This window comes from Brassica napus, chromosome A9 (assembly GCF_020379485.1).
Source record: "Brassica napus cultivar Da-Ae chromosome A9, Da-Ae, whole genome shotgun sequence".
Taxonomy (NCBI): Eukaryota; Viridiplantae; Streptophyta; class Magnoliopsida; order Brassicales; family Brassicaceae; genus Brassica; species Brassica napus.
In genome coordinates, this window is record NC_063442.1 from 7,640,071 (window position 1) to 7,712,159 (window position 72,089).

General features: G+C 32.8%; 6 protein-coding genes across 7 annotated transcripts; 3 read left to right on the top strand and 3 right to left on the bottom strand.

Moving 5' to 3' along the window:
• Positions 1-2,172: 2,172 nt before the first annotated feature.
• On the top strand, positions 2,173-8,998 carry LOC106394496 (homeobox protein HD1). Of its 2 annotated transcripts, XM_048738976.1 has the most exons (6): positions 2,173-2,395; positions 2,464-2,791; positions 6,811-6,931; positions 7,796-7,995; positions 8,137-8,268; positions 8,643-8,998. In XM_048738976.1, exons 2-6 carry the CDS (start codon positions 2,501-2,503, stop codon positions 8,781-8,783), a joined length of 885 nt encoding a protein of 294 aa, XP_048594933.1. In that variant the 5' UTR covers positions 2,173-2,395; positions 2,464-2,500; the 3' UTR covers positions 8,784-8,998.
• A 1,673-nt stretch (positions 8,999-10,671) lies between these two features.
• On the bottom strand, positions 10,672-15,320 carry LOC106396361 (SPX domain-containing membrane protein At1g63010). Its single transcript, XM_013836730.3, has 13 exons — positions 15,089-15,320; positions 14,978-15,016; positions 14,555-14,640; positions 13,710-13,804; positions 13,485-13,605; positions 12,960-13,271; positions 12,777-12,881; positions 12,246-12,700; positions 11,866-12,173; positions 11,588-11,778; positions 11,293-11,483; positions 11,041-11,174; positions 10,672-10,974 (listed from the first exon to the last, which is right to left on the bottom strand). Exons 4-13 carry the CDS (start codon positions 13,760-13,762, stop codon positions 10,736-10,738), a joined length of 2,109 nt encoding a protein of 702 aa, XP_013692184.1. The 5' UTR covers positions 13,763-13,804; positions 14,555-14,640; positions 14,978-15,016; positions 15,089-15,320; the 3' UTR covers positions 10,672-10,735.
• A 4,874-nt stretch (positions 15,321-20,194) lies between these two features.
• Positions 20,195-22,184, top strand: LOC125577807. Its single transcript, XM_048739696.1, has 4 exons — positions 20,195-20,680; positions 21,274-21,452; positions 21,514-21,634; positions 21,737-22,184. The coding sequence occupies exons 1-4, from the start codon at positions 20,660-20,662 to the stop codon at positions 21,941-21,943; spliced, it is 528 nt and encodes a 175-aa protein (XP_048595653.1). The 5' UTR covers positions 20,195-20,659; the 3' UTR covers positions 21,944-22,184.
• A 17,039-nt stretch (positions 22,185-39,223) lies between these two features.
• Positions 39,224-46,867, bottom strand: LOC106411678 (DNA-directed RNA polymerase IV subunit 1-like). The gene is made up of 19 exons (XM_048739697.1): positions 46,523-46,867; positions 45,380-45,476; positions 45,155-45,275; positions 44,947-45,074; positions 44,830-44,868; positions 44,515-44,733; positions 44,266-44,418; positions 44,092-44,187; positions 42,129-44,024; positions 41,893-42,062; positions 41,755-41,821; positions 41,551-41,669; positions 41,312-41,460; positions 40,962-41,224; positions 40,719-40,892; positions 40,501-40,638; positions 40,001-40,272; positions 39,810-39,921; positions 39,224-39,724 (listed from the first exon to the last, which is right to left on the bottom strand). The coding sequence occupies exons 2-19, from the start codon at positions 45,461-45,463 to the stop codon at positions 39,542-39,544; spliced, it is 4,383 nt and encodes a 1,460-aa protein (XP_048595654.1). The 5' UTR covers positions 45,464-45,476; positions 46,523-46,867; the 3' UTR covers positions 39,224-39,541.
• A 9,604-nt stretch (positions 46,868-56,471) lies between these two features.
• On the bottom strand, positions 56,472-58,535 carry LOC106451022 (dehydration-responsive element-binding protein 1E). Its single transcript, XM_048739698.1, has 3 exons — positions 58,446-58,535; positions 58,067-58,103; positions 56,472-57,361 (listed from the first exon to the last, which is right to left on the bottom strand). The coding sequence occupies exons 2-3, from the start codon at positions 58,094-58,096 to the stop codon at positions 56,834-56,836; spliced, it is 558 nt and encodes a 185-aa protein (XP_048595655.1). The 5' UTR covers positions 58,097-58,103; positions 58,446-58,535; the 3' UTR covers positions 56,472-56,833.
• Positions 58,536-69,618: 11,083 nt separating this feature from the next.
• On the top strand, positions 69,619-70,782 carry LOC106377761 (ethylene-responsive transcription factor ERF026-like). The gene has a single exon (XM_013818009.3). The coding sequence runs from the start codon at positions 69,937-69,939 to the stop codon at positions 70,687-70,689; it is 753 nt and encodes a 250-aa protein (XP_013673463.1). The 5' UTR covers positions 69,619-69,936; the 3' UTR covers positions 70,690-70,782.
• Positions 70,783-72,089: the final 1,307 nt, after the last annotated feature.

Below are 72,089 nucleotides of genomic sequence, written 5' to 3' on the forward strand. Positions count from 1 at the left end.
CTTTTAATAGTTGGTCTTTATCTTTATGTAATTTACTCACAAATCTTATGCTAGTGCTTTAGTTCAACTCTGTTGTTTTCTTCTGCCAAATTCTCCCAGACATTTTTTGGCTAAAACAATTCTCCCAGACATCCATATTAGAAACTATATGATATTTGTAATAATCATATACAAATATTGTAAGGACATTCATTTATAGCTAACTGTTTTTAAATGAAAATTTATGAAACTCAACATTAATTTTAGAATTATATAAACATATCTACACCACTAAACCAGATATTGATGAAACGTTTGACAATTTTTGAGAACAACAAACCGGTTAATAAAAATATTTCTCTAAAGTTACTTTAGATTAAATGATCTACGTCCACAATTTTTTGATTATGCATAGTTCAATTAGGTTCTGTTCTTATATTTTATTGTTGCCTTATCCAAATATATAACCAAATCAACATTTCAATGTATCACCATTTCAAATTTTCAACATTTCAATAGTATAGTTCAATTCGGTTCTGTTTTTATATTTTATTTTTACAGAATTTTATAAGTAAATTTTATACATGGTTTACAAATTTTAACCCGTTTTAGTGGTGAATGATATTTTAAATGATTTTTTAAAATAAAATAAGTTTTTTGTCAGAAAAATTAACCATAAAATAAGTTAATTTATTAATTTAATATAATTATTTATATTTAATTCATATAGTACTTCTATGTTAATTATAATATAGACTATAATTAGAAAGATTTTGAAAATAATACAAATTTTATTTTATAATAAAATTTTAGTTAACATTGATTTGTATATTATTATACTACTAATTTTGAAATTAATTAATGTATTACTATATGAAAATCTTTAATTTTTTATTTAGATTTTGTTAGAAGTTTTGTCAACAGATTTCTTATAATTAAAAATAAAATTAAAACAGTTGAATAGTTGAAGTTGTTATACGTGTTGATTATATAAAATGTGATATCTTAATGATGTCATAATGTTAGTTAAAAATAGAATAGAAGTCACAACTTCTATTTTAACATAATAGATAATTAACAATATTATGGACATAAGTTTCTGAAATTTCATTATGAAAAGAGGATATAATACTCATTTTAATAGGCCAATGTTTCACCGTTTAAGCAAACTAAAATAAAGCTCTTATGTAATTAAGCAATTTCTCATTTTTGGAGAATAACATATTGACTTTTCGTTTGCCGTCCAGAAAAAACAGAGTTTTCATTTGATCATTCTATAATTTCCATTAGTTTCTTTTTTTTTGGGTCAAAATTTCCATTAGTTTCTTAATTTCAAACTAGACTCGGTAAAAAGAAATTTAAAAACTGCTATTACGCTTGGTTCCACGATATTCTCCTTGGCGTAAAGTTATGAAAAAGTACACGTTGGTAACGTGCTTTATACAACTAGACATACCGATGAACCTAAATTTGTATGTATAAAATGAAAGTACATCTCTTCTCTAACCAGAAAAAAACACCATTTTTTCTTCTCTTGACTATAATATGAGAACTAACAGTGATTTGACAACTTGAACATAAAATTATTTAAAAATTATGAGAATGATGAGATAAAGAAAATATCTTCCGACCTTTAACGACGGGACCGGTAGACACACCTAATCTTCTTACACCCACTGAACTAACAACACCAAATTAATAGTACTATTCAATGGAACAAATACAATTATTTACTCATCCAAAACTTATACGGTCACTTATAACTTATGTGATACAGCTTTATTGCACCATTTGTTAGTCATGTAACCTCTAAAGCAATAAAGCTCAGATAGTCTAATTTTCTTTTACAACAAATGAACTGAATAACTCAGATATTAGTACAAAATGCTCAACTACATTTATATGATATCATCTATGTAAACTTTATATTTGTATTTCTAAACCGGTTAAAGTAATGTAAAGCTGTTGATGAAAAAATAAGATAAAACCTGATGTAGACTTATCAGAATTAAGATCATTAATATGGGGGGTGGTCGGACCAGTCCTTCAATTGGATCAAAACTAAAAACATTGTTTTTTTCGCTACCAGAAACATAGTTTTAAGGAAAATTTGAACCAGTAGCCAAAAAAATAATATATATATATATATATACATATTTCACTAATTAACCATTTTCCTTCATATCTCCTCCTTTTTTTTCTCTCTCTCTCTCTACCCTTTTACACTTTAACTACAAAACTAATAATTCCTCCAATATAGTCATTCAACAAAATAACCCTAGGTTTAATTTCTTTGTCAAAAAAAGTTTTAATCTATAAAATAAAAATAATTATAAATAAATAAATAATACATATTTATAACAAAGGTGAAAAGGAAACAAATAAAGGGGAAAGAAACCAGGACAGCTTTATATACGTACGTTGATTTCTTCCGTTCTCTCTCTCTTTCTCTATTTCATGAGCTAATCGTACAAACAAAATCAGGTCCAAGAATTAGGGCTTTCAGGACAAACCCGAGAATATGCAAGAAGCAGCGTTAGGTATGATCGGAGCCACAGTAGGCGGAGGAGGAGACGGAGACGCAGCCGTGGTGGCGGAGCAGAATAGACAGATGAAAGGTGAGATAGCGACACATCCCATGTACGAGCAGCTATTGGCCGCACACGTGGCATGTCTGAGAGTGGCGACTCCCATCGATCAGCTTCCGATCATTGAAGCTCAGCTTTCTCAATCTCATCATCTTCTCCGATCTTATGCTTCGACAGCCGTTGGATTCTCGCATCATGATCGTCAAGAGCTCGACAATTTCTTGGTACGTTAATTAGACTAATTGTTGTACAAATTAGTCCTTAGTTTGATTACTTGTTTTGTTCTTTGTTTTTGTTTATAAGATTGATTAATAATGGAGCAAGAATGAAAAGTTAAATTGTTTATCCTTGTTTGGAAAATATGTTTAATAAATTGCTTTTTTTCAATGATTTAGTGGTTACTTTTATAGATTTTTTGTGAAATTCCAAGATATAATTGTTAATGATTGCTAGTGGACTAACTATGAGTGAGATTATAAACCTATATCAATCTTGTGTGCATTATGTTTTTAAGGAATTCATGTTTATAAGATCCTTGTGAATTTAAGGTGAATTGTGTGAATGATGTTATGAAAGATGTAATTAAACTTTGTCATTTCCATGCAATTTTGTGTATCTTCACAAAACCTTAACATAGACTCCGTATTTTTTTTTTTTTTTGACAGCAAGAAAATTTACAGACTCATATAGACTCTGTAAACCAATGTGGTAACTCCGCATCCATGTGTACGACGAAAGACGGTTGTGTCCGAGCACTACGTGCCAAGCGATCCGCCTTTATGTTTTCCGTCCTTGGAACATGAACAATCTCTGAGTTGGTAAAGCTTCTTCTCAAAAACTTAATGTCATCCAGGTAGCTTTCAAATGCCGGCCATTCTTCTGGTTCAGAAACCATCTTCACCAATTGAGAACAATCCGTTGCAAACGTGACCCGGTACTGTCGTAAGTTCTTCATACACTCCATTGCCCAAATTAGAGCCTCCAACTCCGCATGAAGAGGTGAAAGACTTGCCCTTACATTTCTTGCCCCTAACAAACCCTCAAACTCCGGAAGCGTGCTGAACCAGCCTTGTCCTGAGAAATAATCCTTGTCTTTCCAAGAACCGTCAATGAAACACCATCTTCCTGTAGTCTGTGAGTTAACTCTGAACTGCGCTTCAGGGGCCATCCTGGAATCATTAACAATTTGTGCCTCCGCCCAAAGTGTTGATTCCAATTCAGCTAAGTTTAGCGTTTCTCTCGGGTCAACATCAATATTACTAAAAACTTTATTATTCCGACCCTTCCAAATGTACCATAGAATCCATGCAAACTGATGATCCTCCATTTTTGGATTAACTCTCCAAAACAGATGATCCATATTAGCAAATATCGAGCTCAAAGGGAAAATATTTGGGTTCGATGGAATCTTAGATAGTGCCCACACTTGTCGTGCCGGAGGACATTCAAAAAACACATGATTTATTGATTCTTCCGGATCACCACACCTTGCACATCTTGTATCTCCTTGTATTCCACGTGATTTTAAATTTTTGGTCACTGCTATACAACCTGTCAACAACTGCCATAGAAAATGCCTTAACTTTGGAGGACACTTCACTTTCCAGCAGAATGCCTTAAGAATATCCACGTTGGGTCCATAAAATTCTGGTTGTTTCTCCTTATCAGGATATATCCTTTCAATTTGATACCCTGATTGTACCGTGTATCTTCCATTTTCAGTGAAATGCCATCCATTTCTATCATCCAACAGATTTCTACTCAGAGGAAGACTTTCAATCATTTTTGCATCATTGGGTTCCACCAAAGTCCTAATTGCCTGTAAATTCCATGTTCGGGATTCCTGATGAATGAGGGAATCCACTGTGAGGTCCGGGTAGCTATCGTGAAAATTTTTGTTTGCTGGTCTCGGGCGAGTGGATGGGAGCCAGGGATCATTCCATACTGAGATAGATGACCCTGTTCCAACCCTTTTAATTAGTCCTTTACAAACCAGAGATCTAGCAGAGATAATACTCCTCCAGCCATACGACGGGGAATATGAGCGAATCGGTTCCAGGGGTGAAGCATTCCTGTAGTACCGTCCTTTGAAGATTCGCGAGAAAAGAGAATTTGGCTTCTCAATCAGCCTCCACAGCTGCTTTCCCAACATTGCTGTATTAAAATCCGTCAAATCCTTGAAACCTAGCCCACCATGATCCTTATGGGCACATAATTTATCCCATGATTTCCAATGCATACCCCTTGTACTTCCTCCTGGGCTCCACCAAAACTGAGCTACTGCACTCGTTAACTTCTTCACTATAGCTTTCGGTAGTCGATACACCGACATCACATGATTTGGCAGAGCCGTGATAACCGACTTAATAATCACCTCTTTTCCCCCTTTTGTAAAAAATCGAAGAGTCCAGCCATTCACCCTATTATTCAGACGATCTTGTACAAAACCAAACACTTGAACCTTAGATCCCCCTAAACTTTCTGGCAAACCTAAATAAGAACCCATACCTCCTAGGTTCTGAATCCCCAAAATATCTCTCAACTCTTGCCTATTGGATTCCTCAATTTTATGTCCAAATTGAATTGAGGATTTCTGAAAGTTGATTTGTTGTCCTGATACAGTCTCATACTCCTTTAGTATCCTAAGAATAGTCTGACACTCTTCTTTGTTTGCCTTACAGAAGAACAAACTATCATCTGCAAATAGCAAATGAGAAACTGGTGGACACGCTCTTGCTACCTTCATACCAGTTAAATGTTTCTCCCGCTCCGCTTTTTTTATATTCGTGATTAAAGCCTCAGTACACATAATAAATAAATAAGGAGATAATGGATCTCCTTGACGTAATCCCCGCTGAGGTATTATAAGGCCTCTCGGTTGCCCATTAAGAAGAACTCTATATTGAACTGAAGATATACACCCTCGCATTAATTTAACCCAATGAGAATCAAATCCCATTTTTTGAAGAAGAGCCTCGATAAAATCCCACTCTACCCGATCATATGCCTTACTCATATCCGTTTTAATTGCCATAAACTTATTTTGACAGGATTTGTTGGTTCGTAAACCATGGAACATTTCCTGTGCAATAAGAATATTATCCGATATTAACCTTCCTGCCACAAAAGCCGATTGTGTTTCTGAAATTAGATGGGGAAGACAATTCTTCAACCTTTGGCACAACACTTTCGAGATAATCTTATAACCAACGTTACATAGACTTATCGGTCTCAATTCCGTCATCCTTGTAGGTCTTTCTATTTTTGGTATCATGCAGATATTAGTTATGTTCAACCGTGAATCCATATTTCCTGTAACCAAGAAATTATTTACCAACTCAACCACATCCTTTTTAATGACATTCCAGGAGTGCTGAAAGAAGAGAGCCGTCATTCCATCTGGGCCTGGCGCCTTCTCTGGATGCATCATGAATAAAGCTTGACGGACTTCTTCCTCCGTTGCTACTCGCAGTAGCATAAGATTCATCTGTGGGGAAATTGATGGTCCTATCTCCTCCAAAAAACTATCAAACTCCCCCGGGTTAGTTGAACTAAACAAACCATCAAAATAATCTACCACCACCTTTTCCACACCATTTTCTTCTGTAACCCAATTACCCGCCTCATCATAGAGACCCACTATTTTATTTCGGATCCGACGTTGCTTTGTCAAAGCATGATAAAACTTAGTATTAAGATCCCCAGATGAATGCCACATATTCCTACTCTTCTGATGCCAGTATTCCTCCTCATCCTTATAGGCCTCTTGTAATTTCTTGGAAATTAACATAGACTCCGTATTATATACACATACATAGGCATAACGTGTAAATATACTGATTTATCTTTAGGTGGTCTCATGATTATGTGCTAAATTAATCAGAGTTGGTCAATGTAAAATGTCATCTTTGTAATTACATTTAAATCATCTATTTAAATTTGATTATTCATGTTGGTTGAAGCCGGTTATTCGACTCCATACTAAAATTTGCAACTGCATTAAAGTTGAATTGATATCTCAACTACAGCTTTGGAAGTAATTTGCGATATTAAAAATCTGAATTTATATTTATTGAAATTGGGTAGAAATAGGCTGTATAATGATTTAAGCGCTCAAAACACATCACACCAGATGAACGTACTTATATGCATGTATGCGTATATATGGAAATGTTTGTTGAACGTAAATGAATTGAATGTTCATATTAATTAATGTATATATAATAACAAAAATTGGATACAGGCACAATATGTAATGGTGTTGTGTAGCTTCAAAGAACAGCTTCAACAACACGTGAGGGTTCATGCCGTCGAAGCAGTGATGGCTTGCCGTGAAATTGAGAACAACCTCCACTCTCTCACAGGTTTTTTTCTCCTACATTTGCTATTTCGTTATGTAAAATATCAAGATAAATAAATTTAATCTTTTTGGAATTTATTTATAATGGTATCTGAATATAAAGAATAATAGTTTTAAATAATATATGTATATTTTAAATCTCTTAGATATATGACTTTATAAAAACCATATATATCCATATAAAATAATTAATACTATATTATATAAAGTTATATAAACCACGCAGAGTGTTCCAAATACAATATAATAACTAAAATTAATTTTCTGTTGGACACTAGGTTATTCAGTTTAGTACAAACCATTGAGTTAGGTAGTATCTAAAAGGTTCTTGCTGATTATACCAGATATGAACAGTCGGTAAACATAAACCTTATATATAATTTTTTTTTTTGGAGAAAATATATATAATTAAATGTATGTAGTGGGAGATGATCATGAAGAATATATATAGCTTTCACAACTAAATATAAGATACGGTTATAAGTAATTTGTTCAAGAGACAATGCCTCCAAAGCCTTGGAGATAATATCAAAGGCGTTAGAATCATTCAACCTTTTCTTTAGAGGATAAAAATAAAGAGTACTTGTCTTGAAACGCAGTTTTTGGAACAGTACTTTGTCACATTTCCACATCGTAAATAGTGTGTGTTTTATAAAAACTTTTTATCATGACAATTAAATATTTCAACAATTGCAACGATGAAAATAATAAAAATTTAAATGTAACACACATTGATGATTTGATGTGGCATGTTTTAAGCAAAAGGGCTTTTGGGCGTAATCCCTCTAGTAGTTGCACTGTTGGGTAAACATTTTTTTTTAATTCTGTTGGAGTAAACATATCGTGTAAACTTTTTCTATTCCCGTAGGAGCGACATTAGGAGAAGGGTCCGGTGCGACGATGTCCGAGGATGAGGACGATCTTCATATGGATTTCTCATCTGATAATTCCGGCGTTGATTTTAGCGGCGGACACGATATGACGGGATTTGGTCCATTGCTTCCGACTGAATCTGAAAGATCTCTTATGGAAAGAGTCAGACAAGAACTGAAACTCGAACTCAAACAGGTAAAATATTGATATGTTAATGAGTCACCACAATAGTATGTTTAAATATCTACTTTATTGGATTTTTTGGAGTAAAATGTTATGTTTTATTGATTTTATTTACTATTTTCTTTTAATTAAATTTGTCTTTTCTTCAATAAGGGTTTTAAATCGAGAATTGAAGATGTAAGAGAAGAGATAATGAGGAAAAGAAGGGCTGGGAAATTGCCTGGAGACACAACAACTGTCTTGAAAAATTGGTGGCAACAACATTGCAAGTGGCCTTACCCTACTGTGAGTACTATACATCTTTTTATATTTGTACGAACCAACACCCATATTTCGGTACAATTATTCGTTTGCGTTTGAATTTACGTTAATAATATTCTAATTATTATAACATGACACAACAAATGCAAATGTAAACGCAACGAAGCAATCTGGCTCAGTTTGGACACTCAATAGTCAATGCATGCTTTTTATAGCCAACACACAATACGTACTCTTTTACATATACGAATTGAAATTTACTAATAGTATATAATTGGATCAACCATAGTGACCGTTAGGGTCGGTCATAACATTTTGGGAACTATTCAGATTGAGAACTATAATGTAATTGACAACAACACATTATATAATGTAAAAGATCGATGTGATTTGAACAGGAAGACGACAAGGCAAAATTGGTGGAGGAGACAGGATTACAGTTGAAGCAAATCAACAATTGGTTCATTAATCAACGCAAGAGGAACTGGCACAATAACTCTCATTCCCTCACTTCCTTGAAGTCCAAGCGCAAACACTAATCTCTTCTTACTAATTACTAGTATACAATTGCCACTACATTTACATATGCTACTTACATTGCGCGATATATGAATTTCTTGTATTTAGTAATAACGAGGTGTGATTATGAATATCATGTACTTAGCTTATTTTACATCCCAACCACTAAATGGTTTGTGCTTTGAGTGACTTACTTGTTGTTATTGGATTGTGATTCAATATGTTTTACTTTTTACTGCGATTCACCACAACAACTTTCACTTTCTGTCGCTTAATCAAAGCGCAAACTCAATCCTCTCTTTAGTCCTCACTAATTAGTACACATCTTCAAACTAATTACATTGCTTTATCATATATGATATATGCAGTTTATGTTATTTGGTAATAACGGGATCTGATCATTAATATCTTGTTCTCTCTTTCTTTGTTATAACAAAAAAAAAAATATTGTATCATGTTCTTGCTTAGCTTATTTTACATTTGAACCACTAAATCGTTTGTTTTTTTACTTTTTAGTAATGTACTTCAGGTTGTTACTAAATTAAAAACACGATAAATTAATAATGTTAAAACATTAAGAATTTATTAATTCATAAAATGATATATTTATGAGAATTATTTTAAATTAGGATCATTACCAAATGTTAGTTAATCAATTCTTAATTATTGCTTTAAAATGTTTATATTTTAAAGTAATCAAATAGCATATCAAGTCAATTAAATAAAAACCAGAAACCTAGATAATTTGTTTGCAATTTTCATTTTTATATTTATACTAACCATTATATAACACAATTCAGTAATTGAAAATATTTTATAAAATATACACTGTTATAAATAATATAAGAACACTTTTTTGAAAATTAAAAACAGAATACGATTTGACATAATTGTTTCCTAAAAATTTCAATGCAAAATTTATTACCTTTATTTTTAGTTTATTTTTATATCGGTTGAAATATGATTAAATGTATAGATAATGATATTTTTATTTAGAAAAAAAATAAAAAATAAATCATTTCTTAATATGTGTGCAAAATTTAAAACAACATTTCAAATGAAACAGAGAGAATGTAATGTTTGAAATTCTTACAAGTAGGCACGGCTCTACCAGAGATTGTCATAGGATTCTTGAAATTATGAATAAAGAAATATTAAGAGACTGGATGGACGAATAGAGTGATCTTTACTAGTTCCAGATGTTTATTGTGGTTCAGAGGCGCTAAAGCAGCATAGAGAAGTTGTTGCCTCATCTATGAAACTGAGAAGTTGTAACATAACTATTGAGTCAAATAAGAAATGCAAACCCTAATTATTGAATTGATTTTGAAATATCTTGAAATGATCAAGACTTCCTTATTTATACATAAACACACAACTTATAAACCACACAAACATAATTAAAAGTCACCACCACAAGGGTCCACCACAACATTAGCTCCATATGTTGTCTTATATTTTTTTCTTCATTGCCTCTTTTTTCAAGTGGATTCAATGATTCTTCGTTTCACTTTGTCAATGGATCATATCATGTCTCACCACTCCTCCTTGCTTGGTTTCAAAGTCAGTACAAGTTTATCTTCTAGTTCCTCACACTGCATGGTTCTTAATGGGTTAATGAACAAATTTGCAACTAAGCCATTGTAGACAGTACAGTTCGAAGAACTGAAATACAAACTTCGAATGACTTTGGAATGGATCAAGGAGTGATGAGATATTATAAAAGTATGAAGCAAAGGTTATGTCTTTAGGACACAATTTGAGAGTCTTGATCATTGATCATTGCTCAATTATTTAGTCACAAACATAAACACTACAAAAATATCAACTCTGTTTAGTCTCTAGTAGAGACTCTCAACCATCACATGGTAAGATGATCACAAATAAAATCAAACAAAGAGAGGATCATACACACACTGTTCCTTTTTATTCTATTTTGTAAAATTTGGTAGCAAAATCTCTTAAAAACATATCAATAGAGAGAGTTATAAGTACAACAAGTAGCAACAATGGAGCCAATGCAGATGACAAGTGATGGTAGAAGAGTTGCATTCAAGAGATGGTTTCTTCCCAAGAATCCTCCCAAGGTTATGGTTGCATCCGCCACAACCCTAGCCAAGGTTCCAGCTTCCGTCGACAGCAACCCTCCGTTGTATGTTCCTTTTGATAGCCTCGAAGACATTACCCGCGATAACAACGACAGATTCACACCTATTGAGAAAACAAAAGCAGTTGAAAACAGTTGCTTCTTAAAAAGACAGTTTTGCTTATACATACCTTCGAGTACTTCAGCAGCAACGAACATTACTAGACCAGAGATTACGTATTGCGGTACGGTGTAAGGAACAAACAAGTTAAAACTGAAGAGAATCCCGATAAAGACAATGATCTCAGATGTCAAAAGGATTTGCCTGCAAATAGAGACAGAGATCGCACAAAAACACCATCAAGCTCCATATGGATTCAGTGACCAAGAAGCATGAAAAAGCATCTATAGTTTCAGTTTGAGCTAAGGGTTCGAAGAAGTACCTGTCTTCAAACATGTTACTGATGTAACTTCCGACAAGAATGTTGATTGGTAGCACCGTGAGGCCAAGGCACGCCAGAAAGATGGCAACGGAGCTTGTTGTCCAACCAAAATAGTATGAAGTAACCACACTAGACTCGGACAGTAATATCTCCATGGCGTATTTGAGCATGAAGTAGATCAACAGTTGAACCTGACACCACCAAAAACCACACAGCAGAGCTTCCAGTCAGATAAACTTCTATCAATAGGATCAAGTCCATAAAAATCATGTTACAGGAAGCTGATGATGATTACCTTAACAGATGGAGTAAGAAGTCGGTATGCATCACCAAAAGAATTTGCAGGTCTACGAGAATCTTCTGCCGATTCTTCACTTTCATCGCAATCCTCTTCATCTTCGTCTTCCAGCTTGAGTCCTGAAGTTATCAGCAACGGCTTTCGAAGACCTTCCTCCACGGCTCTACTATTTTCTTCTCTGTCTGTCACTGCATCATCCAAGAGAGTCTAATCAAAACTCGTTTCAATCAGTAATGCAACAGTTCTACTATATAAAATCTACAAAAGTAGATTACTTGAAGTTGTTTCATTCGGGTTGCTTCCTTCTTGTTCCTCTGTATCACGCAGTGGCTCTTTGAATGAAATGCATAGCCATACCAAATAGAACAGCCAAGCCACAGCCATAACCCACCCAGGCAAAGTAGACTGGTTAAATGTCAGCTTATAGATCTTGAATTTGATTTGGAGTAAACCGGCGAGAGCAGGACCACAAGCCATTCCAAGAGCACTAGCACTCACAAAACCTGCTGATGCCTGCATTCGGATTCTTAAAGGCACACAATCACTGATGTATCTCCGGTTCACAGCTCTTGCTGACCCCAGCCTGCAACATTTAAAATGGTTAGCAACAAAGGTTTCCTCTTTTAAAACATTTTCATAAGTTTTTTGGACTTACCCACAACAGAGACGGCCAAGTAAGAGAAGAGTAATGGAGTTAGCATCATAAGCCAACGCATACATTAAGTTCCCTATAAAGAGAGCAATGCTACTAAACACCAGAGGCTTGAAGTAAGATTTGTTGGACCAAGCGCTGAAATAAACCGATGAGAAGACTTGAGCCACGGCCATAGATCCAATGACAACACCGCAAACGGTCGCTGCAGCTCCAAGGCTCATGGAATAGTCATCTGCTGTAGGAACAATGATGTATGTGTTCACCATGTACAAGAATGTGTTTCCTAAGTTCAGGAGTAACGAGTTAAAATGGTAAGTCCGTTCATCGATGGTGTCCTCTGAAGGAGTCTGCAAATCATCTTGCATGATAAGAGCATGCTGGGCCAAGAAGTTGAGGAAACTCGTTGAGTTCGTTAGCTTGTCCACTGCAGTCTTAATTGCCTCAACCACTGGATCCTGCGGAGATTAAGGACTTAAGAAGAATTGACCAAGAGCAGAGGATGTTGTTGTGATATTGCTAAAATGTATTTACCTGAAGAGGAAGAACAGGTTGGTCGTAAATTGAATAAAAACTTCCTTCGTGTTCTTGAAGCTCATGAAGATTGCGAGATATTGCCCCAACAACAGCTCCTACACCCTATAAATACCATACACCCAACATTTAAGAGCCTGTAGATGAAACCACTGAAAGAACGGTAAGAAACTTTGTATTTACCACATGCTTAAACACTTGCTGAAGCTGTGAGTAAGGATGGTCAGCTCGGGTTTTAACGTAGTAGTCGGCGAATCTATAGCCAAACCGTTTGTCAAATTTCTTGAGTATCTTGCGCAGGCCAATGGCGTTCAGCTCAACGAACACCAGAAGCTGTAGAAGATCTCTTCCAACATCTCTGTATGATTCTCGTAGCTCAACAATTTTTGATATGTCAGGCTGCTCGAGAACAGCATCATGCGTTTCCCTCAATGTGGCTAGTCGCCCTGCAAGCAACCCTTGTTGTTCCAACATGAACAGGACTGTTTTCTCAATCTGCAAGATGAGGAATCGGTTTCAGTATCTAAAGGAGTTCCATCTAATCGTCAAGATGGTAAAAGTTTCATCTAATAAACAGAAAGTCAGAAACAATGATAAACACAGGACTGTGGTTACTTGTATGAAGCCACATTTAACTTATAGGGATGCAAGCAAGGTAACTATTGAAACAAAATCTTATTGACAGTCTATGTATTAACAATAACATACTTGAGTATCGAGCATCCTCGAGAAATCTTTCAGAACATGGCGAGGATGTTGAGATCCGCCTCGTATCTGTTCAGCATATTGCTTCACTTTCTTCTTCATCATTTTGTAATTGATGTAATAACTACACAGGAATCATCAAAACGTCATTAGCAACCATAATCAGACGATCAGATCATACACTAAAGGTTTAATATATGGTTATAGATGCCATTAGCAGATGCATACCCTCTCCATTCTTCGATCTGTTTCCGCTGCAGATACTTCCCAAAAGCCACCATCTTCTTATCTCAGAAAGCAGAGAACCAACTTTTGATAAGAGCCTGAGAAGAATGTGGAGATTAGAACACACCCTGATACCACTTATATAAAGCTTTTGCATTTTTTGTCAACTTGAGGAAGCAAACAAAGAATTGGTGTGTGGCATACCGAAAATGAATTTTATACAGATACATGTTATCCAAGTCAATAGCATTCCAGAACAGTTTTTTTAAAATAATCCTAAAGTAGAGAGGAGAGAGAAGAAGAGATCTAAGAAATTTTTGACACATTCAAAGCTCTCCAAAGCCTAAATATACACTGAGATTTCAATCAACCAAGCCACAAGCAGCCCTACTCACTGGAGCTAACAGAGAGATAGATACAGAGCAGATGTAAGGTTTTGACGCAAAACAGGTTTAAGGAAATGAAAGAAAGAGTCAAGAAAGGTAGCATCTAAAAGGGGAGTAAAACCTCAAATGGGTTGTGGATTGCTGCCCATTATTTAGTGCTCAAGCACACTACAAGAAGTTTTCTAAATAACAATATTTCAAATAAACATATAAGAAAGTCAGCTAGTGAATGGCTGGCTCAGATGATACGATCAGGTAGAAACCACTGAAGACAATAATCAAATCAGAAAAATCTGAAGAAACAATCAAAACTCAGCTTTATTCATACTTTTTTCACAGCTTATAAATATGCTTAAAGACTCTAGCATTTCAATTCAGAAAGATGTTTTTGCTCTCTAACAAACAAGCCAAAGCAGAGATCTTGATTTATATATCAATAAGCTCACAATGTTTTTTTCTTACCTGTATCTATCTTCCTTCTCTCTTCTCTTCCTTCAATACAAAAAGCTGATGTCTTCCTTGGGATCTTCTTATAACAGATCAAATCTCTGGAAAAAAGATTAAAAATAGTGGGCAAAAGGGGATCAGAACACACGAGCTTAGCATGAAGGAAGGAAGGCCTACTACACATAACAATATATAAATAGATGCTAGTGGAGTGAGTCAATGATAAAATATATAAAGCAGCCAAATTTGCTTTAAGTAGGCACTACCAATTGTTTTTTTCTTTCCTGTTCCACAAAATTCCACATTGCAGCCAATATGATAAACGCCAAAAGGTTCTATAAACTTTTTTTCAAAGACGGAGAGGAGTCACATCGAACCTTAGATTCTCTCTCTTTTTGTTATCTAAAGCAATTAAACGACAAGAAGGAACCAACATACCTTTAGGAGATATAGATGACCATCAACGGAGGAATAAGCCTGAAAGAAAACAACGAATCTGGATCAAAAAGCTCGTTCCTTTACGCGTTGAATCGACGGAGAAGATCTTACCAAAGGATGGGTTTTTCTTGAAAGCTTTCGATTCTTGTGAAGAGACCCAGAAAGGCGGAGGGATCGGTGACGATTGAGAAATCAAATCGAGGGAGAGAGAGTTTCGGAGTAAACAAAGTGATGATTAATTTGCATTTAAGTGAGAGACCCAATCATTGAAGACAAAAGGGAGAAATCAAATCATGTGTGCCGAAAGTGCTGAAGAGAACACGTTTCTGTGAAAGTGGGCTTTTTCGTTATTATGTTCAACTTCCAGGGTCGGTTTTGTTAACTGGCAGATGTTTGGGGTCAAATTGAAATAATGAATTTAATTAAGGCGGCTATCTAATGAAATAACTATTAATGTATTGTTGTTTTGATTTTCTCTGTGTCGTTACTCGTTACAAATATTCACAACTTCCTTCGTTATTTTTCAATAATAAATGAAAAGCCAACCACTCGTACGTGTCGATGCGTCCGTTAACAATTTGTCTTTTTATTTTATGTAGTACTAGTATTAACCCCATGCTTCGCATGGGAATATTTTTCCATATAAAATATTTTGTTTCATATGACTAAAACGCATGTATAAAATAACTTCGATTTATAAGAAAGAGATGTGTACATCAAGAACAAAAGCTTCAAAACATTGCCTTACAGAATATATAAAATCATTGATCTTCCTATTATTCATGGTAGTTAAGAGAATACAATAGAGTTGAAAAATAAATTCTGATCATTGTGTTGTGTATTAATATTTCAAACATCTAAAAGAAAACATTGTGTATTGGAAAGATTGCAGTAATATAAACGTCTACCTGCTAATATTTATTTGTGTGTATCCTAAAATTTAATCAGCTTTTATATGGCATTGTCATCTTCAACTCTTTGTGTCCCTCTCGCTATTGATTACTTAATATCTGAGTGAAACATTAAACCTATAAAGAAAAGAGTGTCAAAGTGCTCAGCATATCATATTAAAGGATGTTTTAGTTTACATTTTGATGTAAACCTTTTTTTTATGTACAGTAGGAAAACAATTGTAAACCTATTGTACAGTAGGAAAACAATTCAACAATATGATCCTTTCTTGGTGAATTAATAGATGCACATTTACCTTTTATCAAAGATGTTCCACGTCTTCATCTGCATTTGTGTATGCTTTCTATTTTCGTCCTCTTTCTTCTTTTTTTTCCTAAACTCTTTGTTGGAGTCAAGTCTCCTCCAATTCAGATTCACCATATCCACTCTTTCTTGAACCTTTCTAACTGTAAACCGGTTCGTTGAAGGATGTTTTGCCAAACAAGATAGCTCCACTGAGAAATATCAAATATGCTTTATTGATATTTGTTTCTTACAGATCAATTTCAGCACGGGCTCGGGACATTCCATACGACCCCAAATTTGCATTAAGATCATAGATCTTTCACTCTATTTTAGATAGATGAGAAGTTCCTCTGATATTTGTTTATCCAATCTAAAAATATAGAAAAATATAGAAAAGCAAAAGATAGTGGGAAATGATAAAGATCGTGGGTTGTAGATTGTGTTTGAAAAATTGTTATACGCTATCATTTTTTAGATCAGTATCTTGCTTAACTGATTTTTTTTAAAAAAAATTGAAATGTTTTTCAATGTGTCAAAATTTAATTGGCAAGGTGACTTGTGCTTTAGTATATAAGAGATATATCTAATGAAATAATTATTAATGTATTGTTGTTTTGATTTTCTCTGTGTCGTTACTCGTTACAAATATTCACAACTTCCTTCGTTATTTTTCAATAATAAATGAAAAGCCAACCACTCGTACGTGTCGATGCGTCCGTTAACAATTTGTCTTTTCATTTTATGTAGTATATATTGTAATGACCAATCCATGGAGGAATCATGTGTGTCCGTATTCAATTTGTATTCGTTAACTGTTTTTATAAACTGAGGGAAGTTAAAGAAAGCAACACAACTGTAGTTGAAGAATTTAGCATACTGCAACATTTTCTTATGTAAAAAAAAAACATTTTCTAATGTTAAACTGTAAGGTGTAAATTAAGTGGACTCCAGAAGGTTCTTTTAAAATTCCTGAAATTTTTACATTGCCGGTATGAACCACTTTGAAAAACATTCATAATTATTGCTACTTGAAATTAGAAATAAGTCATGTTGCTTCAGGATTTGAAGAGCACATTATTACTCATAAACCCCGATTTGATCCTACAAGTATGGGTGAAGCAAAGGTTTTAGTTGAGATGGAGCTAGATAGAGACTTCCGAAAACTTATTGCTTTAGATGATAAACAAGGTAATATTTTCTTTGTTAATGTTGATTGCACATGGATTCCATCTATATGTGAGAGGTGTGGTAACCTAGGACACAAAGCTAAGAGATGTCTCATGCTTTCTACGACTGCTCAAGTTACTGCTTTCACATCGCCTTCAACATACACCCGTTCTGAGATTCCTATAGTGGATATAGATATTATCCCTCAGCAAAAAGGATAATAATCATGCTAAAGAGATAGAAAGTCTCTTATCTGAGTTTGAAATCTCTCCTGCTTTGCAACCTACTTTGGAAGTTGATGTTCACCATCCTTCAGCTTCTTCAGATAGTACAGTTGAGGGAGATGATACTGAAACCCCACTGTATGCGACTTTATCCTTTTCTTCCCTTGTGCATCAGGAGAACCCCACTGCTACACCTAACTCTTTCAACACTTTATCCACATTAGTAGACTCGCAGTCTATTCCCACTACAACATTTATTATGGAGTCTTTTCCATCAAACATTATCAACTCTAAGGTTTGTGAAACTTTAGTTGTTGGTCCCTTAACCACAACGCTTAACCTTTGTGCATTTGAGAATCCTTCTCGTTTCACAGTGTTAAGAGATGTAGATGAAGTTGTTAGAGACAGCTAGCTCGCTCGGCTTGACAAGAGGTGGGAGAGAAACAAAACCTCCTACCAAATTCTAAGACATGTAATGGAAGACGGTTCGAGGGAGAGGAAAGTGTGGCTGTCGCGGTCGTGGTTCTGATCACTACTTACTGCTTTTCATTGCATTGTTGGTTATTCTAGTCTCTATCTTTGTTGTTTCATAGATCGGGATTTAATCATTCATGAAACTTGTTTTATGTAAACTCTACCCAACTATAAGACTCATTGTCTTATCTCGTAATAGTTTATATTTTTAATTTGAAAACTTCTTATTCAGAAAAAAAAAAAAGAATTAGTGCATAGACACCAACGAAAGGTTGGCCTAATGACAGAGAAGGGTCTAGTAGGCATTTTACCATCCAAATTCAATTCTCGATGAAAATGACTATTTATAATATTTAGGTTTCTGACAAAAAAAAAGCAAAACAACATTTTTTGTAGAAAAAAAAATAGTGCATAAACAGGCGTCTAAATGTTATTTGCACCGTTTTTTTGTTTTAAAATTGTTCTGTTTATTACACTTATAGACATTGTCTGTATTGATTTTTAGAACGCAAATATTTTGTGATAAACCATGTAAGTCACAGGAAAAAAAGATTAAAATTATTAATTACGGTCCTTATCGATAGCAATAAAAAATCCAAAATTATTAGTTGTGGTCGATATCGAGAGCAATTTTCAAGATGGTGACTTGCTTGATCAACCCAAAGTAATTTTAACGACACTTTACACTTCCATGGTGTAAGATTTTCTCCTGGTCTACATATAAGTAAAATAAAGAAAGTGCTATTTTTTTCGAAAAAAAAAGAAGGTGCTTTTTTCTTTTAAAAGCATATAGTACATTAGTACTTGCACTCGAGAAGCAATTATTTACAAATGTCAGTCATTATGTGTGTTTTTCGTTGGTCCTCGCAGTTAAATCTTATCATTAGATTTGCTAAGGTTCCCTGACAGCAGAAAGGAGAACAAAACCTTTTACCTAGTGTCTAATGACATTATGGGTTCACGACATGTGTCGCTATAGTCTTTCACACCAAACTCTACTTTTAATTCAGTATATATAAAGAGCAGAAAGAAGCTAAAGAAAAACAAAAATTCATCTAGAAGTCATTGTATATCCATAACAAAAGCAAGTGCAGTTGTGGACCTGTGTAAGAGAATACGAGTATATGGCCTCTAGAAGCTGGAAGCTCAAAGCCAAAAGGCGATATCTAGAATCTCATCATACATGCATTTTTATCTTTTTTGAGGTAAATTATCATAAAATTATTGTTTGCTGAGATGATGATACCAATTTTATGATTTCATTTAACAATTAAATGTTAATTTCTCTTACTATCATGATTTAGAAACATAAAAAAGTCTTATGCTTTTGACTACTTAGTCTATCTTGTATATAAGCACATATGTAAGCACTGAAGATGAAAAAGATTGAATTCGGTCTTATATCCCACATCTTTCAAGATAATGATTAAATGCATTATCATTTTTTAGCAGACTAAACCCCCAAATGATAGTGATTGACAATTGTATTGAGTTTTGGTTATACTTATATGGTAAAAAATATATGTAGTCCAGTAAATTTTAATAAAAAGATAACTCAACCTCAAGAATATATGAAAAAGTATTATTTAGTTATATAAAAAAATATAAAAATAATTCTGGTATATAGACAAGATTTGCCTCCAGATCCATGAAAATTAAAGTCCAGATCTAAAATTTGTGACAAAAGAATATATAGATATATTAACAAAAATGGAAAACAAAGATGAGTATTGTTGATATGTTAAAAAAAAAGGATCAGTATTGTGTTCAGTAAGAAAAAATAAAGTTAATTTTACCAAAAATAAAAATAAAGTTAATATTTGATATATAAAAAACTATAATCCACTTAAAATAATACTCCATAAAGATACTACAATAATAATCCCACTATATAAAAGAAACTAAATTTGAGCTTCCTAAAGCTATCCACATAGGCAAAATAATCTGGACCAATCAAAGTGTCAGGTCATAACAAAGTGAGCTTGAAATTAAAAAAAAATTCAACAATTTGCAGCCCATTATACCCAACTCGTAGCCCACTCTCGCACCTCTCTTGATTTTTACGTATTCCAGAGCTCTCTCTCTCTCTCTCTCTCTCTCTCTCTCTCTCTCTCTCTCTCTCTCTCTCTCTCTCTCTCTCTCTCTCTCTCTCTCTCTCTCTCTCTCTCTCTCTCTCTCTCGATCTCTCTCTCTCTGATCCTCCTTCTGTGAAATCTCTAACCCTAATCGCCATCTCTCTCTTTGTCGATTCTCTTTCTCCCCCCCCCCCCCAAATCAATAACCCTAATCGCCGTCTCGATCTCTTTGTCGATTCTCTTTCTCCCCCCCCCCCCCCCCCCCCACCCAACTCATCCTGCATAACGTCCCCAATGATAATGATCCTGTTATTAAGTCCCCAATGATGGTATCTTACCCTTATCTCTCTTACCCCAGATCGAAAATCCAAACCTTTATCATGGCAAAGAAGACTGCAATCCTTACCGGCGAAGCTTCTTCTCCTCTCCTCTTCTGATATGTTTCACCAGGACCAGGAGATTCCACCTTGCAGTTTAGGCTTATTCATTTCTGGGAAGCTCGGAAGAATGTGAAAGGAGGACCAGGCATCATTCTTGGGATCAAGATGCTTATGATCGATGCAGAGGTTTGTGTTCCTGTCTCATTGTGCATGTGTTGTTAACTTTTGAAATACAGTAACCGTTAATTATATTATGGTATCAGGAAAAAAACACACTTGATTTGTTGGGTTCAGATTAGATTAGCGTATCTTCAAAAAAACTAGATTGATTCATTTGAAATTGCCGTTTTAAACTGTTATATCATTGTTGTTTTGTTGTTTTGCTAATCACGTTATCTATCTTGAAACAAAAAAAAATTAAACTAAATTGATTCGTTTGATATTATATTAGCGTATCTATTTAAACTGTTATATCATTGCCGTTTTGTTGTTTTGCTAATCACCTTATCTATCTTGAAAAAAAAGAACTTGATTGATTGGTTTGAAATTTTTTTAATATCATTGCCGGTTTGTTGTGTTTTGCTAATCACCGCATATCTGTTAAGCTTTTGTATTCTTCACTTGAGAGTGCTTTGATAGATTTTATATTGTTTACTTGAGAGTGCTGTGATAGAGTTTTATCAGAGGTCGAAATTGTTTTGTTTGCCTTGAACGTTATAATTTTAAACACTCTACTTTTAGATATTCAACTGAATCGATATTGTCTCCATGTTCTGTAGGGTACTGTGGCTCAGGGGTTCATCGGTCAGAACCGTCGCACCCAATATGAAAAAGAGCTCCGGCTTGGCACTGAGTGGTATTACATTGCTTGCAAGGATTGCCAGACAAAGCTAAACCGTGGGCCGACAACAATGCTTTGTCCAAAATGCGGGAATGAAAATGCTACTGCAGTAGCCAAGTAAGATTCTCCATTCAAACATATTTTCAATATATATACTAATTACTTGCCTTTGAATCAGTTACCGCGTTGAAATGTATGTCTATGATAATGAGGAGCAGTGCACTTTCATCATCCTCGGAGATGCTGGTAAAGAGCTCACCGGCAGAAAAGCAACAGAGTTGATCGACGCTTATGTTGAGGTGAGTGTTATTCTGTTCAAAATGATAATCATGATAAGACTTGACATGTATTTTATTGAATTTTGAAAGCTACCAATTTGATAAATGATCCTGTTATAATAGGATAATGGTGGAGATGGGGCTGAGCTTGAGATTCCACTGCCACAATGTTTAATCGACACAATTGGACAGACAAAGAAATTCAGGATCAAGGTGGCTCACTACAACTTTACATCTACCCGCCTTTCCTTGACAGCAACCAAAATTGTCTCATCAGCAGTTTTGCCACCAAAGAATCCTCCCTCCACTCAAGACGCCACCACACAGTGAAGTGAAAATCCCAGATTTACCTGAGAGTAGTGGTGGTGTTTCTTCAGCCAGTGACGAGCAGAAGAAAGCAAAGCGTGCCAAGCTTAGTGGCTAGATCACATGCAGTATAGTCACTCCATCACTGGCTGGTTCAGACTGCCCAGTCATAATGGTTCTCTAATAACAGTCTTCTTCTCTCTATTTAATCAGTTTGGTTTTATTAAAGTTGTTTGGTTTTCATTTTTATCTTGGTTATGAATCTATGATAATTTTGCTTTCCTCTTTATTCCTTCCTTTAATGGTTCGACACTCATTAAACGTGTTACATGCATGCATACAAGTTTAATTAGTCCAACACACTACAAGAAAAATGGGTTTTAATAGCAGACCGGAATAGCGTTTTTTACGATTGTGCTATGTTTGATATACCCGTTAGTTTTAGATAGCGTTTGTATATTTAAAAACGCTATGATAAAGTGGTATATTTGGAAACGCTATGATAACATACGGTTTTATATGTAACACTTGGGTTTAATAGCAAAACATGATTAAAAACGCTATGTTTGGTTTTTGAATCCCTAAATCCTAAAACAAGTTTTTAAACCTAAACTCTAAATACAAACTTTAAACTCTATTTTAACATCAAATCATAAATTTAACTTCAAATATAAAACTTAAACTCAAAATTTATTCTTTTTAATTTTAATATATAAGTTCCAAACACACAAACTTTAATTCTTCAGTCAAACTCTATACCCTAAACTCTAACACCAAGCATATATAAAACCATACATTTACTAAATATAAACTTCGAATCTAAATTTTAATTATTTAACAAATTTCAAATCTAAATCTTAATCACAAAATATTTATATAAAAACTTAACACTTATACTCTCAAAACTATAAACCCTTAAATCAAAAACAGAACCCTTTATACAATATAATTATACAAACCCTATTACGCAGTTTTAAAAAAATGTATAACCACAAAATTCAAATCAAAATTTATATTTTAAATGTTAAATTATAATATATAATCATTAAATTTTTAAAAAATTTAAAACAGTAAAAAAGAATGTAAAAACAATCTTTACTGTCTTTTTTTGTGGCCATTGATTGATTCTAATCTAAAGGTTAAAATTTGTTCTTTTATCTATCTTCAACCTTTTTTCTCATTGGTTAATTTTTTTTTGTCAAGGATCACACTTTTTAGCCACTGATTTGTTTTGATCTGAAGGTCTAAAATCACTCCCTCTCTTTTCTAACTCCCGATAGATCTGAGATCTCATATTTTTTTTTTTTTGGGTTCTACGGTCTCACACTTCTCTTTCTTCTTCCTTTACAATTTTTACTCCTCTGTTCAATATCTTTGTCTCTGTTCATTCATGGAAACAAAACTATTAGATTTGATTTTGATTGAAGGTTGGGTCCAGGAGTTGAGAGATGAAGAATCTCGTAGAAGAGACATGACGACGCCTCTGTACAGTAGTCACTGAAACAAAACGTCTCTGGACCTGGCCTATGTACGCCTCCTCTCAAGTACATTGGAGAAGACGACCAGGAGACGACGAGAAAGCTTCGTGGAGAGGAGACAATGACGACGAAGACCAAGGTGGCTGGATGCGACGACGAGTATGCCTCCTCTCTGCAACTTGCCTCTCAAATCCCACGACGAAGAAGAAGAATCATGGCTGGATACGACGACGAAAGTCATGGAAGAACACGACGACGAAGGTGGTGGTGCGGCGGTGAGGATTGGAAGATGAAGAAGACAACGAAGGGGCCAGGGGGGTGTTGGTGCGGCGGCGTTTGGTAGTAATTAGGTTAAAACTTGGTTTAGTTTTTGGTTTATTTGGTTTGTTGGTTTATTGTTTAATTAGATTTATTTTTTATATTTTTTGTAAACCAATTTAATTATTGATAAATTTAAATAATAAAGAAAATTATAATTATATGAATTAATTTTAAATTTAAATTATGTTTTTATTTTTAAATAATTAACTAAAAAAAATTCTAAAATAAATATTTTTAATGTAAATAATAACAAAAAAAACATGCTATTAAAGACTGTTTAATTGCATACAGAAAAACGCTATAATATATGAGAATAGGATAGCAGAGTAAAAAACCGCTATCTAATGTGTCTGACCTATTATGACGGGCGATGATACAGCGCTTCAGAAACCGCTATAGTATCGTTATATAGCGTTATTCGTCCGCTATTAAAACGCATTTTTCTTGTAGTGACATGAAAAAAAAATTGCATAAGGACTACGTACTTAAGAATTCACATTGTTATAAAACCAATGAATGCATGAATTTGTTATGTCCAGCTGTTAATGGCAAAAGATATTCATGCCAAAAATTGAATAAAATATATTCCACCATAAATACAAATAACAAGAGATATGGAAACAAAACAATACGTTTTTCTAAATATATTTTTTCTTTGACTCCAAGCTGAACACGGCATATTCATTACAGCACTGCAGTCTACCGATTCTCATTCAACCTTCCGAGAGAGGTCTTCAACGCCTGAAGAGGAAACCGGCAGTACACTGCTTATTTAATTTGATTTGGTTGTAATATGTTTCTAAACAATATAAAAAGTAATTTTATTTTGAAAATATAATAAGTTTAGACCTACTTGATATTTTAAAACCAAAAAATTAAATTAATATCTTCTAACGAAAATTCACATATATTAGAACAAAGAAAGTTTAAATGACTTAAAATCCTAATAAAACCAAAATTTAAACTCTCCCTTATTATCAGTTTTGAATCAAAAACATTAATATTACTGAAATATTAATATATTACTTTAACCCAAAACTCTAATAAAACAATTATAAAAGTTGTAAATTCACTACATTGTTTCATCATAGCAGGTGTTTCTTTTATGTTTATAGTATTTTGTTTATATCAAATGATGTATTTCGCAGTATTTAAACATAAATTTATATTGAAAATTCGCAGTATTTAAACATAAATTTATATTGAAAATTAATCTCTGCATTTATAATAAAAATTAATATTTGAAGTTCAAAATTTCCTAATTAAAATAATATAAAGGTGGGTCAAACTTTTCCCAATTTCAAAATCTTAGCATCTCTTAAAAATAAAGAAAATAAATTTATAAATACATAAAATATATAAACATATATGGAACTATAATTTCTATAAAAAAGAAATTTAAAAAAGGAAAATAATCTTGCCATGTTGTTGTTTATTTCTAGAGTTTGTCCTGTTACCGTACAAATATTTGCTTTCACCTTTCAAGTTGGCTAGCCCCACAACTCATATATATATATATATATATATGTAAATTAAAACCTAATGCATAATTTTTAATATAACATCTTAAAACATAAAAATTAAATTTATTACTTTGATTAATTATATTTTGTGATTTTAATTCTCTATTATATCACAATATATCATATAAAAAGCCAATATTTATAACTAATTGGACTTATATTATGAAAGCATTATACTAATAATATAGAAATAAACTATTTTAAATATAATTTATGTGTTATATAAATTGATTATTATGTGTCATTTTTTATTTTATTATTTATTACTAACAAATATTAAAAATATTTAATTTGTTGATACGAAATATATTAAGAAATCTATTTTAGTTGGGATTTGTTTAAGGAAAAATCAATGATTTAAATTAGAAAGGGGCATTAAATGCTTAAATCTATTATTTAAATTAAGAAAAGACAAGCAGCCTTAAATATAGGTTCAATACATATCTCAATGGCATTCTAATGTAAATAAATGGTAAATTTAAGGAGTATTTCTATTTCGTACTTCTTTTTTTAATAATATAGATTATGAAATATTTGACCATTTAATCATAAATTTTGTTTAATATATATTTCGTTTTAATATATGTGTATTATTTACATCATATTAGATTTCATTTTCCGTAGTTGTAGCCAGTTAGCCGGTTCAAACTCTATGATTGACAAAGAGATATAATTTTCCAATGAAGTTTATTGATCCAATTGAGGCTCTTAGCATTTGATATATAGTTCAAAATATTATGTACACAACATTCATTTATCAAGTTCTCTGTGAATTACAATTATTTAATATATTTGTCTCTTCTGTTTAATTATATTACACCTGTTTTCACCCATGAAGAGCTCTATGTTGGTCATTCCTGAGTTACTACCAAGGTAGGCATCAAAATTATACAAGGAAATGATCAAAAGATCGGAAAAGTTAAAAACATAGTCTACAAAGAAATGTACAACGGTCTACCTCACTTACCAGGTAATCCATTATTATTTGCAACACAATATACAACATTATCCAAAAATACTAAACTCATTTCTCTCCCTCCCCCAGTATCACAATCAGATGCTCACCCAGATCAGACTCCCCGGAATCACGAACAACTTTCTATATCATAAAACGCAAGCAACAAATAAGTCTGCCGACCAAAAAACTCCAAACTCAATAATGAAGCTGTACTAACAAAATTCTTTTTAACAATTGGTCCGCCCCCAATAGAAAGTGCCAGCTCTATAAGATCATTCACAGTACACTTCGCAGACATCGTCTACGTCTTATCTTATTTTTATTCTTTTCTGTTATCTACCAAAAACTATTCCCTTTGGACAATTACTAATTTCTACTACTAAACTATTTTGTTTTGAACTGTGTGAACTGACTAACGTTTTTTTTAATCTTAAAATTCTCCACACAAAAAAAAATACTCAACACACAAAGACAAATAAAAATTTATGACAATTTAAAATAAATCAATATGCGGCTACCAATCAAAAATAAAATTTATAATTTGAACATGTTTTCCGCACGTTGCGCGGACACCGACTCTAGTTAAAGTAATAGACTCATAACAACCACGTGTTTTGTGAAAAAAAAAGTAAGTTATTGTGGGTTTGTGACAAAGAGAAAAATACCAGCGGCGTCATTAAAAGTCAAAAAGTGAATGATTTTTTCTTTTCTTTTTTTGTCACAGAAATGATTTTTTCTTATAACAAAGAATTATAAGTGAATAAATAAAACGCTCGAGGCAAAAGACATGATGTAGCCTCGTGATTTATATGGCCATACCATTGAACATAAAGAGAGAATGATTTTGGGGTCAAAATGATATATGTTAGAAGATAAAGATCAAAATAAGATGATTATCCATACACATGTCTTTCTTACAGCAATGATGTCATCTATCACTTCTTAGTGTTTTATCTTTTTTTAGTAAAGCAACCGACTTATGTGTAGTATAAATAGCATTCATTCTCTTTACTTTGTACGTACAACAAGAAGAAGAGTTTATAACAATAAAAAAATCATTTGCTCTCATCTCTCATTATTCTCCAACATAAATATATATATAATAACTATAAGCAAAGCTATAGTTATCTATTTACTCCTTTTTATTTACAACACGTTATCAGCATGAGGCTCTGACCAACTGAAGTTTATCAATCCAAAAGTTCTTAAACCAGCCGAGATAATGTTTAAATTTATGTATTTCAATACATTTAATTTATTTAAATTTTATTATTGTTTCGGAGTAAGAGGCTGGACCTTCTCCGTTCGGGATGATAGGCGCTGCCTTTCCCGACTGATCGTTATGGTAGGCTATGCCTTCACGATCAGAGAAACACGTGGTAGGCTTTGCCTCCGTGAATAAAAAAAAAGGTCAAAAATGGTAGACTAAGTCTCTTCGGACCTTAAAATAAATAAAGTCAAAATGGTAGACCATGTCTCCTCGGACTTTGAAAAAATGATCAATATGGTAGTCTATGACTCCTCGGATCATGTGGTAGGCTGAGCCTCCCGATTTTATTTATGCTATTTAAATTCCTGCAATTTAAATTTCTGCAATTTAATTTATGCATTTATTTTATGCTTTTATTATGTCTTTAAATTCTCGTCTTTATTATAATATTATTCTATGAATAATGTTATCAAGTGAATTTTGACAAAGCTCAAAATAAATGCCCTTGATATTACGAGAAATAATTATAAGGCTTGGGCAGTGGGTGCAAAGATGCACCTGAGAGAAAATGAGCTTTGAAAAATCATCGATATAATCTATATTGGATGAGAAAAAGATAAAGCCATGATAATTTACACCACGTTAATGAAGGTTTATAAGATAGGTGTATCATGAGAACAGATCTAGAAGATCTTTGAATAATTAAATCCTTGAAAGAAAGGATTCAATAAATAGTTGGAGTTGATGTAAATCCTCCTTGAAAACTGAAAAAAAAAATGAAATCATGATACTAAACCATCAAGTCGGTCCTACTAGAACAGGACGAGGGTGTAGATGCGGTTGAAACCCCCTATCATGGTCGTGGAAGAGGACGAGGAAGAAGATTCCGTCCCTATGAAAATAATAAAAACGTCCACGAAAAATAAAAGTGGTCGGGTGATAAAAGGCAAACAAAAAAGGTTTGCTATAGATACGACCAGAAAGAAAATTGGGTACGTAGTTGTCGTACGCCAAATATTTAGCCGATCTATATTGAGAATCAAAAAGAAAAAGAGAAAGGAAGTATATTAAACTTCGTCTCTTATGAGCCCGAACCATCTTTCATAGCTTGAATACTCATCTTGATGATTCAGATTTTCTGGTTAGTCCAGAAAATGAAAATAAAATATCGATGTGAAATGAGGATTATTTTCCTGAATAAGATTTTGAGATTCAGGATGGAGATAGATAAACCTCGCAGATATTGAGTCATCGTACATGACTACTAAAGGTAACAAATATTTCTTTTCTCTCAAAATAAATAAGTATAGTATTAGTAATATAAGCATATTATTGGCTCTAGAGGAGCTTATGATGAAAAGACATGCATAAGAAAAAGGATGGCATTTGTATAAATGAGTGGTAAACCTGGAGTTTACTGATATATAGTCATCTCCAATAATGTTATCGACATTATTGTGAAATATTGAAAAACCAGAAGTTTTTCACATATAGCATGTCAAGAAAATAAAGAAAACCATCATGGTGATGAATCATCAAACAAGTTCACAATATGTGATTTCTTTAAACAGACCCCAAATTAAGATCTCACTCTAAAGGATTTGAAACATAATTTATCCCAAATGGGAAAACTGAATATGTTATTGGTTCTAGAGTGGGATTCAGTACGAGATTTTAGACATGGAGTGTCATCATCTCGAGGGAGAGAATCAAAGAATCCTGGTTAGTGGAACATTGAAAAATTATGTTTGCACTTGAAAAAGAACTTGATAAAGTAAATTCAAGTAAGATGATCCCCATGATTGGGTGTAAACATGCAGTTGTGCATGTAATAAAGACATATACAATCCAGAGGGATAAAGTATATGGATACTTAGAAATATGCTCGCAAGTTTGCTAGAAGCATATGATAAGCTGATGGAATGAGATATGTGAAATGGATTACAATGAAAAGTAGAATAATCCATTTACAAAATGCCTGCCAGACATTTTGATGAAATAATGATATCTCATATTCCAGCTGAAAATGCTCCAATAAGAAAATAGTGTCCTAAACGGACGATATATGAGTCTATGGCACGCTAGAGACGTGATAGACCACTTTGGTTCCAAAGAGTCCTCGAAAAGGAGCATAAATATAAATAGAGGATGAATCTCATGATGAGACCGTTGATATGGTTAATGTAACAGTCAGGTACCTGGGTAAATCATCGATGATGATAAAGAGATCTCGATTAACCATATCAGTATGGATAAAAAGATGGAACCAAAAATAAAATAGATTATCGACAATAAATAAATGAAAAAAACGCTATAAAAATAAAGATTATGAATCTACCTCTATGTATGAGGGTAGAGTGAATTGATTGGCCATCAATTCGATATAAAGCTCGTTAGAATAACGAGAGATTTTTGGACCAAAAGTCCAAGGTATATATTTCTCCAAAGAATGAAATGAAAGATGACCTTGAGGTATGAAAAGCGGCTTGTTCCAAGGTCACTGGAGAAAATTTAAAATAGATGCAATATATTGAAATGTCTGGCAAGACAAAAATGACTTGAGTTGCATCTTGATATTTAGTAGTCCCTGGAGAGTTAAAGATGCTCTCGGGAATGTATAAAACTCTAGAAGAGTTAGAACAAGCCGTATATAAGGTATCTTGAACCGGTAACTGGTGATATGTTTACGGCACGATTTGCCGATTGCCATTTTAATGAGAATGAATTCCAGCGTTAGGGGGAGGAATTTGAGAAATTCCTAAATAAATTACATGGTGTACACATTCGTTGTTACACTTTGGTCCCCCTACAAATCAAAGAAGAGCTGGAAGTTCAAGAAATTGTGCATTTGCATAATTTGGCAAACTAGTTACCAAATGTGTTCACAGATACAACATGATATACCCGCTGAAAATGTTCCATCAAGAATTGATGTTCCTAAAGAACAAACTGATGGAAATAAAATGAATGAACCTAGGATTCAGTTAAAGAAGGGGAGACTAGCGGGTTCTAGAGATAAAAATCCCCGAAAGAATTTGGTTGAGAAAAGTTGCAAGGTTCCTGGACAACCTGATACTGAAAAATGTCTGAAAGAAGACATAAGTGGAAAGGTTGAAAGAGAACCTGATACTGAAAGATGTCTGAAAGAAGGCATAAATGGTAAGGTTCCAGAAGAACCTGATACTGAAAAATATCTGAAAGAAGACATAAATGAAAAGGGTCAAGATGAACCAAATATAGATGATCCAGATGACGAAAAGGGAACAGAAAAGTATGAGATTTCCATCAACTACACCCTAAGATAAAAGATGTTGATGGAATGTTCTCATTTTCTGTGTCCAAAGAGATCGATCATAAAAGTGATGATCCCGATCGAAGGTCCATTTTGGAATGTTAAAAAGACATGATTGGGAGGAGTGGCAGAAGGCCATTCAAATTGAATTATTCTCCCTAAAGAAAAGGAATGTCTTTGGACCTATAGTCATAACGCCTGAGAATATAAATCTTGTTGGGTATAAGTGGGTATTCGTGAGAAAAGTAACACGATATAAAACCTGATTAGTTGCCCAAGATTTTTCTCAGAGACCGGGAATTAATTTTGAGGAAACGTATTTCCCGGTAATGGATGCAATTACGTTTAGATTTTTGATGAGCCTAACGGCGTCTAAAAATCTTAAGATGCATCTCATGTACGTTGTGACTGGATATTTGTATGGATCGTTGGATAACGATATATATATATGAAACTCCCTGAGGGATTGAAAATGCCAAGGGCATTGAAAGAAAAATCCAGAGAGATTTGTTCGGTCAAGTTACAGCGATCACTTTACGGATTATAGTAATCCGGACGCATGTGGTACAATCGCTTAAGTGAATATATCTTGAAAAAGGGATATGTTAATAATGCGATATGTCCATGTGTTTCTATAAAGAAATCGTCATCTGGCTATGTGATCATTGCTGTATATGTAGATGACCTGAACATAATTGAAACTCAAAGAGAGGTTGATGATGCTCGAACTCATATGAAAGAGGAGTTCGAAATGAAAGATCTCGGAAAGACAAATTTTTGTCTAGGGCTCCAGATAGAGCATTTCCGAGAAAGAATAATTGTGCATCAATCAAATCATACAAAAAGGTTATTGAAATACTTTGGTATGAATAAAGCGACTCCTTTGAGTACTCCAATGGCAAATAGATCTCTCGATGTTGAAAGAGATGTTTAAAAGATCCTGGTAAGATCTTATATAAATAAGTACTTTGGAGATGCTAATGGTAATAAAGCATATATGAGCTTATATATCTTGCGAGTTGTATTTGATTAAATATACGTTTAGAGACTAATGTCTTTGCAAGATACAGCTCATTTCCTATTTATGGAAATTAGAATGGCATCGAGAACATGTCAGTTCTCTCCAAGGTACGTATTGATTCAGAATTGGTTTACCTAGAAACCCCGAGTTTGGTATGGTTTTGCAGATACTTGCCATTTATAAAGTCGAACGTAAACCGGATATGGTTTTACAATTGGTGGAACCGCGATCTCTTGGCGGTCCCAGAAACAAACTCTGGTTGCGGCATCCTCGAATCATGCTGAAACTATTGCGCTTCACGAAGCATGTCGAGAATATGTGTCGCTTCGGTCAATGAATCACCATATACAAGAATCAAGCGGAATAGTCAACGAGAAAGAGCCGACGAAATTTTTTTGAAGATAATTCGGTTTGTGTTGCTCAACTCAAGGAAGGCTACCTTAAGAGTGACAGAACAAAGCACATCTCTCCATGATTTTTCTCGTACATAAGGAAACTCGAGAAAAATAAAGAAGTGGACATCGAGTATATAAGGTCATGTAAAAATCCGGCTGACTTGTTTACCAAAACTCTTCCGACTACAACATTCCGAAAACACGTTTACGGTATCGGAATGCGACGTTTGCGTGACCTGTGAAGATAAGGCTATGTCCATTATTCTCAGGGGGAGATTACGTCACAGTACTCTTTTTTCCTTATCATGGTTTTTATCCCATCGGGTTTTTCCATGACTAGGTTTTTAACGAGGCTGTACGTAATACAAAATGGATAATCAAGGGGGAGTGTTAGAAGATAAAGATCAAAATAAGATGATTATCCATACACATGTCTTTCTTACAGCAATCATGTCATCTATCACTTCTTAGTATTTTATCTTTTTCTAGTAAAGCAACCGACTTATGTGTAGTATAAATAGCTATTTCTAAACCTCATGCTTGGCCTTCTCTTAAGTTCTACTCTTCACAGATTTTACCACTTTTGAATGAGTTCCAAGACCGGAAAGCTCAATTCAGCCCTCGACACAACATTAAGGGAGCCATGCTTGTTGCGGAAAGTGTGATTAAAAAGGATCTCTTTCAATCTTACATTGCTAGAGGACATCCTTCTTGGCTTACTAATCTCTTTGTTTAAGTCAAAATATCCTCTATGTTTTATGGTTGTAATTGTTCCTTGTGTAACAATTCAGGATTATATATCTATAAAATTCTAGTGTTTAAAAAAAAATGTGTAGTATAAATAGCATTCATTCTCTTTACTTTGTACGTACAACAAGAAGAAGAGTTTATAACAATAAGAAAATCATTTGCTCTCATCTCTCATTATTCTCCAGCATAAATATCCCACTATATAAAAGAAGCTATTTTTAAGCTTCCTAAGGCAATCCACATGGTCAAAATAATCAGAACCAATCAATATGCCAAGTCATCACGAAGTGGGCTTGCAATTGAAAAAAACAAATCTTCGCGGCCCAGTCCATAGCCTCATCTCGCAACCTCTCTTGATACGAATTTTGTCACAGCCCATTAAACCCAACTCGCAGACCAATCCAGAGACGCTCTTACGGTTCGGGTTATATTATAATTGAGGTTCTGTTTTGCAGGATCGAGTGGCGAAGGAGTTCCGAAATGGTAAAGGAGTTTCGAAATGGAGTTGGGAGGATCCGAAATTCTCAGAAGAGGCGATTCAGCTTCCGACGTCAACGATTGAGCAGCCGCCTTCGTTATCGGAGCGTTTATTGATACCTACTCTTCTCGCAGGTTTCAACCTTTCCACTCTTGATTTGGATCTTTAGAGAATAAAAGTTTTATCCTATATGAGTATTGTCGCTATTGATGGCCGCATGAGATTCATTCCTAGAATCTAATTTTCCAGAAACTAGAACTAAGCAAATAATCATACCTTATAGGAATTGGTATTTGATCGATTGATTGATTGATTGTAACTCCTAACTGTGTTTTTGAGATTTCTCTTTTAATGGATGTATAAGCTATCTTTATAGGGTTTTAGACTTATGTGTTTTGTTTTTGAATTCAAATTTTTGGGAATCATATAGAATGAATTGATGCATTGAATCATATATTGCCATTGGTACTGCAGAAACTTTCGAGAATTGTGATAGTTGGACTTGAGACTTTGCTGACATTATTCTCTTGGCAACATGTAGTGTATTGATAAAGATCTCAGCTTTATACTTATCTTCTAAGGGCTTATACTATAGTAACATCTGACTTTTCTATTGCTTAGATCATAGAGTTATGGAAAGTGCAAGATTTAGCATCACGACTTTTAGTTTTATGATATCTTTTGAGGGTCTGTTTTCGCTTATCTTTTCTATTTCCCTAGGGATTCGGGATCACAAAGAGATAGATTATTTGAGTTTTGTTTATTCTCAGCTTTATGCTATGCTTTTAAGGATTTAGAGATTTTGGAATCATAGAGTGATCTGAGATTTTGTATTTATCCAATGCAGGAGTAACATGGGGAGGAGTTGGTTTACTGTGAAAGAGCAAGCAGCAGCGATGGCAGAATTAGTAGCATATGTAGCTGGTATATTGGGATGAGCTTTCCTATGGTGTTATTAAATTCTTTTATTATTCGAACTGAAACAAACAAAAAAAGTCATCTACTCAGTCTCTCACGGAAGATATTTATAAAGCATCAAACCATTTATAAATAAAAAGAAAACAGAGAACTCTAACAGTTTCTGAGGTGTTCGATATAACTACAAATTCCATCTTACTAAGAAGATATAAATACAATTTTTATCTTACTAAGAAGATATAAGTAAGGAAGAAACCTATTAAATATAAAATTGAGTGAATGCTTTGACTTTTTCAAGCAACAAAAAAAAAACACAGGCCACTTTTCCAAATGATTAAAGCTTCGAGAGCTAATATTCTCAATTCTGGATGACTAAAAAATTATATGATTCAAATTAAAAATAAAGCATTTTTTCATTGATAATAATTTTAAATAATTTTATATTAAAACTGTGAAAATATAGATAACTTAAGTTTATAAAAAAACTATTATATTAATCATCACAAGTATCATTCTACGGTTACACGAAGGTAATAAACTAAACATAAAGTTTATGTCAAACTAAATGTTTACAAATATTTCTCTTTCTTCAGGGAAAATATCACTCACAACCACACCTGGATCGCGCTTCTACTTTGACAACGATATTGATATCATCCAACGCTTCCAAAAGAGGAATAAACTGCTATCCTAAGCCTCATAACAAACGACACCAGTCAACTTTTTACAAATTTACGTTACCGTTTCCTACATCAATTTAATAAGCACACACTCAAATATTGTTTTCTCTTACGAATATTGAATTCCTCAAAACAATTTATTATTCAAACTTACTGTCGTTTTTTTTTTAAAAATGATCACCGCTTCCAACGTCTTCGCATTATAAAATAAACAAAACTTCACTTATACTTTCAGAAACTTCAATACTCCCAATTTTAATTAAACTGTACTTTTATTAAACATGTAATCCGCGCGAAGCGCGGACACCGACCCTAGTATATATAATAACTATAAGCAAAGCTATAGATATCTATTTACTCCTTTTTATTTACAACAATATAAAGAATTTAGTCGGGCATCTATGAAAAAACTAATGTATTGTTGTTCCGATATTCTCCGTGTCGTTACTCGTTAGTCGTTGCAGAATTACATGATTTTCTTAATTAACAATATACAGTCCCTTAAAAGAAAAAACCTAAAGTATTAACTTCCTCAATTATTTAAAAGCCACGAACTCGCATGTGTAGATGTGTCCGTAATCAATTTGTCCTCCTTTTATGTGTTGTAATGGACAAGTCATGGACTCGTCATACGAGTCTATATTCAATTTCTAATTGTTATTTTTATAGACTAAGGGGAGTAAAAGAAAGCGACACGATTTTGTTTTGACTATTTAATAATTGTATGAAAGATATTTTCTAGCTTATTACATTACTATAAAGAGATTGTACATGACTAAATGTTTGGACAGAACTTACCAAAATGGCGGCATATCCATAAACTCATTTTGTGGTTATCTACAATACATGTTTTCTGTATAAACTTGTTGTCTCACGTGATACTCGTTTTCCAAATTGTTGTTTTATAACACTTCAAGTTATCTATACTATAATATCAGGCGACAGCAACATTTACCAAAAATATATTAATGGAGAATAAGGATTATGTGTTGAATGGTTATGGCGACTCCTATCCCACTCTTTCCTGAGTTTCAGTGGCAATGTGGCATAGGACCTTCGATCCTTTGAACAAGATTTCACTATTTTATTCTTTAGGAACTCCACGTTGTTAACTCTCATTCTTCTCTCTCATACTTTTTTTACAATAATAAATCAAAAACCAAAAGATTGTGGAAAAAAAAAACTAAACAGCACCAATTATGTCCTAGTCTTTATTGCTTGTATAAAAGCTTAAAGATTAAAAAACAATTTTATAATTTCTCATCGTATGATCGTATCTAGCTAAATTTGTTTATATTTTTGGCTTACAATTTCATATTTTCGGTTTCGGTTTTAATAAAAATATTTTATCATTTGGATAAAAAGAGTCTCCAATAAAAATCAACTTTAGAACTTCAAAATTTTATAATCTATAATTTCTACTATACTTTTGTATTTTAAGAATTTCTGGGAAAAAAAACAAAATGAACGAAAAAATGGCACTCCTATCATTTTACCTGATTTAAACCATTGATCTAAAAAAAGCCAAATTTAACAGTCTATAGAAAAGAAAACCAACCATCAAGAATACAAATAACATAAACCATCGATTTTTAACTAACATAAGTACATAACCATATAGGCGCACAAGTTGAAAACGAATACAACCATGCATGCATTATAGAACCAACCAAAGCTGTTCGACCACTATAATCTCCTTTTCTCCTTTCTCAAGAACTGCTAGGGTGTCCGCAGAGCCGCGCGCGCCCACTAAAGAAAAAATAAAACATTCGCTTATGATGTGATGAGCATAAACGATGAGTATCTCATAACTGATTTGCATGGAGTTAAGATTAGTACGTTCCCTTTATTTTTCCATTTATATAGTTTTATATGCATCCTTTTAAAAAATTCTGCTTTTAATTCAATTTGTATTTAATCAGAGAAATTTTTAATTAGAGAAATGTTTATTTATATCAAAATCTATGTAACCAATCAAATTTAATAGTTATATTTTGTAGTCGGTTGAATAGTTTTAGTTTAATTATAGTTTTAATAAAACTTTTTAGATGAAAAATAATTTTCTTAATAAACGTAGTTTGCCTAAAACATCTTATATTTAGGAACATAGGGAGTATAATTTACTGTAAAATGAAGTTAAAAATGCAGCCAACTTGGCTTTAAGTAGGCACTCCATTTTGCAGTAAATTATGTAGTTGGGTTAAAGATGTCTTTACAAGCTAATATGATCGGTTCCGAAAAAAACACATTTAATGCTACTGAATGGATTAGATATTTGTCTGATCTGAGTTTGAAATGTTTTCTAACTAATGTTAGGGATAATTTACCGTATGATTTGCATGGAGTTAAGATTAGTACGTTCCCTTTATTTTTCCATTTATATAGTTTTATATGCATCCTTTCAAAAAATTCTGCTTTTTATTCAATTTGTATTTAATCAAAGAAATGTTTAATTAGAGAAATGTTTATTTATATCAAAATCTATGTAACCAATCAAATTTAATAGTTATATTTTGTAATTGGTTGAATAGTTTTAGTTTATAGTTTTAATAAAACTTTTTAGATGAAAAGTAATTTTCTTAATAAACGTAGTTTGCCTAGAACAACTTATATTTAGGAACATAGGGAGTATAATTTACTGTAAAATGGAGTTAAAAATGCAGCCAACTTGGCTTTAAGTAGGCACTCCATTTTGCAGTAAATTATGTAGTTGGGTTAAAGATGTCTTTACCAGCTAATATGATCGGTTCCGAAAAAAACACATTTAATGCTACTTAATGGATTAGATATTTGTCTGATCTGAGTTTGAAATGTTTTCTAACTAATGTTAGGGATAATTTACCGTATGATTTGCATGGAGTTAAGATTAGTACGTTCCCTTTATTTTTCCATTTATATAGTTTTATATGCATCCTTTCAAAAAATTCTGCTTTTTATTCAATTTGTATTTAATCAGAGAAATGTTTAATTAGAGAAATGTTTATTTATATCAAAATCTATGTAACCAATCAAATTTAATAGTTATATTTTGTAAATGGTTGAATAGTTTTAGTTTATAGTTTTAATAAAACTTTTTAGATGAAAAGTAATTTTCTTAATAAACGTAGTTTGCCTAGAACATCTTATATTTAGGAACATAGGAAGTATAATTTACTGTAAAATGGAATTAAAAATGCAGTCAACTTGGCTTTAAGTAGGCACTCCATTTTGCAGTAAATTATGTAGTTGAGTTAAAGATGTCTTTACCAGCTAATATGATCGGTTCTGAAAAAAACACATTTAATGCTACTGAATGGATTAGATATTTGTTTAATCTGAGTTTGAAATGTTTTCTAACTAATGTTAGGGATAGCCAAATTGTCTAGGGACTACCGTATAAATTGCATGGATCAAAGCTCATATCCAAACTAGTCGAGTATTAGTAACTTTGATCGAGTCGAAACCATGACATAATATATCTTGAAACACAACAAGTTATTCTATGTAATACACCACATTTGTTTTTACACAATATTAAGTTGTTGCACAGAATAACTAGATAAATTGTTTATCTAGTTATTATAATTATTTGATTTTTACACATTACAACGTTGTGATAAATAATTTACCTAGTTATTATATAATATATGGCATGGTGTCAGATTTTCTCCTGGTTTGAATTAGAAGTAAATAAGCAAAGTATTATTTTTAGGTAAAGAAAAGGACAAAAGTATTATTTTCTTATTTTAGCGTAAAGCATATCTATAATACTTGCATTCAATAAACTCCATTCGCAACATGTCACTCAGTACGTGTTTACTTTACATTGGTCATCACAGGTAAATCTTATCTTTTGATTTTCTAAGGTTCTCTGACAGAGAAGAAAAGCCATTTAGGTAGAGTCTAGTGAGAATGTGACATTATGGGTTCACGACATGTGTCTCTATAGTCTTTTACACCAAGCTCCACTTTTATATATAAACAGCTGGAAAAGCTAAGGAAATCATTTTAGTCATTATATATCATCCGTAACAAAAGCAAGTGCAGTTGTGGACCTGTGTAAGAGAGTATGAGTAAATGACTTGCTGAGATGATATCCACTGTATTGTCATTGTATTTAACAATGAAATACGTGTATCACTTGGCGACGAGGTGACTGAGACGAGACCAACATTACATTAAAATGTATGAGAATCAATCTCAACCAAATTATGTTTCCAACTCTGAGGAAAGAAGCAGATGTTATAGGGATCAAAAGAAATTGCATCAAAACCAATCTAAACAGTATGAAGAGAGAACAATAACACAACCGGATATTTGATAGATAAACCGGGAAAAAACCATAGTCTTACAAACAGAAACAAGAAACAGAACAGAAGCTCTGCTTTGCCAGCTTCTCGTTGCTGCTTCCACTAAGTAATGAACCTTTAAGCCTTTTAAAGGTTGAAGGCAAAGGTATCACATAGTGAAAGGAGCAAAAAGAAGCTTAGAGCAAAGACAAGCTTTTCCCCTATATCTATCTTTCTATCTATCCACAGAACACACACACACACCGACCTTCCTACATTGTTCAATATTATATCAGACAAAAGATAAGTTTGTTTTTTGGAGTATGTTTTTCAGATAGCACCGGGCTGCACCGTACCGTTTCTAAGGTACTTCGCCTTGTAGAAGTTAACCCTCTTAGGGGCAATGATCTCTGTTGCTCCCAACACACACTTGTGGTAAGAGAAATCTTCAGTTGTTCCGTCTGTTCTCACCACCTCAAAGCAACGAGCATTCCCGTGCTTAGAATTAGCCACCTCCAAAGACAAAACCATGTCAGGATCTTTCGATGTTTTTTTCAAGAAACATATAAATAGTTGTTTTTTTTTATGATGATTGTACCTTGATTCCTTTGAAGCCAGGTCCTATCTTCTCATCTCTGTTGGGATGGAAGAGAAGAGCCATCATCAGAAGTCTCCCGTCCAACTCATTCAACGTAGCATCAATCTCGTAACTAACAAAACAAAAAGCCAAGAGGATGATGAATCTTTACTGCTCTTGGACCAGAATAGTCAAACGTTATGTTTCCTTACTTGTAGAGAATGCGTTTCAGCGACCGAGAAAGCTTTTCCATGTCGTCCCACGTAAAGATCATTCTGAGCTGCGACCTGGTGAGTCCTTTCCCATCGAGTGTCTTGACTGCTTTCGAGAGAGCCGAGTTGAGCAAGGGGAATGGCTGGACCGTGAACTCGTCTGATTTGGGCAAGGAGGAGCTTGTTGCACGAGCAGCCTTTCTCTTTGGAAGCGTGGCCGTCCTACTGAGAAAGCCGTACACGTCTACCACCGGTGTACTAAACCCATGATTCTGATGAAAAAACCATAACAAGAAGACGTGAAACAAAGAAAAAAGCAAAGAAACGTTGATTTGATAGTGAAATACTGAATTAATAGTGATCTAATCTCTAGATAACCTTTCTCCTTACTCCTTCATAATACTTATACTAAATCATAAGGCCCCATAACACGTCATCAAACATCCCATGTGCCCTTGTTGAATATTGTTAGACAAGATGTTAAAGTAAGTTGTTGTTACCTTAGGGGAGATGATGATCTCGAACTGATCTCCAGTCCCAAAAGAAGGAACTTTGCCCCAAGCCAATGCGTCGATAGATCCTTCAAGCTCGTCTGTGACACCTTCCTTAGCTGCTTTGAAAAAGCACTGACTTGGGCTCTGTAGATATATTTAAACCAAATGTCAAAACCAATATCATAACCGGGAAAAAGAACTTGGTACGGTTTAGTTTAACATACCGAGAAGCACGCTTGAGCGAAAGGAGCAGGAGCTGACTCGGCCTGTCTTTGTCTACTCCAACCTTTGGGGTTTAGTGCCACAAACTCTCCGGTGACTGAGAGGGAATCAGCTACAAGAAGCAGATGTTCCCGCAGCATCGCCTTGCCCGTATCCGACACAGCAGACTCCAAATCCTGCCATCACCACCAAAGAAAAAGTCTTAAACACTTTAGAAGCTGCAAGATCAAAAGCAGGAAACTAACCGCTAGGAAGATGCTACGTCCAGCGTCTATTCCATAAACCGAGCAGCACTGTCGGATATTATCAGGATGGCTTCTTGTCCAATCGATCATATCCATAATGGGAAGACATGTTTCGAGAAGAGCGCTCCAGAAGCTCTTTTGGCCACGAACTCCATGCATTGTAACCTTCAAGAAAAGCTCACCCGCAAAGCCTTTCTTGTTCCTCTGGGGAGCTTTTGGTCTGTCAACCCATAAGATATCCACCTTTTTAATCTCTCGGTAGCCTGCAAGAAATTAAACAACATATGACACAACTAGTAAGAACAGTAACAATAACAAAAAAAGCAAGAACTGTCCGGTTTTTTTTTAACCTTTGACAGGAGATTCGAGAAGAAAAGGGATCAAGACAAGGCGAATAGCATCAAGCTCCAAAGAATCGTTCCTGGAGGCTTCGAGAACAGTAACTGTGATGCAGACTCTATCTTCTTCCATTGCCTTATCATCCCAAGAGCAGTGGTTTCTACTCAACAACGTATAACAGATTAGTATCATATATATATAGATGTAAAGATGCGAAAAAGTAAAACCTTTTAGAGTATGTATAACTTACGTGCTTTGTATATCTAAATCTATTACATCAAGCTTCAGTTCTTTCTTCCTGTTCGCATACTGCTTGTTCAACGAAGAGACAACAGATTCGAGGTCCAGTTGGTTCTGTTTCAGTACTTTCTGCAATGTTAGAAAAGAGGTACAAAAAAATTAGAATGTTTTTTTTTTCATATTATAAGACATGTGGGTGGGTTTATATTTTTACCTTGGAGATATGAAAATGGCAAACCCACGAGCTCATAGGCATCCTTGTGTTAGTCCTCGGAGAGAATCTATTAACCAAAAATAAACATTTGTTAGAAGAAGCCACTGGAAAAAAAGATTCACAGTTAAAGTTACCAACATTATCATGGACGTTGAAACAATCTCTGAGAAACACAGTTTCTCCAAGTGGCTCTTGATGTCCAGTGCCCCGTATTCGAACCCGTGCTTCTTCTTAGAAAGTGTTTCAGACAAGCACAAAGACATTGTCTGTTCCTTTAGACCTTTCTTCGACCCACACTCCAACACATTCTGCACAAGAAAGATATATTTATCAAAAACGCCAAGAGGAGAAGTAATAACAAGAAGAGAGAGAACCTTAAGATTCAGAAGAGGCGAAGTCTCAAGAAGGCTAATGGGCTGATCAAGAGCGCTGTAAGCAGCCTCAGTGAGAGCACAAGCAGAAAGCGATCCAACTGCTTCACCGGTCATGTCCTCTTCTGCATCATCACTACTCTCATAACGAAACTGAACCAAATGGTTACCAAACGAGTTCCTCACCGTCCCGTCGTAAGCAGCGTATATATCCCTCATAAAGAACATCAGCTTCCTGCTAAGCGTCCCGGGAAGATCAGCATTACCGCTAAAGGAGCTGTCTCGGCTCGTCACAGAATGAACAAAAGACTCCAAAGGATTCAGACCCGTCAGAAACGAGCTCTCAACGACACCAAAGGGAACAAAAGACTCATGACCCGTTCGGTCTTCTCCCCTTGCGCCTCGAAGCGGGCTGTTTGGGTCGTTCCACGAGGCGCAAGTCAGCTTACGTGGGAACCCAAAGGACAACGCAACTGATGAGTTCTGAAGACCAATGCACATACTGTGCTGAGCGAGCTTCCCCATGTTCCCTTTGCTACCAGCTTTGGACATGACGAGAAACGCGTTCGACTGGTCTCCGTATCTATACGCCAGAGCCTGGACGTCTCTATACGCATCCTTGAAGGCACTAACCGCGAGCTTGCTCAAGGTAGCTGATCTCTGTCTCTCGTAGCAGAACAGCTCCAAATCATCAGCGACGACCATATCTTCTTCTCCGTTAACCGCGAGGAGGTCTCTGCGGGACTCCACCATGAGCTGCTGCTTGTTGCAGACTTGCTCAGCTTCTTGCAAACCGTAACTAATCTCCTCCGTCAAGTTTCTCCGAGAGTGTGTATCAGATGCGAAGTATAAATCAGATAGAGAAACACTCAGTCCTCGATTCAGTAACCACTGAGAGAGCATCTCTTGAGCCGAGTAGATTATATCAAGAACTTTCTCTTTATCGTGCTTCATCAAACCCTGGATGAAGTTTCCTTCTCCATCACGCAACCAACCAGACCCATCGGAAGAAGACAAAAGCTCTCCGTTGGTTACAACTACATTATTCAGAGGGTAAGCGTACTCGAACCCGGGAGGGAAGAGCATCCCAAACAGCTGCTTCCCCGTCCATTGCGGCTCACTTCTCGTAGACGAAGCTCGGATGATCGCAGGCCGAGGAAGATCATAGGGACAATACATTTGCAGCTGCTGAACCTGAGCTCGGTTCAGGAAACAGTTCGTCTCGACGTTAACCAGATACGCAGCCGTCAAGCTGTCCTGTCCTAACGACAGCAAGTTACGACCGTTCTGTCTGTTAACAAGCTGCTTATCCAAAGCCACAAGCTCCTCGAGCTCAGCCTTGGCTTGGATAGACTGAGGAACGTACCCGTGAAGACAGTCTCCATCGAAGTCACCACGAAAGGGTAAGCAACAGATGGGGTTTAACGAAACCACGGAGGTAGTGGGGAGGACTTTAACAGACATTGCGATGAGCGAGTGCTGATGAATGGAAGGAGGTCTGTTCATCAGCACCGTGTCTCCATCCTTTAACGTGCGTAAGAAGCTGTCTCCCGTTTGGAGATCGTCGATGGCTCGGATCCCTACTAAGCGACCTCCTCTCCTCACGTGAGTCTCTCCTTTCTCGAGGAGCTTGTGGAAACAGGAGGTGACGAGGCGTTCTCTGTTCCAGTCGTTGAGATTCTCGGATACTTGAAGCCTCTCTGCGATACTCCGAGGTATGCCGATCTCGTTGAGCTTGAGAGAAGGGTCGCCGACAACCACTGTGCGGAACGTGTGGTCGCTTCTTTTGCCGAGAAGCACATCTTTCATGAACCTTAGACCGCGTAGCTCGGGAGTATCTGACTTCTTTTGGTACGGGTTCGCGGATTCTTGACTAGGAGACACGTTTTCCGAAAAGAGCTGTGACATAAAACAAGAATTAACTTACCATCACAGATGATTACAAGAGAGGGAAGCTACTGCTTACTCTTGAGTATTGCATGCATTCCATCACACGTGAACTCAACTCAAGACCATTTCCTTCGAAGGCAACTAGTTTCTTGTAGATACGAGTCCGTTCATCCTAGAAACAAAAGTGTAACAATGAGACATAATATTACATAACAAAAAATAATAATAATTATAGATTTTTGCAACTTACGAAAACTAGTCGAGGACCGGTGAACTGAGTGACCATCTCGGATACACGATGACCGTTTGGTGTAACTGGAAAAGATGCCAGAGGAAGAGAGTCGAACATGGGGATCTCCTTCCTGATCACCCTCTCATCAATCCCACTCAACAGTGCATAAACCTACGAGCAAAATAAAGTGAAAAGTTTTTAATTCAAACCCAAAAAACAAATGAGTATTTGGATTATTTAACATGTCACACTTGTATACACACACACCTGTGCGTGAGTTAGAATCCGCCTGCTTGGTTTCAAACAGCTTTCGTCGATATTTGGGTCTTTAGGCATAAAATCCCAATAATCTGGAGGTAATGCTGATAGTCCCCGTTTACTGAGCTTCAACACATTGTCTTCACTCACTTCACAAACGATTCCAGATCGCCTAAAGGCTTCTTTTGTTGTTACCCTGAACTTCATTAGAGGGTAATCTGTATTTGACTTTAAAAGATTAAAAAAAAAAAACACTTGTAAGAAGAAACACAAGTTTTTTCTTTCATTAAAAAAGGAGAATGTTATTATTAGCAGTAATCTTACAATGCAATATCTACATCTGTCAGGCCGGTCTTCAGGATTCTGTACCAAACCAAAAAGTCATTATTAGTCTTTACATTTACTCTCTTACATGTAATTAAAAAAAAAAAACTATTGAACCTGAGACTGAGACTGTTTTTTCTTCGTGTATTTACATCCAGGGCAGAACTTGTTCAACAATGTAGCTACCTCCTTAAGTAAATGCGGGTTAATCACCGGGTACCTGAGGTTTATAACCCCAAAATGCCCTAAACAAAAACAATCATTAATAAGCTTCCACATGTATATATCACCAAAACTGGATTCATTAATATGTATATTATTATACCTTCACAAACTTTTCTATCTTTGCTGCCACATGATTTGCAAATATCATCCCGATTGGGGAGCCCTAACCGGGAATCAGTCACTTGATTCGCTGCTTCAACCTCCATGACAGACATGTTTTTCTATAATATACCATTTACATTTAAGTTTTGGCTTAATGCACTCACTAACAACAGACGTAAGTTGATGTAACTATAGGATATTGAATATTCAAAGCAACACTTACTCGGTCTTTGTTATTCGAAATGCTAAAGCTTATTGACTTTAGAGTCCCCATGGGCACCTGAAGCTCCTCGCATTTTTCCTCCATGTTGCAGAATCACCTACAACAAGAAAGTTCATCACTAAGGCCAAGTGAAAAAAAAAACATATTTTTTTCATCAGTAACTTATAGTTCACCAATCAGACAGAACCAAAAAAGTCTCCCACATGATCAAGATACACCACTGTTTACAGATAAATAGACAACTATTGTGTACGGACAAAACACTGAGCAAGTATATCGTTCCCACTGGCCTATCACAAACAAGACAGATTTTTTTTTTTAAGAAAAAAGTGGAGATTTTCTATTGAAATCACAGATGGAATCTAGCATGAACCCACAAAAGGAGAAAAACATGTTTAGACAAAGCAGATTCTCTATCTTTCCCAACCCTGGAAAAAAAAACTTTTTTTGTTTGCAGAAGACACAAAAAAAAAGGTTCAAACTTTGAACACACAAAGTGTACAAACTTTCGGAACTTTAAACTTAATAGTACACATATAATAGATTCACTGGTTGAATATCAAAGAGAAGTCTTCAACAAAACCCAGAAAGGAGACAAATCATCTACAGATCGTAAAAAGGAGATTCTGTTCCAGACACAACCCCCAGAAAAGGTTTCAACTTTGAACACACATTATTTAAATATCTTAGAAAAAACTTCAACAAGACCCACAGAAGAGAAAATCATTTCCAAACACAAACGCATACAAAAAGGTTTCAACTTTGAACACATGTTACTGAAAGTTTGTTATTTTTATGTACTTTAAAACTCACAGAGCTAAGAACCCCACTAATGGAGTTCTGAGAAAGAAAGAAAGAAAGACAAGAACCCTTTTCAAGAAGGCTCACTAAAAAAAACACTCAACTTTGCAAAATTTTGACGATCGCAAATTCACAGAATCATCGAGAATCTTACAGAGGTTAGTAAAAGAAACTTGGATTTCACAGAAGAGGGTCGATCAAAAACAAAGAAAATCGAGACGAGAAATCAGAGAGATTGATCGTAAATAACCAAAAAAGGAAAAGAAGAGAGAAAGAAAAAAAAGTAAACCAGCAAAGAAGAAGACTGAGAGAACTGAGAACAATGTAGTAAAAGCTCCTTACTGGTTTTCGAAACCCGATGACCGGCGTTTGTTCTCCCGAAGGAAACGCCAGAGGAGGAAGCAGAGGAAACGAAAAATCTGCCTTCAGAGTCTTTTGGATTGTGAAAATTGAAAAAAAAAAGAAAAAAAAAAGAGGAAGAAGATGTAGTTGGAATACCGAAATTACCCCTTGACTTGTACTACAATTACTTTTACCTTTTTGGTATTTCATTCTTTTTAATTTTTTCTTTTATTTGTTTCTCTGTTTAGTTCAGTTACTTTATTTGTATAAGACTTTGAATCTGCCTTGAAAAGCAGAACTTTATAATCCTGCGATCCCCACTTTTCCTTAACACTATTTTATTAGCTGTATTAGATTTTTTTGGGGGTTTAAAACCATGTTTAAATTGAAAATTATAATCTTTACGTCAGAAAATAAGAATATTTGTTCATCAATTGGTTTTGATAAAAAAAGAAAGAGAGAGAGAGAGAATATTTCTTTTTGCTTGCAAAGATGATATTAAAATCTCATAATATTTGTCAACCTATCAAACCATCTCAGATGGTACAAATCTCAAAATCATTGTTTTCATTTATAGTTAATGATTATAGTTAATCTAGCATGTTATCTTAGAGTCACTAATAATTTTTTTAATTCAAATGAATCTTTTTATCAAGAAAATTCGATGAATCTATGATTTAGATTGTGATGTAGTACATTATAAATTCGATGAATATATCAATGCAGAACTCTTATTTTTAATAAAACCTACATTATAAATTCCAAATTTTCAAGTTTATCTTTGTTAGTTAGTTGTTGAAATGGTTAATATATTTGCATAGATTATTATGAGATGAATTTAATTAAACCAAAACGAGTTTGACTAGCAACAAAACTTTAAATGTTTTAGTTTTGACAAGTGTTTAACATTCAATGTTAAAGAACATTCAGTGTTAGATTTTAAGCTTTTAGTGTTTAAGGCATAATTCAGGATTTAAAGTTTGGGTATATTTAATTAGGTGGTTTAGAATTCATTGGTCGTAGACTAGGGTTTAGCTTTTTATATTTACGGTTTATAATTCAGATTTTAGGATTTTAAGTTTATGGTTGGAGTTCACCAATATTTAACTAAGGTTTAACGTTCAGTTGATACATACATTATTATAGGTTTTGTTAAATTTTATCTAGCATATTGTTACTATTTATAAAAAAATAATAGGTTTATATATTTGTTCTCATTCACATCTATTTCAACCTCTAAAGATACTTAATATCAAATTATTATTATCGTTAACATAACCGATCGAATAATACCTTAATCAATTTTGAACTAAAATTATCAACCCATTATTAATTTTAAAATTTATCTATATAAAAATCCATTTACAATACAATTTTTTTTCTTCAAAATATATTATTACCAGTATCGTTAACATATGTCAATACAAAAACTATATCAGAATATAATGCATTAAAACAAAACAATTTCAAAACACTAGTTTATGAATATTATTCCAATTTATAGGATTAGATTATCAAATTGTTTTAAAAGTATTATAATTACGTTTGGTGTAATATTCGTATATTTATGTTTGTATAAAAAATAGAAATAAGGTTAATGTTATTTATTTTTGAACTAATTAGTGTTTTCTAGTTGTCAAAAAAAAATTAGTGTTTTCTAGTTAAGTTAAGTAAATATGAAAAATCACATTCTTTGAAATTATTGACTATATTATATTTTAATAATAAAATACGAAAAGTCAAACAATTTGAAGATATCACTCTTCTAAAATGTTTCCAGTTTCATTATTTTATAAATGGTGCTTCTTAGAGCTTTTGACTTCGAAAGGGGAACAGTGGCGGAGCCACATAGAACAAGGTGGGGGCCATTGAACCCAACAAAATTTAAGAAATTAGTGTAAATTATTAATCCCAATCCATATGCCCCCACTGTAAATATTTTAGTTTAGTGTAGATGCCCCTAACAATATTATTCTCTGCCTCCGCCACTGAAGGGGAAACGGACTTGGAGCTACATAGAATTCTATACAGAGCTGGACAGCTGGTAAGTTACCAGTGGTAACTGAAGAACGTTGTTTATTTTAGCTTACAATTTGATGGTGCCCATCTTGGGGACCTACATCGCTTGCCTAGACTACTGAATATGGTCAATCTATTCGTTCTAACGCCAGTGGCAGCGATTAGCAAATCGTTTTCAAACAGTATTTACTACAAAGCATGTCATGTTTAAGATAAATACGTCGAATAATTATATTAATATGATAAGTTAACAATTTAAAACGAGTTTTTTTTCACTACAGCTTTCTCCTGAAGTCTTTAAGAATCGTACAAAAGACAGAAGCGAAGTGTGACGACAGCAGTCAAAGAGAGGGTACAGCTGTAAACTCAACAATCTCTTCTTCTTCCTTTTTTCCTTCAAACTCATCAATATTTTCACAATTTTTTTTTTTATCAAAAAAAATATTTGTGAACCAAATATTATTCTTAACTTCGTAATGTTTTTTTTGTGTGTGTAGATTTTAAGTTACATGCACTAAAAGGTTGGGTTACGTTGGAAATAGTATTACATTTTTATCGTGTGCAATTGTGTATATTTTTAAATTCAAACTTGAGTTATGACGTAATGGTATCATCGATATAAAAAATCAAATGATATAATTGTAAAATCATACTACAATCTGTGTTTTAAATAACCTAGCCATTTGCTATTATAATATGGCTAATGGTATCTGAATTTCAATTTTCTGAATGGATATGATTTGTAATCTAGTATTTCCAATAACCCTTCTTTTAGTTATCCAAGTTTAATATATATATCTGGTTTTAGTATAATCAATTTGACATATTAATTAGGATTAAATCCAAAAAAGATTTTCGTATGAAACCTACATGCAGTATCCAAATCTTTAACTTTAACCAAGCTGAATTGAAAATTATAAAACTAAAGAATTAAATTCGTAGATATGTTATGGGTGCGATTCGATTTCAAACAATTATTGCATGTTGGCCAATTGGTCCTAGGCTTCGGTTTGGTTGTTTGACATGGCGGATATTATATCTAAAGAACTTGTCCATCAGATTAGTCAGACTTTTTTTTTTTTTTTTTTGTGAAACAGATTAGTCAGACTTGTTTGGGTTATTAACCTCTAACCTTGATTTGGATCATTGATACTATAAAAGTGCTAGTCCACTATATAAGAAGCTACGAGTTTCCACAATGTATAATAACTGTAGAAAACTAAATGCTGTTTATAGTAATAGTCCAACAAAAGGCCCCGAATATCATAATGTAAGTCGTAAAACAAACAGTTAAGTCTTAAATTCATTTACTATAAAGTCAAAAACAAATTCAAAAGGCGTAGTTTCTACGCTCGTTTCTTTCTTTTTAGCATGGGAACCTGATCAGTCATCAACATGAAATCGACAATTGGTATACATATTCGTTTTTTTTTAATTCTTTATCTCTATTTTTCCTCATTTGTCAACTTCTAAGGTGCATCATTTATCGTGCAACATATCAAACATTTGATGAGACGGATTCGCTTGCAATCTGGTAGTGTTAATTTTTTCCGACATCAATCTGGTATTGTTAGCCAGCTGATTTTGGATTTAAATAAAGTATACATAATAGACTTATGTAGATTAAGATATAAGTTTTGAACCCACATAGAAGATACACAGATTACAAGTTTGTAGTTGCACAAAAGAAAAGATTACAAGTTTGTCAGCAAATTGTGACATCAAACAAAAACGCGAAGGGCCTGCTTTTTGTAAAGCAACCTATAATTTCCCACTAGAATATCATGTTCTCTGGTGTGCAGGAGGTACTTTTTTCTTTTCAGTTTCAAATTTTCTTCTTCTTTTTATTCCAAATTGTAATAATGATTCTTGTTTCACTATATAAGTGATTTTTGTATCTAATTGTGCACACATTGTTCTCTTTCAAATGTTTCTCTTTTTACCACCTGAATTTTTTTATTAAAACAAAATATTTAAGATACAAAACCAGAAAAAAATTCCAGTTTTCTACTCCCTCCGTTTTCAATACATGATATTTTACCTCAGTGCACAAAGATTAATAAATTTTTTTTTTTCTAAAAAGTAGTTCTAAAAATTTAATTTTAAAATCATTCAACCAATCACATAAATGATTACAATATTTAATTGGTTACACAGTTTTCAATAAAGTTAAAAATAACATAAAAATATCAAAACATCATCTATTATGAAACAACAAAATTCTTCTAAAACATCATCTATTTTGAAACGGAGGAAGTATTAAATAAGTTCTCTCAAGTACAAGCCACAACACAAACTAGGAGGTTTACTAATGAGATGGTTCCAAGTTACAAGTTAGAAGAAGTTCACATTTTTTTTCATCATCTAGAATTTAGTCCATATAAAGTGATTGATTTGCACATAACATTCTTTTGATAGTTTAATAAATTTGAAATTTCATCAAAAATTATAGTCGTAGGCATAAGAAACAAACTGAGCAAAGATTATAAACCGAAAACACTAAACATGTCTTAAGACAAAACAGAAAAACGGAAAAAATTAACCTGAGACATGAATATTACAAACAAACTGACAAAACCCTCATCACTTTAAGAAGATCAAAACATATTGCAGATGTACTGACCAACCAAAAATAAAACATTTCCTCCAAAAAACTTAGAGCATCTCCAACTCCGTTGCTATTTTTACTTCTATAATAGCATTTAAAAGTGAAATTGCTCCAATTCATCTCTATTTCTTCTCCTATAATAGAGATTGCTAATTTTTTCTCTATAAATAGAAGAAAAAAATAGCAATTATATATTTTCCATTCTATATTAGAGATTGCTTTTACAGAAAAATACATCGGAACAAATATTAACTCTATTTTAAAGGTAGAAATAGAAAAATACATTGGAATCGAAACTTATGCCTCACAAAACATTAACTTGACTTCCTTGTAAGCAGTTGTCTCAACGAAAGCGATTTGAACGCACCTGATGAATATAAGCTAAATAGACCTCAAACATATTTGTAAGTACCGTTATGGAGCGAACAATCGACCCTATATAATTCTAAACTTTAATACTGTATGAAGATTAAAGCGACACAAGCTACTGCAAATTTTGTGTTGTTCATTTACTTGACTTGTTACAGCTTTAATACAAAGAGAAAAGATCTCCAATCTCAACTGAAAATCTCCCTGACTCAGTCTACAAAGATATCATTTGTTACAACACAATATATAGCTGTGTATATACCATCTAAACAATAAGATGCTGTGAGAATATCCTACAACATCCCCTCAAGCTGGAACGTATGGATTATAGACGCCAAGCTTGACAAAAATAGATTGAATTTGTGCTTTCCTAAAGCTTTTGTAAACTTGTCAGCGAACTGGTCAGTGGTATGACCATAGTGTTAGTTTTGTTTTAGACTTCTAGTTCCTAATAAAATCATTCAACAATTGATATAAGTTCTTAAAAGTTTGTGAAAGTTTCTGATCATAGGTCTGTTATCTCTTATGCCATATCTAATGGTTCACTCTATTTTTTTCTTCAAAATAGAGTTAATGTATAATATAATTTGATTTTCTACTCTAATGATATTATATTTTTAGAGTAAAAAATAAAGTGATGAACAAAACATAAATGAGTTACTCTATTTATAAAGTAAACCCACTTTTTACTCTGTTAGATCATTTCTAATCCACTTCTAAATTATAGTTTAGAGTGAAAAAATATAGTCGAACTGGACATGCTCTTAAAAAATTATAATATAAAAAATAATTTTGCAATAAAAAAATTTGAATTCAATACACAATGAAACCAAATTTTTAGATACCAACATTGTGGTACGTTTGAACATTTGTTATAGAATTAAATTATTATTATCTCAGAAATATCACTATTCTTTCAGATTGTAGATTTTCCCATTTATCTTTTCTATTGTTACAAAACGAGAAAGAAAAATTTAGTTTCTTTCATATGTAACATAAACAAAACAAAAACAAAATAGTTACCTTTTTTTTTTTTGAGCAACAACAAAATAGATACCTAAATTCAGTATTTTGAATGCATGTGTGTATAGATCATAAAGAAAAGGAACATGAAACGTCTAATATATATAAACCAACTAGCGCACGTAAGCCAGTCGGGTCGCGCCTTTGGCAGCAAAGTTGATTTCGTGGTCCCACCACACATAAATGTAGTGCTTTTACCAATCGCCGCACAAGAAAACAAGAACGTAGCTTTGATAATTGGTCCGCCGATGTGAAAATAGTAATTATAAAGCTTTTTCTGGTTTAAAAAATATATATATATATATATATATTTAAACAAAAAAAAAATATATATATATATATATTTTATAACGAGTAACAGATATACGAAGGAAAGTTAGCTTTTAGTACATTAGTAGTAGAATTCAGAAAAATGTTATCGGTGCCTATTAAAAAACATAAACTAGTATAATTCCTCTGAAGTAACGTGATGGACATAATAATTTCTGTTATAACCCAGCTGAGGTCCATGATTAGAATGCAGTTAGTATTGGGAGCTGAAACCAAAAAATCGCTCATGGCATTTTATGTACATATGTAAATAGACACTTTTTTTATGAGAAAATAACCAATGGGCATTGAATTATTGGCACTTGAGGAATAATCCCAATACGGTGAACTCGCAGTTCGATCTCCGTAAGTCACCAGATAATTTAACATTGCACTTCTCAAACCCACATAATAGTCGCCTGGCTTATTGAAGGAACGCAAAATTACATTGTGACATCTCTTTTTACATATAAGAAATCTTACAAAGATAAAAAAAATAAATAAAGTTTCTGTACATAGAAAGCTTTTGTTTTAAAAGTTGCTTTATAGCATTTTCAAAAAGAAATTCTATTTTGAAGTTTTCAAAACTATATATTTGAAATTTAAAGGTATTTTTCTCCAAAATAAATACTTCAAACTTAGCTTCAAAATTATTTATATTTTATACTATAGTCTTTATATTTTCATAATTTAATTTATATTCATATAATTCTTGTAAACAACTAGAACATATATAAAATATACAGAAATATTAATTAATAAATTTTATATTAAAATATAAAATTGAAATAACATAATTAATATTAAAATTAAAACAAAATACCATATTATTCCATAAATTATTTCTGTAATACATATATGATCATGTATTTCAAAGTAAAAAATGACTCTCTTTATTTTTAATTCTTAAAAACTTAACTTCCATCGATGATATTAATACTCACGAACAGTCGATCTGAAAAGAAATAATACATCCGAAATAACAACAACAACCATCTTTGATTGCATAAAATTTGTTTGGATAATATTTTAGAGATTTCATAGGTTCCAAATCAAATTTATCTGACTATTAATGTTGTTGTAGTATTTAAATTTGTGTAACAATTATGTCTTCAGGTAGTTTTTAAAAGTATTTTTTGTTAGGTTTCTTTTTGTATATTGTTGTTGTCTAAATTTAGTTTTAAAATATTTTAAATTTTATTTGAAAGTTTTATTTAATTTTATGTGTAAAATTTGAAGTTATTAAAAATTGAAATATTTATGAATATAAAAATTTTAAGGATTAAAACGATAAAAGATCAAATATTTAAGAATCATAAATATGATGAGTAATTGTAGGGGCCAAAATGCACACAAAAATATGAAACTTCAAATTTGAAGTTTTGATTAGTGAAACTTCAAATATAGAGTTTCACTCTTCAAAATTTCAAATTAAAGATTTTTTAGAGAGCAAAAAAATTTCATATTTAAAGTTATAGAATGTCTTTTGGAGATGCTATTATAGAATAAGCTCTCTGCAAAAGGTTATTTCTTTCATCGGTTATTTTAAACAAATAAAAAATTATACCTTGAGTTAATACTTGAATTTCATTGACATATATATAAGAGCTGACGTTTACCTTTGGTGTGGTGACCTATTTGTCACCATTGGATCATAGTCACTAGCAACAGCAAAACAAGAAGATAAATTAAAACATTTAGCTAATTGTAACTTTGTAAAATGAGACAAAGGAAGAAGAAAATATTATATCACATCTTGAACTTACTATCATTATTTTTACACAATCAGCAGCACGACCAAATATACATGAATCAAGATACAAACACCCAGGAGAATGTGCCAAGTATGGTTGTACCAACTGACTGTCCTTTTTATTTTATCAGCTGTATGACACATCATTATTATAAATCTCATTATGTTATCTGCATCTTATATATCCAGTATCGGTCCAAATATTGCGAACTTTTTGTATGACCCTAAATCAAAATAGACAAAGCTGTACATTCCATATAGGGAAAATTAGTTTCTAAGAACATGCGGAATAGAAAGAAAAAAAACTACACAGTTCATGTGTATTAGCTTGTTGATAGTCACTCAAGCCTATCCACAGTTGAGTATTCCCATAATATTATTTTATTTGAAGTTCTTTTTGTTGACAATTGGTGAGTTCCGTCTTAAGCCTCTGGACTCACTACCCATTACGTATCGACAATCTCTTCTGAATATGAGACCATAGTTCGTTAGCATACTCATGAACCGGTAGGGTGGTTCGCAAGGAGGTCTCTTCAACTGTGAGCTTCAGCCATGAAATCACCATAGCATTGTTTGCTTCCCAATCGTTGAGATCTCCAGAGTTCGCATCAGATTTTTGGATTTTCCCATCTACAAACCCAAACTTCCTGCTTTGAGTACAAAGCGAATATTGGTAGACTACTTGTCGTAATTAGGTCTCCGAAGGAGCGGCTGAGAAACCACATTACCAGCCAGGATTATCTCATGAAGAGATATCATAAGAATCAATTGTTCTTCGTGTTTTCACCCTAACAGCCGCAACAACACCATCGATCGTTTCTCATGATAATGAATCAAAAGTTCTACTCCATCACAAAGAACATGATGTACACAAGGTCAAAGAAACGAAACGAATAAAAACAGATTCAAAGATCGACATCAAGCAAAATTGGTAGGCTTTGCCAATTGCTCTGATATCATGTCTGAAAACTCAAAATATGAAAACCAGTTTTATTGTTTGTTTCTTTGGCCTGAAACGTAGTACATATACACAGAGATTATACTTATGTGTTTTAGTATTTGTCTAAACTACCTTAATACAACTCATAATATATACATCAATATTTACATATTTGGTCCAACAATAACAAGTCATGTCGATAGAGATAACTTAATGAAGTAATGATAAACTTTATTTAAAAGACTGAGAACGTCATTTGTTTATTAAGAAAGTTCTTAAACATTCATTAACTAAATTGGAATAGAAAATGTATTGCTGGTTAACAAAGAGCATCTTCATTACTTGTATCTAACAAAAATTCACATAATAAAATAAAATAAAATAAATGGTTCAACTGTATATTTTGGGTTGAGTTTCCATGATTTTGAGATAGTCAAAGTTAAATGCTAATATGTATATTACTTACATATGCATTTGAGTTGAGAACTCTATGTTAATAAGTTTCAAGTGGAAATGCTTTAACAACAATACAGTAATGCCAGTAAAACCACTCGTTCACAAGTCGCAAACAAAATACTATGTTTATGGAATGGTCCAATAGGTAATGGGACAGAGACCCATTTCTATTTTTTTCCACTAGGGACTTCAATTCAACCAGACCAGCACAGCGAATCCTGGGACTAAGATTAATATCAACATTTCTCCAGTCAAAATTATGTTTCATGGTCTTTTTTTTTTTTTTTGGTAGATTATGTTTCATGGTCTTTTTATGACAACGAAATCATGTTTCATGGTCAAATATATGCAAAATCGTTGTTATATAAAAGGGAATGTAACATAAGTTGCCAAACTCCATGTAACACACTATTCTCCCTATTACAATAGAAAATGATGATTATATAACATAAATTCTTATAACTAATAAGTGAATATGAAAATTATTTTACATTAATTTGTAATACATTTTTGAACATTACATACTTATGATGATACACTTTGGTACCTAGAGGAGGTAAACCAGAAAAATATACAGTCAACATGACTCATTGCACTGGACTTCTTTACTTATCTAAGCCCATTTATTTTAAACATACGAAAGCAAAGAAAACCTCATAACGAAGGTTTGGTTCACTAAAAAAGACACATAAAACACAAGCACCAAAGATTCCGAGAATCTTTTCCAACCTTTTATCTCCCGAGAGAGTATCTTCTTAAACCCATTTGGTCATCACAAATGAGACATACATACATACATATATACATTAATATACGTATCGTTAAATACGTAATTTAGTAACTCCAAAGTGACAGCTCTTCGTAACCCATTTCTTCTTCCACGTAAACACTCGTATTCATGTCGACGTACGCTCTCGGCGGCGACATTAACGGCTCCTCCGCAAGCCTCATCATCATTCCCGCGACTCCCTCTCCTTCCTCCACTGTGTCAAGCTCACCACCACCGGACGAGGGCAAAACCGTAATTCCGGTACTAAACTCTGGAGGCCTAAACATCTCTGCCGCTTCAGCAGCCGTGCGCCTGATCGTGTCCGGATCGGTGGATTCGGCCGCCGGCAAACGCCAAGCTGAGTCGGAGAAATTCAAGCACGCGGATCTCCCGCGCAGAGCAAGCACCGCCACGTCGTGAGCACGTGCCGCCATCTCCGCTGTAGGATAAGTTCCGAGCCATACTCGGCGCTGGTGAATGGGTTCTCGGACTTCGCAAACCCATTTGTCGCCGTTCCTACTTCGCACTCCTCTGTAGATCGGATGACGTGTTTCCTTGAAGATTTTACGTCCAGCACGCTTCTTAGGCTTCATCTCCGCTAGGGGTGGGCACTTTAACCGATATCCGAAGTGGCACCCGAACCCGATCCGAAAAACCCGAACCGAAATCCGAACCGAAGTAGCAAAATACCCGAACGGGTATTGAATAAGGAGAGATTGGATACCCGAACCCGAACGGGTAATACCCGAACCCGAATGGATATCCGAAGATAACCGAACATATATATAATTAACCTTATATTTCTAGTTTACATCTCTCATTTTATATAAAATATTTATATTGATACTACACATACTTTAAGTTCATAAGATGTACATACAATTACGGAAAAAATGATTTGCTACTCACTTAAAATGCATGTCAAGTTTTTTATTTCAAAAATTAACAAAAAGTTACATCCAACTTTTTTTTTAAAATAACTAAATTAATGTCTTTTTAGTTTTAAAATGTTATGTCCAAATCTATTAACTATTCAATCTATTAAAAATAAAAAATTAGTTAACTGAAAGTTATATTTTTAAATACTAGAAACTTGAGAAATAAAAATATTAATTTTTTTTTTCAAAATCTAAATATCCGAACCCGATCCGAAATAACCGAATCCGAACTAAAAATACCCGAACCCGACCCGAAATATAGAAATACCCGAACGGGTTCTACACCTCTATACCGAAATACCCGAAAATCCGAAATACCCGATCCGAACCCGAACGGGTACCCGAACGCCCACCTCTAATCTCCGCCAAGACATTGTTGTTGTTTTCCATCTCCGGTCTGGTCCCGATGAAGTAGAGTAAAAAGTTTTATCAGTTAAACAAAACCAGAAAAAAAATCAAAAAGTTGACGAAATGCCCAATAAAAAATATTTATAAATATTTTGACGAATTTTACATTATATGTTTTTATAAATTGATTTTTTCACGAATTATCTTGCTTGTCATTGAAATATGAACTGAAATTAAGCTTCATTTCACTTTAAAGATAGCTTCGAACAGAGTAAATTGCAAATAAAATCAAACTAAAACAGAGCATAATGTAAAACAAACACGAAAATAAAATCTAAAATACTAGCGACATCAAAATCGTCAGTTTTACTACAATAGAATCTGAATTTACCGAAAAAGCGAACTGAAAATGAAGGGTTTGTCTTGTCTTGAACTTGCCCTGTTTTCGTAGCTGAAGAAAAGAGTGAAGTGAAATAGAGTGAAGTGAGGAAGAGATAAATATATAGGCTACTATTGTAGGACCCTCTTGGTACGACATGTACGCGCGTAAGACAGGTTATATAGATTTCTCCTTTTTAAAGTGCCATGCTGGCAATTACAGTGTTAATGGTGATGTATCCTTATTATTTGGGTTGTTCAAAAAAGAAAAATCCTTATTATTTACCTACTAATCACTTACGTAATTATATCTTTATATTCTAGGATTTCACTGAATCTGTAATGGAAAAACGTCAAATTATATATTATTACTAGTCAATCCATTACAATTTTTATTTTTATATAACACTATAAAAGTTTGTTTTTCTTGATGAAGGGTTAAATGGTTAATTAGAGTTCGCCCTAGTGTTTTCTCTCAGACACGAATTCCAAGGCGGCCGCCATCAACACAAAGCTTCAACTCCGATCTAGCATGGACGTTTGGTGCCTGACCCTCTCCGCTGTTCTTCTCTCCTGAGAAGCTATGCTTCTCACTCTCGGGACCCATGCTGGGTTTACCCGAAGAACCCTCTCACCAAAAGGTGAAGACCTCCTACAACTTAGAAGACTGCGTTTTTTGTCTGGCTGTATTCCTGAAAGATCTATGTCTCCGGTGAGAAACCTTTCTTCCAATATTGCTACCACTGGTTCAAGTCTGAAGGTGAAGGGTTCAACTTTGAATTCGCTTGTTCCGGAATCTCCAAATCTGTTTTCTCTGGAGCTTCCCGACCATGCTCAACCACCAGAACCTCCTGACCCACCTAACGCTCCATCGGAGCTACAATATGTTCCCTCTTCGACGACTCCGGCACCTGTATCCCTCGACATGACATATCCTTCCTCGCCGCCCATCTCTACAGATCTGTGCGGTACCAGAGCGAGAACTTTCCCGAGCAGATCTCGAAGATCGTCACCACCCTTTAGCTTTATCTCTATTCTCCACCTGCTACCGACCTCTATCACAGCTATGTTCCTCCTACTTGAGAGTAAAGGACCAATCAGTTGCAGGCAAGCCTCCATCGACGAGGAATCTTCCGAGCTACAGCAATTTACCGGCGTTCTACTGTCCATTCCTCACGGGAGTAAAAATATGGGCTGGGCCAAATGGTTTTCTCTAGTGGGCCTTGACACTTTCTCCAGCCCATCAAATTCTACAAGCTTTATCATTCCCGATAATCATGCCATTAAGGGTAACTTGGTGTTATACCAAAAGGCTTCAACAACTTCCTCCTTAGCCTGGGAGAGATCACATTCATCCTCCTTCCCATTATGGAAGAGATCACTTTTGTCTTTCTTCCTTTCCAGGAAAAGACTTTTTTCAGCGACTGCCTCCTCTGTGGCATCGCCTCTTGCTGCGGAAACTTTGGCGTTACGAAACGCCATGATCTCTGCTCTTCAGTGTGGGATTAACGCTCTCTTGATCTTTTCAGACTCTCAGATTCTCACTAACCTTGTGAATTCAAGAGGAAGACATTTAGAGATCGCTGTTCTTCTCAACCTTCTATCTGCTCTATTTACTGCTGTTGAATTTAAATTTATCCCTAGACTAATTATTAATAGAGCTGACCTTGTGGCCAGACAAGCTCTCTGTTTAATGTACCAATCCTAAGTTAAGAAATGAACGTTGCTTTACAAAAAAAAAAAAAGGGTTAAATGGTTATGTATAATCCTTTTAACTTTTTTTTTGATAAAAGGGTTAAACGGTTATGCATATCTATTCTATTAAAATAGTAAAATTAATATAGGTGTAGTTTAACTATTTTAATACAATTATTAAAACTTTTTATTAATCATTTAAGAAAAATATTATACAAAAAATACAAATACGACTAAAAATTACAAATATAAAAATTAAATTTCTAAAAAAATATAAAACAAAAAATATATCCGTTTTTTAAAAAAATTTTAAGAGCGGGTCAGAATCTAGTAACCCTTTAAATTTTAATATATTGTAATTCTAATGTTATTAGCACATAATTTTTATTAGCTGAGCTATAGATTGAAAATGTGAGAAAGTGCATATAAATTTGACACAAACTATTTTATATTTATTTATTTTTACATCCTATTTTTATATCTTTAAATTCTATGATAAAAAAACCACATCCATATTTTATTTAGTTTTTATTGTTTTAAGAATTTGAGATGGGTAAATATTAATTATCATATATATATATATATATATATATATCAATTTGTTTTACATAAAAATAATTATTCACCAGATAATAACTATCAAACAAAGTTACAAAAAAAAATAACTATCAAACAATAAAAAATGTGTTTTGACAAAAAAAAAAAGTTTAAAAAAAGTGGTCAGTTTTGGAGGAAACGGTTATTCATATATTCCTTTCCTGACAAGTGGAAACAGTTGGGGCTGTTATTTATTTTATTGTAATTTTGTAGTGGGATATTGATTGGGTGAATTTTAAGCACATGTTTCTATTTCATTAAGGAAACTATTGGTGAATAACACGTGGGGTTTCCGTGGGGATAACATTTTCACTTTCGCTCTCATTTTAGTTTACACTAAAGTGTGATTGGATTGCATGATTAGAGATTATAATAAAAATAGTTGGAATAAAAAAATTTACTCTCAGTTTCACTCAAATATATCCGATCAGTATGACAGAAAAAAAAATTCATTCATTTACTTTAGAAAAAATCATTTTTTTTGTTATTTTCATTTTTTTTTAATTCTACACAAACAATAATTGACTAGAAAATACAAAAAAAAAACAGCCGCAAAACTTAATTTATTTATGTGCATACGAAGTTTAAAAATAATAATGAGATGTAATACATTAACTCTTCAATAACGATGATATATTTAAGAGACCAATATTTGTATTCGTCATTTATAATCAATAAAGATTGTAGTGTTGTAAAATGTTAAAACCATTTAATAAACAAATATTATTATAAAAATCATTCCGTGCATGCGTGCGGATTATCATCTAGTATTCTGATATTAATGTTGTTGAATCGCTACTTCATGTATATCAAATACTCGGTGTAATACTCTACAAATATTTCAGAATGGAAATAAAACATGTTTCAGTTTCAACTCAGTCTCCAATTTCTTAATATTATAAGGAGCATGTATACCTTATGCAATAGTTGTGTCCTACGGTGCAAATAGAGGCCAACTAAACATGAGTTTAATCACTTATTTTGGACGACATAGACGAGTCCTACGACAGGTCTATTAGCAGTGTGTAGTCTAGATTTGTTCTTAATAAGTATCAGCAATTGAGTTTTTTTTTATAAACTGTAAAATAGACAAAAAATACAATCGTTTTCATAAATATGTTTTAGCTGAAGATGTTACCTTTTATGCTGAAGAATCTGCAATCTTTAGCATGTAGTCTACAAAGGAAACGAGGAAGATGATACTAAAAGTAGCCAATAATACTTTTTTTGCAGAATCCCTAACACTTTCTACACTTTTTTTGGTGTCTATCATATCAGTGTTGGATCACGAGTTAATGGCGGGTTTTTACCGAGTTGATTTAATTAAAATGTTTTACATACTTAAACTGAAATATCGTATGATAGTAGCTCATTATATGTTTTCTTTTAAATGATGACAGTCCATATCTTTAGCCCATGCCAGTTAAATTCTATAGATTATTATTTCTTTTACCAGCCAAAATTTAATAAACTGTTTGTTTTACAGTCAGATACATTCAACACAATTATACATAAAATTAAATTACTTAAAAAACATAATCAAATAATTAACGAGTGTTTATATCTTTTCAATTAAATTTTAGTAAGATAATAAATTGGGTAGGAGTGCTTAGTTAATGGGTTATATTTAAAATTACATTTTTATCTCTTTAATAATAATATTATTGTTTGTATATCATTGTAGAATCTACAAAATTAGTTTACAAAGATAATTACAAATTAAATTACTTTAAAAAAAGTTAAATAATTAACAAGTGCTTATATCTTTTCAATTAAATTTTAGTAAGAAAATAAATCCCTCACTTTCAAAGCACATGTCTTTTTTTTTTGAAACACAAGCACATGTCAAAATCTAGTTCTACTTTAAAAAAATTGGTTAGGAGTGCTTCTTAGTTATATTTAAAATTACATTTTATCTCTTTAATAATATTATTATTATTTGTATATCATTCTAGAATCTAACAAATTATTTTACAAATTAAATTACTTAAAAGCATAATCAAATAATTAACAAGTTTTTATATATTTTCAATTAAATTTTAGTAAGAAAATAAATCATTCTCTTTCAAAGCATGGGTCAAAATCTAGTTCGACTTAAAATAATTGTGTAGAAGTGCTTCTTAGTTAAGGGGTTATATTTAAAATTAAATTTGTATCTCTTTAATAATATTATTATTATTTGTATATCACTGTAGAATCTACAAAATTATTTTACAAAGATAAATTACAAATATTTCTATATTTAAAGTATATGTCAACACATATAAAATTAAATATATTTTTTTGATATTTTAAATTATGATAAATACAATATGTTTTAATAACATCAAAATAAATAGCCAAAAAACAAATATTACATTAAACAAATTTTATAAAAATAAAAAATTGAAATTAAAAGAAGATAGAAACATCTATATTATTAAAACTGAAGTACATTTGAGAGTTGTTTGGAAACTTGGATAGTAGTATAAATGAGAATTGTTTGGAAACATGGATAGTAGTATAAATGAGAATTGTTTGGAAGCATGAATAACAGTAGAAAATAATACTTGCTTTTCTTAATTGATTTTTTAAAAGATTTTTATTATATTGTTAATCAATTCTAACCCTTCATCTATTATATTTACTAAATAAGTTAATCTCATTTATTACAGAAGTACAAAACAAAATTTATTTGTTTTCAATTTTTATTTTATCTTTTGCATTCATTTTTCTCAATTTTAATTATTTCTATACAAAATTCAAATCAAAATAATAATTTAAAATTAATTTATATAAATAATTGATTCAAATATATATATATATATATATTTTTTAAAAAATTTTACTAAAATATTTTCCAATAACCATTTAAAAAATATTTTCACTATATATAAGAAAAATACAATACATAACTTAATTAAAAACACCAACTTAAATTATGGTTTTTATATTTCATATTAAGTTTATAAATATAATATATGTGATTATTTATATGATGGTATGTATAAAATAATATTAATTATATGATTACTTATATTATGGTACATATAAAATATGATTAATTATATGATGACATATATATGATATATAATAGTGACATGAAAAACAAAACTTATTTGTTTTCAATTTTTTTTTATTTTATCTTTTACATTCATTTTCTCACTTTTTAACTATCTCATTAATTATATTTACTATAATATTTTGCCAGGATTATTTACATATTAACTATAATAATTCGACATATTTGAATGAAACCACTCTATTTGTGATAAGAATTCAAAATGGTTAACAATTTTTTTTATTTACTTATGTATCGGTTAGACATGGACATTCGGATAACTATTCAGCTACGAGTTATTTCTGTGGGTTATCATGCTTTTTGAGTTTTGAAACTAGACTTCATTTCGGTATTATAAATTTTCATGTGTGTTTCGAATCGGGTCCAGATGAATTCAGTCTTGATATATACAAACCTACAAATATCCAAAAACTAATGTATTTGACGCCGGTACGGATATTTGTATGAAAAGTAAGAATATTAACCGATTCAATTCAGGTATGTTGAATTCAAATTAAACTAAAAATAACCAAATAACCAAAAGTAATCATATTACTCTATTTGATTCAGGTTCGATTATGATGTATAGAAATCTAAAAGTACTTATGCAATTAATTATATTATGACACATATAAAATATATAATACTAATCATAAAAATAAAATATCGATTTATAAGAAAGTAAAAATTAACACTCGCACGGGCGTGCGGGTCAATCTCTAGTATGATTTATAAAAAGATCAATTGGTGTCTATTTTTAGTAGAGTAATCATTGTTGGCAAAAAAGGAAAAAAGAAAAAAAAAAGAAAAAAGAAAAGGAAAAAGGAGTTGTTCATTTAATAAAACTAAAATATCAACATATGATTTATAACATTTGACAATATTTCTTTTGAGTTCTGCTTTTTGATCCAATAGAACGCTTGATAAATTTAACCCACTTATTGATAGCTGAATTTTTTAATCATTAATCACACTGCAAATGCACAATAAATCATAGTAGTATATAAGGGATCAGATCTACATAGACCAAGGTTGCACAACAAGTCTCCGAGAATAGAGTCAAGCTAAGGCGGAAATATTGGTATTTGTTTTCCTAAGGCTAAGAAGAAGTAAATATGCAGTATGTACAATGTAATAAAAGCTAAAACTTATACACACAAAACGTTAGGTATTAGAGATTTCGCAGGAAATCAGATCATAAATGTAACCAATTTATCAAAGAATCAATTAAGCACCATTATAGAACACAAAACACAGTTGTATAATCTTTCTACTCATGTAGCTCCAATCACTATGTTTAACAACCTACAGAACTAACTCCCGTTGAGCGTAAGAGATTAGACACACATTAAGCTAGTTTCAAAAGGTTCACAAAGCGCAATAACATCAACTCATGTTGGCTAATGAACTTTGCTCACATATATTATTTTCAAGCAATCAATTCAACTCCCCCTGCATTCAATTAAAGTAAGATCATGAACTAGGTGATCAATCAAGTTCAAGCATTAAGAACAATCCAAGCGAAGAAATCTAATGAAGATTCCCAATCAAACAATCCTAAACATTCATTCTCATCAATTCTTTTGAACCCTAATACCTAACTATGAAACTACTCAAACATAAGCAGAGAAAAAAGATCAATGATAAAATTTGCACAATAAGATTAAAGAGATAAAAACATGGATTAGAAAGATTCTCTCGTCTCTCCAGAACTCTGAAACCTAAAATTCAGGTACAAAATAAAATGTGGCCTAAACAATTTCTAAAATAGTAGATATAGGTCAAAACCACGTCCTGGTAGAATTTTAGGCTAAGACAAACCAAAAATAAGGAAATCAATTTTTCTTCTTTTTTTTCTCTCGTATTGAACCGGTAGACAGAACATTAATCTTCAGTAAAACATACATAAATTTTGATCTAATCTATGATCGGCCTCAAACTATAATATTTGGAAAGCTAATTAAATTATGTATCTTGCATCCAAATTTCAGCCCAATGATACTGTGAGAAAACCCCATTTGTTGCTAAATATCGGACGCATCTGCAAAATTATGCATTTTTAATTTTCTTTTTGCATCTAATTCAACCTCTTTTGTTCCAAATAGACTTAAACATGTAAAAACTCCAAAATAACACTAAAAGACACTAAAACACTGATTTGGCAAAATACTCCAAACCTAGGTGAAAAACTAGTAAAAACACCTATATATCACTACTTAAATTGATAACAAGTAAAGACAATTCTGGAGACTGTAATGTTAAAGAACTGAACACATGAGTTTCACTATTAGAGGGTATCTAAAATACTAATATTGATATGATTTTTAAGTTTTTGGATATCTTTCATAAGCATTAGCTGATAATATATGAAAGCTTTATGGAAATAATTTTACTGAATAATTATGTATGTATTTAAATTATATGGTTTAGTTTGTATATTTTTATATATGATATCTCCTAAACGCTCTCCCCTCTCTCTAAAATCAATCTGAAACCATAACTCCGGCCCAGTGCTACTGGTGCCGGAGGAATTTATCTTTTCATTTTCTCTTGGTTTCCCTTTGCTTTCTTTCTATCTATGTGGACCACTATCGATATGCTTGTTATATTAGGTTTGGAAGGACCTAACCGGAGACTATATCAAGTTAATGGGGTCCAGTTCCGACGGGTTATGGAGTAGCAGCGAGGCTCTAAGGAAGGCAGATGGCGAGAGAGTCGACTTTTAGGGTGTACCGAAGGGCCAGATCTGGTTTTCCCTCTTCAGATATGCGATTTCGGCTCAATGGTGGCACATGGTTGGCGAGGCGCCTCTCCTAAGATGGATCTTCGTTTATTCGCATCGGTGAGACATACGAATGAGAGAATCGACAGGCAATGGAAATATATTTTCTACCAATTCGCAGGGATGACACACACAAGGTTTTCACCAATGAAGTGGTTAACCGGAGGAGTTAACCTATCAGCGATATGTGGCAGGAGACTCTACATCCGAGCATCAGAGAAGACATGTCGTTTGCAACTGGCGGTATGAACTCTGCATTTTAGGAAGTTTTGAATATGATGAACTAGTACATGTATGTTGCCGAGACCTTCCTTTCAGTACGGATCTTTGTGTTCGGTTTGAGGATGAGGATGGTAAAGCTGAACACCAGGGGTTTGAGTTTACCTCGATAATGCGCTTTTTGGTGAATATACTCTTGGTACACAAATATCATGTCAATCAATCTGACCATTAGCTCGTTTAAGATTGTAACTCGTGGTTCGGCTTTTTTTTTCTGTGTTAGTAGATGCATGTTACCTCATTACGAGCTCTAATTTAGGTGGTTTAAAAGGAAAATTACTTAGAATCATGGAGTAATTTCAGTCTCACAGTGGTCTAATATATAATGTTAGGTAGCGTTGGATCCAATCTAGTGATCCAAGGTAATACTAGATCATCCTATTATATCTGTGGCATAATTTACTGCGGTTAAGTCTTTGTATCGAATTTATTGATGAGATGAATTTGATGTTGAGAAAAAATGTCATTCAACCACTATTTTAACTGATTTGAACAAAATTATGTGCTGCTCTAATAGGCTACTGGGCCTCAATCTAGGATCCAAAATAAAATATTCCCAAGCCTATGCAAGCTTGGTCGTTAACCGCAAGTCTAAAACTGTCTTATTTCCATAAGCTATTTTGAACACGAAAATATACATTCTCCTGTCACTCATTTTTCAGCGAAAATCAGATTTTCGTCACTCTAAATGAAATCTCTTTCTCTTTTCCCAAATACTTTTTGGTGCGCCGGTTTGGTTAAAAAAACCCCTAGCACCTCGTACATATCTGCTACATGTATACATCATGACTATACAAAAAACACTGGATCAAAAAGAAACAATAAAGGAAAATTTTCATGTTTACCATTTTTTTGTTACTATTATTTATGTTTATCACTATTAAAGAGCATTTTCAAAGTACCTTATTCATTAAGAGTCAAATAAATATTGTTATATATTTTCAAAGACTCTTATAACATTGTTATATATATATAATAATAAATAATTATTTAAATAAATAAATAATAAAATAATAAAAAAGTAAAATAAAAAATAAAAGAATTTTTTTATGTTTTCGAATTATACTTTTTCAAATTTGAAATTTTTTGTAAAAAAAATTTTGAATTGTTTTTTCAAAATGAAAAATCAAAAATTATTTTTGAAACTATTTAAATTTTTTAAAAAAATATTTTTGTAAGTATTTATTTATATATTTATTAGAATCCTAAATTTCACATTCCAAAAAGTCTATCCACCCCTCAACTCTAAACCATAAGTCTAGATTAATTAATGCTAGGGTTATAAATATCTTTTTCCTCTTTAAAAGTGAGGATAAAAATGATTAGTGTAAATATAAAAAGTGATATTATGAATATGTTATTTTTGGTAATTTCAAAACAATAAATAAAAAATAGTTTGTGAATATTTAACGGCTAAAATTACTTCCACCAAACACAACCGCAAACAAAACACATTTAAGAGAAAATCCCACGTAATAACCAAACATTTTAATTTCATATTAGATTTTGATCTTCACTTTCAAAATACGAAATTATTTTTGTTCATATAATTTTATTTAAAAATTTGCACATTAATTATTTTAACTTAATTTTCTAAAGTTAGGTATTAAATTTCAAGAAAAATTATAATCACTATTCTATATAGATTTTCTTAATTTTAATATTGAAAAATAAATGAAAATAATTTATGAAAATTTCATTTTTGGTTTTCTTACATGTCTATACTTTTTGATTTCAGTATAAATTTGTGAAATAAAGTGAAAGAGTTAATTGAGATATTAATATATTTATACTTTAGATATGTAAAGATTAGATTTTTATACTAATTGAAAATATAGCTATCCTATTAACTAAAATATACTATAATGTAATATCATAATTTTAAGAAATACTACTACAATATTGCATTGATTTATAATATATTTGTATCATGGAATAACATATGTTCGGATAATTTTTTTATTTGTGTTATAATATTGTATCGTTAAAATAAAATTTTATATAAATATCACTATGTAGTAATCAAAGATTAAAAATATAATAATTCGTTTATTTTGCGTGTCTTGCATTTATTATAATTTGTTTTTAACAAACTAAATTAAAACAAAGGGATACATATTTTAATATGTATGACACTGGTCACAATTGTTTTTTTAAATATAAATGAGTTTATGAATTTGTTAACTGTCTCATATCTGATTAGTATCTTAATGATTGATGAAATAACCTATTAATATTTTTTTTGTTATCTAACCTATTAAATTTATAATCACAAATATATCAATCATAAACCATTCCAAGATACGGTAAATAATAATATAACTGTTTGTTAATTTTAAATATTTTAGTTTATCAACTAACTATATATAATAAAAAATTTAGTATCTAAATATTTTTTAAAAATAATTTTTACAATTATAATTAGTTATCAATTACTTAATATTTGTTTTAAAAATATTTTAATAAATTAAAGTATATTGTAAAATCTAGAAATTTTTGTTTATATATAATTTAATTTAATTTTTAATAATTAAATAAATATACACGTATATATATGATATTATAAATTTTTAATTTTGTATATTAGTTAAAATTAAATTAACATTCATATATAATTATTTAATAATAATTCTGAATATTTTTAGTTATTTAGATGTTTATAGTGTTTTAAACTGTATATATATATATATTTGTTTCGAAGAAATAGTAAGATTGTAGTAGATTCTAATCTTAGAAACATTTATAAGAATATCTTTTTATTTTTTATTTTTTTTAAATATTAAAATATTTTGTTAAATTAATAAAATAGTTATAATGTATATTTATATTTTTAAACTTTATATTTATATTTTTAAGAAGATATATTAAGATCTTATTAGACTCCAATCTTAGAAAAATCAATATGAATATCTTTGTTTTAAAATTAAAATAGTTTGTTAAATTAATAAAATAATTTAGTTAAAACAATATATTTTTATGCATAGTTAATATAAAAAGGCAAACTTGATAATATACATTGAGATATTTTAAACATAAAATCCTTAATTTCTTTCAGTAAAAAGCCTAAGGTCTTGTTTCTTACATATCTCTCTCTCTCTCTACATATTATATATGACTAACCCCAATAGTGCTTTCACTGAATCTAAAGCTATAAGCCAAGCTTCTTCATCGTCAGTTACTATTGTCTCAGCTCGCACGTGCGGTGACAGTATCTCTAGCTCTGCCGCGTGTGAAAAATCTTGTCCACTTACTACTATCACTTCTGCTACTGTTTCCTTTGCGGCTGCTACTTCTACAAGTGGTAGTGATAATGATACATTAATGGACACTGACGCCGGATTGATCTCTCGCCGGAAAAATCATCCGGTTTACCGGGGGATCCGTTGCCGGAGCGGAAAATGGGTCTCCGAGATCCGAGAGCCTAAGAAGACAACACGTGTCTGGCTGGGGACTTATTCGACGCCTGAGATGGCTGCCGCTGCCTATGACGTTGCGGCTTTAGCTCTTAAAGGCGGAGAGGCGGTCTTAAACTTCCCCGAGTCCATCGGGAGTTACCCTCTTCCGGTTTCCTCTTCAGCAGCTCATATCCGAACCGCTGCGGCTAAGGCGGCTGCTACGGTTGGTGCTGCGGCTGCGGCTGCTGTCAATGCGGCTATGAAGGGAGGTGAAAAGAAGGAAGAGAAAGTTTGCGACGGGGCGGGATCTTCAGCTGTGGAGTTTGTGGATGAAGAAGAGCTATTGAACATGCCTGGTTTGCTAGAGGATATGGCCAAGGGGATGATGGTGGCTCCGCCGTGGATGGGGTGTCCTCCATCGGATGATTCTCCAGAGGATTCCGACGGAGAGAGCTTGTGGAGTTATTGATTTGTGTTGAAATCTGTTTTATTTTGTGTTGAATGTTTGTTTACTTCTTTGCCAATCACTGTATGTCTTGTTGAATAAATCGTATGTTTCCCACATTTATGATTCAGGAAGACAAATTCCTCTCAACAATTTTATTTAGTCACATTTGTGTGTTTGGAATGTTCTTGAATTAGGGCTCTGGGGAGTTCTTGAATTTTTGGATTAGGGTTTTTCTTAGTTTTTTTTTTGTATCTTAGTTACTTAGTCTATCTAGCCAGTTTCTCTTGTGGTTGTTTTTTTTATATGTGTTTGATGTTATGAACACTTTCATGAATAGTTTTCAATTTGTTTAAAAGAATTGAAACGAATTTCATCTAACAAATCTCCTGACAGTAGTTGGACAAATTAAGACAATCTGGTAAAATTGGGTTAGATCTCGCAGTTAAGATATTGAGCTAGAAATCTAGTTTGGAACACAGTTCTGATGCAAGTAAAGCTTCATCGTACCAGTGATAATTAATTCTCATATATGAATATATTCTTAATTTTATTTTTGTTAAAAAAAATTCCTTATATTGCTTTTCTTATAAATCTACGGGATCCATTGATGGATCAATATAATGAAAAAGCAATTTTTTTTTTTTGGAAAGCATGACAATAATCTAGAGACACTTTTTGTCGGAAATGTTTAGCATTTAGTTACGCTTGGAGTGGTTAATTTGGTTTTCCTTCAATTCAGTATATATGTTTGTGTCGTAATTGTTACGTTGTCATATACTCCATATCTACTGTCTGTAAGGCGGCTTACTTATTATCATATCGATTAGAAAATAATATTTTAACCAAATATAGGTTATATTAGCATTGTCACATTTTTGCTGATAGCCACTATATATGATCTCAAGATAAGAAGTTGTATCTTTTTTTTTGAGAAAACATAATTTGTATCTTTTTCGAACTTTAATTGCTGACATAATTTGTATCTTACTCGTTTGCATTGTGTCATTAGCTAAACTGAAATATGCTAGACTAGAGTGTATGTAACTGTGTATTAATTGCTGACAAAACACATAATGTTCTGGGAAAGAAAATATTTTAATTCTTGAAAGACAAAGAATATATGTATGCATCAGTTGAATCATACTGAGTAGGGATTTCCAAGATGCAGTCACTCTCACACAGACACACACACACACACACACACACACATACATAATATATATATATATATATAGCTTGATAAAAGAAAAAACAATAAGAAAATGCGACATTGTGTAAGAAGTCTTTAAAAAAAGAAGAAGTCTTGAATGACAAACAATACATGTATGCATCAGATGAATCATAATGTAGTTTCGTGATGTAAGAAATTTATTTAATTCAACATTTGACTCTACATGTCAGAAGTCTCAACATTTGACTCT

Coding starts and splice junctions, on each gene's coding strand:
- LOC106394496 (XM_048738976.1), top strand. CDS start 2,501: ATGCAAGAAGCAGCGTTAGGTATGATCGGAGCCACAGTAGGCGGAGGA. Junction 2,792..6,810: donor AAGAGCTCGACAATTTCTTG/GTACGTTAATTA, acceptor AATTGGATACAG/GCACAATATGTAATGGTGTT. Junction 7,996..8,136: donor TGAAACTCGAACTCAAACAG/GTAAAATATTGA, acceptor TTCTTCAATAAG/GGTTTTAAATCGAGAATTGA.
- LOC106396361 (XM_013836730.3), bottom strand. CDS start 13,762: ATGGTGGCTTTTGGGAAGTATCTGCAGCGGAAACAGATCGAAGAATGG. Junction 13,606..13,709: donor CAGATCGAAGAATGGAGAGG/GTATGCATCTGC, acceptor ATTCCTGTGTAG/TTATTACATCAATTACAAAA. Junction 11,175..11,292: donor AGTAACATGTTTGAAGACAG/GTACTTCTTCGA, acceptor CTCTATTTGCAG/GCAAATCCTTTTGACATCTG.
- LOC125577807 (XM_048739696.1), top strand. CDS start 20,660: ATGCTTATGATCGATGCAGAG. Junction 20,681..21,273: donor TGCTTATGATCGATGCAGAG/GTTTGTGTTCCT, acceptor CATGTTCTGTAG/GGTACTGTGGCTCAGGGGTT. Junction 21,635..21,736: donor TGATCGACGCTTATGTTGAG/GTGAGTGTTATT, acceptor CTGTTATAATAG/GATAATGGTGGAGATGGGGC.
- LOC106411678 (XM_048739697.1), bottom strand. CDS start 45,463: ATGGAGGAAAAATGCGAGGAGCTTCAGGTGCCCATGGGGACTCTAAAG. Junction 40,893..40,961: donor GACGTAGCATCTTCCTAGCG/GTTAGTTTCCTG, acceptor TGGTGATGGCAG/GATTTGGAGTCTGCTGTGTC. Junction 40,639..40,718: donor TCGCTCAAGCGTGCTTCTCG/GTATGTTAAACT, acceptor ATATATCTACAG/AGCCCAAGTCAGTGCTTTTT.
- LOC106451022 (XM_048739698.1), bottom strand. CDS start 58,096: ATGGAAAACAACAACAATGTCTTGGCGGAG. Junction 57,362..58,066: donor ACAACAATGTCTTGGCGGAG/ATTAGAGGTGGG, acceptor CCCCTAGCGGAG/ATGAAGCCTAAGAAGCGTGC.
- LOC106377761 (XM_013818009.3), top strand. CDS start 69,937: ATGACTAACCCCAATAGTGCTTTCACTGAATCTAAAGCTATAAGCCAA.